Here is a 72,089-nt window from a genome sequence, read left to right on the forward strand (position 1 = left end):
AGGATCTGCCCTTGGTGGGGGATATTGTGACGCTCCATCACTATGATCACATGTGGGCGGGCGCACGTAGACAGACATTGATGTGGGCGGGGCCTGAGGAGCCTGGGCGAGCTACCAGTGATTGGCAGGCTACTATACTGGCAGGCTACTATGCACATAGTGAAGGCAGAACTTTGTCCCACATCGTTTGCATCTTTCGATGTTTTGGTGGCTATAAGTTGGATTCTTTCCTTAACTATCGTGACGCGTTTTAAATCAGTGAGCTTATCTTGATATTTAGACTAAATCCGCCATCTTTTTGTGAACCCTCATCATTCGTATGCATGTTGTGATGGATGATTGATTAAAGTAGATGTCATTGAGCTAAGATGATTATGGGACTCCTTGTGAGATGGAGTTATCCCCACATGATCGCGCGATAGGCGTAGGTTTGATGTATGACCTAGATGAGGTTGATGATATTCATGGCTCTTCAGAATTTACATATTGCATTTGTATCATCGACATCTGATATTTAGTTCTCTATGATTCTGCATTTGTATAGCCGATCCGCATTTCATATTCTGATATTATATGACTCATGGACTTACCAGTATATTTCCGCTTACTCTGATTATTATGATATTGCATACTTGGCACTTACCTTGTGCACACAGTTCACCCTTTAAGCTTTCTATAAGCCTATGCATGATATATACGTGCAGGTGATGTTAGGTTGCAGCAACGTGGAGCTTGGAGCATGTAGCTGACTTCTGGGGCTTTGATTTTGACATATGTATTTCCCTTTCAGCATTGTACTCAAATGATTATATTAGTGGATATGTGATGATGATGTTGCCTTTATGTTTTGGGTATACTTGTGGTTATGCTTCTTATGAGACAAATGTACGTTGGAAAATCCTCCTTGTAGAATCCCAGGATCGGAACCTGGCATATAGACGCTGGGAGCCGAGAATGGGGTACTACGGAGGCTGTCAGCACCGGGTTCGGCGATCGGGATTCCTGTGAATCCGATTTTCGGGTTTGGGGCGTGACAACTTGGCCCATCATCAAAACATGAAATCTAAGCCTATAAAATACCCACCTTTGATCATGGACTTCTCCTTCCACCGATGCGTTCTAGAGCTCTAAGGGATGCATTTCAACGGTTGAGATGATCTTTGGAGGGTGGGATTGGATTGTAGGAAGGTGGGCCACACTAGCTCTCTCCCCATGGAACTTGGACGTTGGGTTGCTTGGGAGAATGACAGAGAGAGAGAGGTTGTAAGAGAGAGAGAGAGAGATGGGTGAGTGATGGGTGTACTTGATAGGTAAGGGTTGTAAGAGAGAGAGTTAACTTTGAGGATGGTGTTGTACTTGACATTTGATGCGTGATGTATACTTGATTGATGAGATATATTCTCTTGGGATTTGCAACGCGCGGCACTTTCCTTAAACTGAATGCAGGCTCACATCTCCTGGCCTGGGTATCGCCTCAGTGCCCGAGACGCGGCGGTGGAACTGTGGCGATGGCGTGGTCGCAAGGGTATAAGTCATGGATCGAGTAGACTCTAGAATACGGGATATGACTCAGGGTTATGCGCAACTGCTATCTACGCATCACGGGTAGCCAAAATTCGACCAGCAGGACCGCGGAAGCCTACGGAATGGTACAGTCTTGGATACAAGCCTGACAAAAGGTATCCATGCCTATTCTGATTAAATCAGAAGTTCACTCCAATCCTAGCCTGAATCATAACCTAAAAATGATCTTAACCATATTAATCCAGATAAAACAATGGCCTAACTAGATGAATCGTATTAATTATGTTAAGGAGGAGCGTGACGACACAAATCTAGCAATGTTAGGGTGAGATCGAGATTAAAAGATGAGGGATTCCTTTAAGCTTACACTAATTTGGGTTGATTTACATATGATTTGTTTTATTTTTGCATACTTTCATATTACTGTGATTTCCATGCAAGTGATTGATGGACCGTTATGAACTAATTTGGGTTGATTTACATATGATTTGTCTTATTTTTGCATACTTTCATATTACTAAGATTTTCATGCAATTGATTGACAGACTGTTATGAATTAATTATCTTTGTGAGAATTATGGTTAAGATATGATTTTATCATACTTGATTTTTATAAATTCATGTGAAGTGATGAATACAATCCTTGTCTGTCGCTGATTTTAAAAGCGACGCATGTTTCCACTCTTTATTCACTTGGCTTTTGCTCCTCTCCCTTGATTTTATTGAGTTAGCTTATTTGCTACTCTTCTTTTTTTATTGAATTAGTTTATTGCTATTTCTCTCCTTTATTAAGTTAGCCTCGTTCTACCTCCCTTTATGACTTTGGCATATATCTTGAAATTTCAAATTTCTCATAGTTCGATTTATTTCTCTATTGATGCAAGTGATGTGTTAAAGGTCCCGCATTTAGTAATTCATATATTACTGTGGACGTAATGCGCCCTGGGTAGTGACCCTCTTGGTTGACGTAATTCCATAGATTTTGGATAATGGTATACAAATCTAGGTAAGTAATCCGCAATGCATGTTACATCACTTCTGGGATTGAATGTAGTAAATAGTCACTCCATGAATATATCGTGTCACATTATTCATCTGATTCATGAGTTGTGTCGTCTTAAGGTGTTCATGTAAATACAAGTTAGTGTTGGACATGCCGACGAATCTCCGTATTATGGGATGTGGAGCGAGCCGGGTTTTCTATGAAAATTTCACATTATGATAATAACTGCGTATAATAGAACACACTCACTTTGCTAGGTATGCATTAATGTAAAATGTTTGCGCATACCGATACCACTCGTAGTAGTGGAGTATGAGATGTATTGGAATCTTTACATTATTCTTATGTATCTCTTCAATTATTGTTAATCTTAAAGGATAATCATCACTATGAGTAGGGTATTGACCCTCTCCAACTGTATAGACGTTGGAGGTGAAGCATAGACTAAGGATGTGGGTGATGATCACTCTATGAAAGATTATTCTGAGTACATGAGAAGGATAACATTTCATTTAAATTTATTTCCCACTGCAAACTTTGATATTGTAATAAGCTCCCATTTGAGAGGGCATTAGACAATTAGCTAAATTTTATGCCTTGATGCAATAAAAAGTACAGTTGATTTTATTCTTATAAATGAGTACCTTGGTGAATGTAACTGGATGTAAAAAAAAGAGTGCAATTTTGAAGCATCTAATTATTACTTTATTAACACTAGGAATTCTCTAGCATGAGTATGTATTTGGACCGCAAAAATTCAGGGCGTTACAGTGGCTTAGGGATCTGTTATTAGAAATTCCTTTTTGTATGAAAGCCTATACTGACTGTGTCACTACATTGTGATAGTGAAGCTACATTGGCTAAAGTCTACATTGACACTTATAATGGAAAGTCTAGACTTATAAGTTTATGACATGATTAAGTGAGATAATTGATTCAAGATAGAATCATTACAATTTCCTATGTGAAATTTAGTAATAACTTGGCTAATCCTTTTACTAAATCTCTAACAAGAGAGGTAATAAAGACAACATCTAGAAGGATAGGGTTGAAACTCTTATACCAAAGTTCCACCAGTGATGAAAACCCAATCTAAAATTAGAAAATCTCTAAGTCTGGGTTCAATGGGTAAAAATAAGTTATTAAAATGTAGAAAGTTTCATAATTAAAGTTATATAAAACCTCATACATAATAAATAGTGTTATGCGTTATAGATAGAGGGTTAAGTCTTAAAACTCTGAATGAAATTTAATCTAAAAGAAACAAGTGTTTTAATAATAACAAAAATACTAGAATGATTTCACTTATATGAACGTAGAGATGATGCCGTATGTCATGGGAGTTGGAGTTTCTCTCAAGATTGTTCATGAAATGGGATAAGCATATGACTATTAATTATGCCGAGCAAGATTTGTGAGAACTTTAATAACAAAAAGTGAATATGTGTGTGGTTTCTCTAGCTCTGTTATCTAAGAATAATTGGTTCAAATTTCTGGCTACCAGGAATTTTGATAAAGCTTTGTGATACTAACACTAAGGAGAAATTTAAATAGAAAGATATCTTTCTTATACATATAAGCTATTTATAGTTTGATAGATGTTTTTCTTTGAAAGTAATTTTTCAATCAAGTGGGGGATTGTTATGAAAATATTTGATTAAAAACATATTATATATATATATATATATAAGTGTTTGTTAAAACTTTTTTCTTTGGTATTTTGGGAATAGTCCCATATCGGAAAGAAGAGAATAAAATCTTGTGTTTGTATATAGGGTGTGGAGTACCTTATTATTTGCTTGATGGATCCATGGAGTACCAAGACCTGCGTGTTCTAGTGCCATGTTGCGCGCACACATGCACATGCACGGGCTCGAACTCGAGCACGGGCACGGGTACAGTCACGATCAGGATCACGGTCACGGTTTAGGGCTTGGGCTCGGGCTCGATGCAAGGTGTAGGCATGTGAGGTAGTGTGGCTGCAGATGTGTTAGTAGCACACTTTGCACTTCGCACGTGCGCATCGTGTCATAGATGAGTCGCACTCTTGTGACTTTACGCAAACTGGTGTAAAGTAAGTGCGAGTCACGGTGCGACAGACACTATGAGTCAGGTTGCTGGAGTATTGTGGGTAAGAGGTCTGAAAGAGACCAGTTTGTCTTTTATAGAGGTTAGAACTAGCCGTTTAAGAGTGGTGTAACTACTCATGCAATATTATATCAGACCATGCAGAAACTACTGATGTGGCTAGTCCAACAGTCATAAAATGACTAGCCAATGTGTTTAAATGGCTAGCATGTTGTTAGTTGTCCTACGTGCATAATAGTCAGCTACATCTTTTCTACCCTTCTCTCTAATATATGATTTTCTTTTAGTTTTATCTACAAAAAATTGTATATACAGAGTTCATTAGTGGTTTTTCGTGCTTGTTGGACACACAACCACATATAAACTCGTCGTATCCCAAAAGTTATTTGCCTACAGCCCATCAACCGTCTCAATTACTTTGACAATGGGCAAATAATGCTTTAAGGATAGCATGATCACACTTGCTTCAGCTTGTATTTAATATTTTTGATTTATTTTATTATTTTACAGAAATTATAAAATTATAATTTACAATAACGTTTGAATTTGCCAGATTTTTATTATCCAGCTTACTGCGGTCTTTTAAAATAGATGGACCGATTGGATTTATGAACCCCACAAAGCCCCGGGAACAGTTCCATGCGGTTCCCAATCAATATCATACGCAACGACGGCCTTTCGTTGGGTTTACTAAGAAGAAAAATGTTGAGAGAGTTCATTTATCGGTACACAGTCACGTAGAACTGTACAAGTGGAATCCATGTGCTCGACCCAACCTGTTGAAATACTGACTCTCGGGCCATAACCGAAGCTCGTATTGAATCAATACCAATTGACGAATGGGTTATTAAAATTGTAAATTGCAAAGATAATATTTCAACAAAAAATTCTCATATTTTTTAGCCCATAAAAAGAAAGAAATTTTAAAGATATTCTATCTAAAGTAATTAAAACAATTTATATGGTTTGGATTGTTGTACATGTATTTCATGTGTACAGAATAGGTGTGCATTGGTATGAGTGGTCCTATTGTGGTATCTTATCAAATGACTGTCCGAAAATAGCGAACACCTTTTCACGCGATAGTGGATTCGGTGAGGCCGGGAAACACCAACTTTGTGAGGCCGTGACCAGGGGCCCGCTTTGCTGTATGTGTTGTATATTCACCGTCTATTTTTCCATCTCCTTTTAGGGTATGAATCCAAAAATGAAAGAGATCCAAATCTAAGGTGAACATTAATTGAACACTTATCGTTGAAAACTTTCTAGTGCCAACCGTCCAACCTTTTGATAAGGTAACATAGGCCTAGATTAGGGGAAAACACAAAAATTAAGGTGAGCATTGTTAACCATGGTGTGGTATCTTTTTTCTTTTCTGTCTAATGCTCTAAAATCAGATGTAAAAACGAATGGACAGTGTGGATATATAACACATACATCAAGGTGAGCCTATTGTTACGGCCTCACCGAAGTGGGTGTTCCTCCGGCGTCACCGAGTCCGCTCTTGTTGCACGCCATACGCTCCCTCGCCCGTTAATTTCCCCCTCTTGGGAAAGGCTTACGTACTCCAGCAGACCGTGCGCTAGTTAGTACACACGCGCAAAGTAATTGTACACGTTGATAGCTGCATTCAAACCGTACAAACTGTGGGGTCCAATTTAGATAAAACAGAAACCGAACTTTTTACTGTTTTGATGTTTTAACTGAACGCTTGGTGGCCGTTCAATGGACGCGTGTAGTGAAAATTATAAACGGTCTACACTCGTCAAAGAAATGGGCGTTAATCAGAGTTTAAGTTGGCATAATTCATTTGATCTTAAAGGATATGAGCTATGTCCAATGGCTTTCATAGTTTTGAGGGTTTAACTTGAGAGAATATACCTTGAAGATAGAATTTGGGTGTACCTGCATATCAACTAAGGTACTCTGCCGGAGCAAGAAATAACTTCCCTTTCCTCTTTTCCTTCCATCACTGAGATCTATCTCGATTCACTTTTCTCGTTCAAAGCCTTTGGGCTACTCTAATAAGGAAGCAAATCATCCCTCATTTCTCGTGTATTTACAATCATTGGAATCATCTTCTCTCTCTCTCTCTCTCTCTCTCTCTCTCTTCATATTTCTCGTTTTATTAAAAAAGATAAAAAAGACAGAAAAGAAAAAGGGCGGAGAGAGATGACAGATGAAACCGTCGCTTTTTCACGCTTTATCAGAAGTCGAGAGAAGAAAGAATCTGATGATTCTTGTGCCTGCGCTGTTGACCGCCGTTCTCGTTGAAGGCCGTGACCAAAAGAGAGAAAGATAGAGGATTTTGGATTCAGATCCTTTTGAGAGAGAGAGAGAGAGAGAGAGAGAGAGAGAGAGAGAGAGAGAGAGAGAGAGAGAGAGAGAGAGAGAGAGAGATGACGTTGATTGGTGGGGGTGGTGAGGAGATGGAGAAGGATTTCGATTCCAAGCTGCAGTTGCAAGAGAGCGAGAACAACAGCAGCATCCAACGGTCGAAGAGCATCAACTTCAGAGCTCCTCAGGAGCAATTCTCCATCCAAGACTTTGATTTGGGGAAGATCTACGGTGTCGGATCCTATTCCAAGGTCAGCCTCCTCTTCCCTTTAGGCTCCTTCCTTTCATAAAGAGAAATGATTAGGCATTCATGGTATGTATGCTGGTGTGGACGTGCATCAGATCTGGGCCTATCATTAGGTGGGGGCTACGTCATTGCCTTGCCATGGCCCAGAATTCAGGCTCATCCGCTCATCTGGTGGGCCACAGGTAATGCCCTGGCTCAAAAATTCTCATACCTTTTGTGGCTCACCTGATGAGTCGGTTAAATCCTGGTTTTTGGGCCAGATGTGTTCATGTCAGCCCCACCTAGTGAATGGCCTGATGTGTGTGGGTGCGCGCGCGTGTGGGTGGGTGTGGGGGGTGGTGTGTTTGCGAATGTCCCCAGCTTCATGGGGATGTTAGTAATGTCCCCAAAGCTTTTAAATGACACACGGGTTGGCTTATTGTTGACATGCACCGTTCATTCATTCATACTAGGAGCAAGCCATAGTGCAAAATCACTCCGATGGGATGATCCTAAACGTTCTATCAATAGCATGGAAAATGGACAGTCAATATTGAGCAGAGAAAACTAGGTCCAATCCTCATCTTGAAACATCTATTTGATAGACCCCACTTTGTATTGCTTATTATTCCAAAGTAGCATTTTGATTTGATGATTCTAACTATATGATCTATGGCTCGTAAACAATGGATGGTTACAACAAATTGACTACCATTCAAAGGGATAGGATCATCCAATTGGCATGATTCTTGCACCATGGCTTGCTCCCGGTGGAACTATTGAATGCACCGTCATGATTGGGGATTGGGCATCCCACATGTCATTCAAAAGGTTTGGGGACGTTGCTAACATCCCCATAAAGGTGGGGATGTTAGCAAAACCCATTTATATAACACCCCTGTGCACACACAAAGAGGATCACCAACCATCAATCTAGATTGACCATCCATTTGTATAGAGCTATACATGAGCAGAGTAAGCTCGGTTACTCGCTCGACTCGGTATGAGTTTGAGCCGAGCACGAGCATGAGTTTGATACTCGTTTTGATTACGAGTAGAGTACGAGCTGGGCAATACTCGACTCGGTACTCGACTCGATACTCGACTCGTGTGCTCGACTTGTACTCGACTCGGTACTCGACTCGTACTCGTACTTGACTCTATATGTTTATGTTAATATAGCTAATATATGTTAATATAGAAATTTTAATATGTTAATATAAAAAATGTTAATATAGAAATTGTTAATATGTTAATATAACTAATATATGTTAATATAGCAATACTCGGACTTGAACTCGACTCGAAAACTCGGGCTCGACTCGGCTTGATATCTGCTTGTACTCGGCTTGTACTCGGACAAGTAGAGCACGAGCAGGGCATCCATGCTCGATGCCCGAGTAGAGCCTAGTACGAGTTGGACTCGGGCAGTGCGAGCCGAGCACGAGCTGGGCAATACTCGGCTTGGCTCGACTCGTGTACAGCTCTACATTCGTACCACTAGGAGATAGTCATGGTGCTAAAATTACGTTGATTGGATGATCCTTACCCTTTGAATGTGGGAATTTTGTTACAACCATCCATTTTTTATGACATAGATCAGATGGTTAGCATCATCAATCTAAGTCCTTGGAAATTGTAAGTAGCGTATGGTTCGACCTATTAAATATATGTTTCAAGATGATGATTGGGCATGGTTTGTTTCTATGCTCAATCATGAATGTTCATTTTTCATGTTATTATTTAGATGCTTTGGATAATTCATCATGATTTTTGCACCATGGCTTGCCCTCATTGGTATGTTGATCAATGATTGGACGTGCCATGTGTCACTTAAAAGCTTTGAGCATGTTGCTAACATCCCCACAAAGGCAAGTAGTGTCTAGATACACATACACATACATGCATACGTGTGCGCATTATGTATATGTGCGCATACATGTGTTTACACACCCACACACCCACACACCCACATGCCCACACACCCGCATATACATACATTCCACTTTGTTAGGGACCATGTCCTCAGTTAAACCATTGGTCTTCAATTTTTTTCTTACTACCTCCAACCACGTTATTCATGCTTTCCCTTGTCCTTTTGGAGCCTTCAACTTGAACCAATTCATCCATAACGGCAACAGTGGCCATAACAGCTACCGCCGTTACTGTATACGATATGGGTTGTAATGGCTGTTATGCTTTTTTTTTTTTTTTTTGAAAAAAAAACTATTTCGAGACCGCTACATGTTTTTTTTTTTTTTTTTTAACGGCAGTGATGACCATTTTGGCTCTGTAACGTGTAAAATTACCACTACTTCCATCATTACGTCTGTTATGTAACTGTTTTGACATGCCGTGCTAATAGGTGTGGTTCTTGGTTTTCGTTGAACATGACTAAACCATCCGACTCTACTTTCCCTCATCTCATTACCCATTGGTGTTATTCATAAGTTCCCTCAAATGAATTCGTTTCTAACTATATTCTTCATCGTCTTGCTATTTGTTCATATCAATGTCCTCATTTCAGCTACACTTATCTTATGAACATGTTGTTCCTTGACTGCCCAACATTCTATCCTACAAAGCATGGCTGGTCTTATAGCCACCCTATAAAATCTCCCTGTTAATCAATGTTGTCAAATCGCATAAGCCTTCAGCTCGGGTTGATCGCTTATGCCATCACATGATTGCATAAGCGATTGCTCAGGAGGATGGCTTTTTTTTTTTTTTTGAAAATTAAAAAATTTATAAAAAATGGTAAAAAAATAGATTTTTTAAAATATTATTATTAAAAACTATGTATAATTACTACAAGTGATTGGATTGGGATTTTTTACCTATTTCATTCTAGTTTGACTATTAGGCCATCTATATGTTGAATTATATTATATTATATATAACAAAACAAATTTAAATAATTAACAAGTGACACTAAGAACGAATTAATTATTGAAAACCACAAATATAATAATTGTATTAATAACTTGAATCTTGATGAGTTAATGCCATACAATACAACTTACAACTTACAACTTATTACAATCTACAAGAAATTTTACTGTTGACCATTATCCCATGACATGCTAAAGTATGCCATGGATTATGTGATTATGCCATGATTATGCGATTAAGCCATCGCATAGTCATGGCATACTTCTTGCATGGCATATGCGATCATGGCATAAGCGATCTAAGCCATGGTATGAGATTGTGCGATTGCACATGACAACACTACTGTCGATTTGATTGGTATGCGGGACCAGCAACGCATCTTCATTTCATCCACCCAGCTGTAATTATATGAGTAACATCCTTCTCAATCTCTTTGCTCTTGCGAATTGTCAATCCAAAATATCAAGTGTTCATTTCAAAGTACTTTTTGGTGAACAATCTTAATTAATTCCTCGTTTTCGCTACTATTATTTTTAAAATTGCATTCCATATCAAGATGTACTGTAACGGCCGTTACGTAATGGTGATGGTGGCAACCGTGTCGTAACGGCTATTACAGGAAGAAAGATCCGTAATGGCCCCATAATGGTCTGTTAGCCAATACAATTTTTGTTTCTTCAAAAAGAAAAAGTGCGGTAATGGCTGTTACAACCACCGTTACTGTTATGGAATACCTTGTTCATATATTTTGTTTTAGTCCATTTGATTTAAAACCTTTAGATTTGAAAGCTTACTTCCATAGTTCTAGCCATGCATTTACCTCCCTCATCTCATTAATCAAAGTTGTGTAATCTGCAAACAACATGCACCATATGGAGGGCTGGACTCTCTTTTGCTGATGTTTGCTGGTCCTACACACACCTCAAAGGCATGGTCCATGCCAGTTTAACTTATGATTGGGATAGCTAAATGGTGCATGAGGTGGGCCTCAACATCCAGATGACCTGGCCCAACAATCAGGTTGCTATACTCATTGGGCAGGTCACATATATGTTTTTTTTTTTTTTGACAACACAGGGTGTCCCCACCCCTTTTTGAGGCGAGACCACTCCCTGCGGATGCGTGCAATCACCCGCAACCACGTGCATCGGGTAATACCGGGGAGGGGAGTTGAACCCACGCCTGTAGGTCACATGTATGTTGATGTGGACTATTGGAAAGTTTTTATTTATTTATTTATTTGTCCCTAGTCTTCATACAACCGTGGCTTGTCTGAAACTAACGTAATTTTAAACTAACGTGAGGGGATATGGAATTTGTGTAATTATTTCTAAACTAACGTGATTTTAAGCCTGAAATCTCGCACATCATATTTGAATTTCATGTCTTGTATCAAGCTTCTAATCCAATCTTCTTGTGCATTGACTTGTTATGAGTTTTGCTGGAAGTCTCTATTCTGACAAGTACTTGTGACAAAATCACCATCTTTGAAATCTTTTCCCGGTGGTGCTCATTAGTGACTTCTTCGCATCTTGCATGACTTTCTTAGATATTCTTCTTAAGCTTTGTTGGCAAATCTCTTATACGCTTGGAGAAGGAATCATCATTTCTCCAACCTCGTATTGGCATCAACACCAAGTCAAGTACATCGTTCAGTAGTCAGGAACCTATTTGTTATCCTAACCAGCGACTTCCCATTGAACTATTCACCGAATTTGTGTTAGCAAACTAATCTTGGTGAAAAAATATACAATCTCCTAATTCTAAGAAGATTTCACCACCTCAGTGTATTCGTCTGTTTGTGCACGGTAAGCGCTAGAAATTGGAGCAAAGTTCCCGAGTGCTTGCATAGGGCGTATTATAAATAGAATAGCTCCTTCTTCTTCTTCTTTTTTTTTTTTTTTTTTTTTTTTTTTTTTTTTTAAGAATAAGACAAGGGATGTGATTCAGAGTGGATTAATAAGATTTTCAAGGATCTCACCTGCATTTTGTGGATGACACATTGATCATGTGTGATGTGGTTAGATAGCAGGTGGCAAATATAATGTGCATTCTGATGGTGTTTGATCAGCGACAATTGCTGATGGTGGACTCGTATGTAAAACAAGAGACCGTTGAGACAATTTCTGTTGGTGTTCAATCAGAGAGTTGCTTAAGTATTAGAATGTAATTGCTCTAGTGTGTGGATCTTGTTGTGTAGTCTGGCCTAGGATTTGCTCCAGATTGGGCCAGCTTTCTGTTGTACCTTTAGTTTTTTTTCCTTTAATAAAGCAATATTATCCTTCAAAAAAAAGAAAAAGAAAAATCTAAAGTGCATTCTGAGATGCTACGAAGCAATCCTAGTTCTGAAAATTAATCCCTCAAAAAGTGAGCCTTTTGGGCATTAAGATGGGCGATGGAGATTTGTCTGATTTGGAAGATATTTCGGATGTAAGGCCAGTTCTCTCCCTTCTTCTTATCTTGGGTTGCTCCTATGTATTGGGAAGCCAAATAACAGTCTGTGGGAACTGGTAGTTGAAAGAGTTCAGCAAATCAGCCTGTGATATATATATATATATATATATGGGTGGTGGGCCCCATGTTAAATATGCTTTGTATGCCATGCCCATGCCTATTCACTACATCTTGTTATTCCAATGCCCTGGGAGTGTTGTTCATAAGTTAGAGATATTCGAGAAGGATTTCCTATGCCATGGAGTGGATAAGTGTGGTAAATATCACTTGCTGGATTTGCATGAAATATGCACTCCTACAGATTGAAGGGGAGTGGGAATCAAATTACCTAAGCCGATGAACCGAGATTTATTAGGGAAGCATGTGGCAGTTCAAGGGACGAAGAGGATCCTTTATGGAAAATGGGGGTTTTGCTCAAATATGTTAAGATCGCACTTGTGATGATGGGTGGAGTACTGTTGCATCCTTGATATATAGATTTTCAAGGTTCAGAGAGCTATTTTAAATATAGAAATTTCATCTGGTAGGGTATATGATTTGATCTAGGGGATGGGAGCAACATCAGATTTTGGCAGGATGAGTAACAGATTTGGCTCTCTTTACAACTTTGCTAACCTCAGGGAGTTCAAGGTCAATGAAGCCTGTGAAAGGACTGCTGAGCAAATGTTATGGTTGCTCTGTCCAAAATGTAAGTTTTATGAGAGGGGTGGAGCAAGAGCTTATTGGGCTTCTTGCTATTCTCAAAGAGGTGAGGTTTAATGATGGTAGCGGTAGGAGGGTCTACAGATGGGCAACGAATGGAAGATATCTGTCGAATCTTTCTACATGGTGAGTGAAGGGACTCCTAGTAACGTATTCAATAACAGTCACGGTGGCCATAATGGCCAGCCTTATGGTCGTATGGATGGTCGTTATGGTACCGCCGTTGCGACCCCGTTAACAGTCATTACGGCCCAATAACAGTTAATTTTTTAAAGGAAGAAATGTATCGTCCTGTGTTGGCTTGTTACGGGCCATTGTTTTCCACAATGGGCGTTACAGCCACGTATCGTGTAACAAGTCCCACCATTATCATTATGTAAGAGTTTTTGAATACCACGCCTCCTAGAGTTATCATTATCGAGTGGCTTGTGGGCAAAAACAGAATTTTAACAATCGGCAATTTTCATAGGATAAAGAAAATTGTCTTTAACTATTGTTGCACATTTGCATTCCCGCTATTTGGGATTTTTTTTTTTTCCAAATGCTTGGAATATCATGGGCAATGCTTGTATCGATGGTAAGAGGTTTGGAAAGGTAGCATGGTCTGGGGGAAGGGTAGAAAGTTATGGTGTCTCAGCTTTTTGTGATATTATGGCCAATACGGATGGAGAGGAATGATGGAACTTTTAATAGCTGTGAGTCGATTGCCTTGGTGAATGATGATCTCAAGTGTTGCTCTGGGCTAGTTCCTTAAAAGAGTTTCTCAATTGCAGCCCCAATTATATAGTTTGTGGTAGGAATGGTTTCATTGCGAAGTGTATCATCTTTAACAATTGTTCCAGCACTATAAATAAGGAATCTATTCTCCTTCGAGCCATGGTAATCCTAAATTCCTAATACGAAATATGTAGAAGTATCTAAGCATGGTGCATTTGGATCAGTAGTGTGTGGTGGCCTGTATCTTGAATATGCTCCTTGGCCTTAGAACTCAGTGGGTATAATCTTCCTACAAATTATGAAACATAAAATTGGCCATGGAACTCTGGAATCTCACCTTAATGTTGAAAGATGCTCTTGTTCAATTCTTTGGGAATCAGGGCCCCTTGTTGAACTGGAATGTTGCAGAGATGACTTCTATCACCAATGTTCCCTTTTCTGACTTGTCTTTGGTTTCCTTCCACTCTGGATTTCTCTGACTTATTATGAGATTTCACCCACTGTATGCGTGAGTCCGTATGCTCATTAGAGCCAAATATCATTTCACCTCAAAATATGACTGGGTGGGAATTCCTTGGTCTTCTCCCTTCTGCAAAACAGGGCCCTTCAGTTTCTTAGTTTGAACAATTTCTTGAATTAAATCCGAAATGGAGGAGTCCTAATACTATCCGAACTTTGCAGGCATGTTTTCAAAAATGATCTGCTGGGCCCCATTGCTGTTGCCAGCATGTTGGCATGCTGATCTCATCAGCGCCACTCACAAAGCCTGCTTTTTCTAGAGTTCTCTTCCCATTTTTGTGGCACACTGCCACTTTTGGGCCTTTTTTTTATTATTATCAGCTGTTGCCTATCGCACAAGGTTTTCCTCTACCTGTTTCTAATACTGAATTGAAGAGCTTACTTTTGATGACTTTCTCATATTGAGCTCTCGATCTTTCCCTTTTTAGGCATTCCATGTAAAAAGCTGCCTCTTTTTCCAAAAATGGCCTGATTGTAACTGACCAGTAGATTTAAGATGTAAATGTTAAAATCATCTTATAATGCTTTCTAGTTAAAATTTAAGTTAATTTAGGAGCTTGCATTTGGCTCATGGCTATAGGATATTATGTGCATTGTACATCCTTTGAGAGAATAACATCATCATTCTTGTTGAAGCTTTACTAGAGTAGGTCTATCGGATTAGACTTCTCCTTTCCGTTATTAAGTAACAGACCATATTATTAATCACAAGAAAAGTTTCATCAATGGTGTGTGTGTGCGCGTGTGCGCGTGTGCATGCATGCATGTGAAGATGGTATTAATGTTGAGGGTGAGCTTCAACAAATTGCCTTTGTTATTGGTGGTGGGCTATATAACTTGTACACTAGTACAAGTTTTGCTCTGGATGATGGATATGGTTGTTGAACATGATGTATTTAGAAGCCCAATGCATTGACTCATCTGTACATTAAGAGGAATAATACCATACTTGGGCAAGAACACTGTGGATGAACACTGTGGATCTAACGCATGCACTTAAATTCTGGTTTTGCAGTGCACACTATATCAATATAGATTATCTAAATTGTGGGATGACAGGTGCCATTTTGGGAACGAAGCTGGTAGACGTGGTTCATACATGTGTCAGTGTCAACACGCTAAAAGCTAAACAAAATGGTGTATCCTTGTTCCATTGATTGTGGGCAAAGTTTTCTGTTATCATTGGCTCACGATTCTCAAACATTTTAAGTTGCACTAGAGAATTTGAAGGTTGTTGTTTGTCTCCTTTAGATTTGATCAGTCTGATAAAGTCCCCACCGACAAACTTTACAATTTACTATATGCCTATGTGGATTAGCTGTAAGCTAGTCTCTGGTAACTTCAATGGCGCTTATATTCATAGTTTGTTACAGGCATACGTTTACAACTCCAATTCCTTTTTTATTATCAGTTAAGAAATCTTATGATTAACAAGCTAATTTCTTAGTCAACTTGGTTATCTGAGATTGGTTGCATGTGAGAACTCATTGTGGGGCTGGCTGATTATATTTTATGCTATTGAGTTTCAAGTCATCTCAGAAGTCCAAGATTGGAGAGTTATTAGTCTGTTATGAGCTAGGAGGCCTAGGATAGTATGGGATCAACATGAGCAATGTGGATGCATGAATTTAAAGTGAGCAGTGTGGATGCATGAATTTGAAGTACTAGATTCTTGATCAACTTATATACCAAAAATTGAAGAACGGAAGACCTTGTCATCTTTCTTGTACATGTTATCATTGATTTCCTCATACAGGTTAAAATATTTCTCCACAGGTTGTGAGGGCAAAGAAGAAAGACACAGGAAATGTATATGCTTTGAAGATCATGGATAAAAAGTTCATCACCAAAGAAAATAAAATATCGTATGTGAAGCTGGAACGTATTGTACTTGATCAGCTGGATCATCCTGGCATTATCAGGCTATTTTTCACATTTCAAGACACCTATTCTCTCTGTAGGTATTTCTGGTTTTGGCATACCATTAAAATTTCCATGTATCCATGCTTGTATATTTCATGGTTTTGCTTCCAGATCTGTTTCATAGTCTGTGATATAAATTTAGCAAGTTTGTTTTGTTTTAGCTGCCTATTGCCCAACTGGAATGATTGTCTGACATGGTTTTGTTGATTATGCATGAAGACATGGCCCTTGAGTCTTGTGAAGGTGGAGAACTCTTTGACCAAATAACCAGGGTAAATTTTGAATACCCGGATCGGGTAGTTTTCCAATAATGCAGTACTAATCAATTACAAATCAATTACAAATCTGCGTGGATGCAGAAAGGTCGTCTATCAGAGGCTGAGGCTCGTTTCTATGCCGCAGAAGTTGTCGATGCACTGGAATACATTCACGGAGTTGGATTAATTCATCGGGACATTAAGGTACTTGAGACATGTGCATCTTGTTTCATCATCATGACATATGCTAACAATTTTGCTAATTCCAGCCAGAGAACTTGCTACTTACTGCAGAAGGTCATATTAAAATTGCTGATTTTGGTAGTGTAAAACCAATGAAGGATAGCCAAATTACCATCCTTCCAACTGCCACAAGTAAGGTTATAATTTTATTCTAAGCGAAACCTTTTCCTGAAATGATCGGGTGATAGGTTACATTGTTCTTTTCTATGTACTTAACCAGATGAGAAGGCTTGCACATTTGTGGGAACTGCCGCATACGTCCCTCCAGAAGTCCTTAATTCTTCTCCTGCAACTTTCGGGTAAGGGAAGAGATGCCTTGATATATATATATATATATATATATATATTTTTTGAAAGATAATAAATTTATTCACGAAAGGCCAAAGCCAAAAATATGAAAACGAAAACATGAAAAAAGAAAATTACAACTCAAACCAACTGATCGGAAATTGGGAAATAACTTTTGATGAAATCGGCCAATCCATTACATTTGATTTTGCCCTTAAAAAGATCTCCAAAACCTTCCCTTGTCGATTTCTAAAACCGAGATCATTCCTTTCAAGCATATGAACCATAAACCCGCGACTAGACACAAATGCCACACTTTTTGCCCAATTTCCCCTTTACCTCCACCATGCCATGCTAGCATAAATTGATCAATTGAACTTGGCGACACACATGCGACTTCGAACAAGGAAAAGAAGCAATCCCAAAGTTTTCTTGCAAACAAGCAATGAATGAAAAGATGATCCACTGACTACTCATCTTGATAACGCATTAGGCAAACATTTGGAATGATCATTGATCTTTTGCACAGGTTGTCCACTGTTAGCACCTTCTTACTACCTACTAGCCAAGGCACCGCTACCTTTGGAGGATCTCCATAATGGCAAACAAAATATGTCGGGCTGAACTCTTCACTAGTATTGGCCCCACTAATTAGCCTGTAAAAAGATTTGACAGAGAATTTGCCCAACTTATACTAGAGCCATAACATAGAATCCACTTCCTTGGGCGTTGGAGATACCTTAGACAACAAATCCAATAATTAAATGAACTTTTCTATCTCCACTTCATTCAAATTCCTACGACATGACGGAACCCAAGTAATCGTATCTCCTTGAATTGAAAAACATCTATCCACCCTCAAGTGTGACTCTAAAGCAATCCCTGCCAAATGGGGAAACAATTCACACAACTTTTGCTCCCGCATCCAAATGTCCTCCCAAAACCAAATAGTTTTCCCATCCCTCAAATGCAAATATACCCTTGCCCATGCCCTGCTTTCTACCGACGCCACCACTTTCCATAAGTAAGAATCCCTGTATAAAGATGATGCCCTAATCCATCTCTACCCTTATCCTCTAGCATGTATTTCCTTGCTATCACCTCTCTCCATATGGAACCTTCCTCCACTCCAAACCTCCGAACCCATTTGCCTAACAATGCTAAATTCATAAACTCTATGTTTCGTAATCCGCCCCCCCTTGATTTGAAGGTTTGCACACTTCCTTTCATTTCATGAGATGAAAATTTTTCTTGTTTCTGCTCCATTCCATAAAAAATCTCTCCTTATTTTCTCCAATCTAAGCACCACCTATTTAGGGCATCAAAATAAGGACAGTAAAATGGAAGCACTGTTCGAGTTGTCGGTATCGCTACAAGTTTCGCTTGCCAGAGATAAGATACAATATTGTTATCGCCGATAACTAGAAATGCGGGGAAAGAGAGGGAAACATGGGGAAAACGATGGAATTTTTCAATGAAACTTTAAGACATGCCTAAATACACATATTTACATATTTAAGAATAAAAAATTGCGAAAAGAATACATTACATAATAAGTTTTCATTTAATGGGACCCAAAAAGCATGCAATGCCATAAAAAATCACTTTAATAGCAACCAAAATGAGTTTATATATTACAAATGCAGCTGGCATATAGTAATTAAGACATGTAAAAGTAAATAAACTCAAAGATGCCAAATCAAGGATGGATTGGATTATCCAATCAGTGTGGTTTTTGCATGATAGAGATGTACGTCACAAATCCACTCCCATCTGTTTTGAAAGGCCACAATAGGACAATGTTCTAAAAGTCAGGCAGATCCAAAACTCTGGTGGTGGGCCATACCAACAAAATAGTGGGAACAACAACGCATTGAAATCTTCCTGTAGGCCGTAGCTAACTATATGATGTTTATATGCCATCCAAACCGTTAGTACAATTATTATCGGTCACACAAATTGTAGGAACAAATACCATCTTGATACAAAACTTTTGTCACTGCCAGATGTTCAATCCCCATGTTCGTGTGGTATGGCCCCCCCGGGGCTTTGGATCTGCTTAATTTTTAGAATTTTGTCTTAATCTGATCTTTCAAAACAGATGGACGAAGTGGATTTGTGACGTATATCTCTATGGCCCCACATAGGGGTCACATGCAATCCGCACCCAGTTTCTAAACCGTGTTTTCGCTTCATCAAGATCTGTGCGACCTAATCAAGTGGTTGGATGGCCAAAAAAAAAAAAAAAAACCCATTACAATGGCCCTATGAAGTTTTTAATGGTGGGCATTTAATCACCACTGTTTCCATTAGCGTGGTCCACCTGAGATGCAGATCTGTCTCATTTTGGACTCATGCCTTAAAATTATTTATCAAAATAAATGGACGACATTGATAAAATATTTATCATTATGATGGCCCCACAGAACATCGACCCATCAATCCACGGATACAAACAAGTGACACGTGCACCCCGTATAAATCAGTACACTTATCATACTAAGTCAACTGTGTGGGGCCCATTGTGATTTATGTATTTTATCCACCCCATCCATCCATTTTACAAGATAATTTTAAGGCTTGATCCTAAAGATGAAGCATATCCAATGCTCAAATGGACCACACAACAGGAAACAATTTGAATTGAACATGCCTACCATTGAAAAATCATTAGGGGCCACAAAAGTTTTGGATCCATGTCATTTTTGTATTTTACCTTCATCCATCTCCGTGTGATCTTATGAACAACTTGGATGACAAATAAACACCACTGTGGGCCATAGCGCCTAGGAAGGTTTCAATGGTAGGAATCATTGTCCCCACTGCCTTGGCAGTGTGGTCCACCTGAGCTTTGCATCTGCCTCATTTTGGGTTCACGACCTAAAATGATCTCGCTAATTGGATGGACCATGTGGATATAACACACACATCATGGTGGGGTCCACAGACTTGGTGACGTCCACACACCACTGACGTTCGCATCCGTACACCACACAAATTTACACCCGTAAAAACCCATCGAGAGGCCATTTTCGAAATGGAAGAGTTTCGGAAGGGAACCCTCAAAACCCTAAATTCTCGAAAGAAAATCTCTCCAAATCCCTATTCTTCAGCAAATTGTTCTCTGAAATCGTCTTTAGGTTTGAAATTTTTGACGTATTCGAAGAAAAAAAAGTAGAAAGTAGAGATTGGATGACACTTATGGCACATCGATCAATCGATTGGCCCACCGCAATTTCCGTTCACCGATTCTCTTCTACGATTGGCCCTCCTCTTCTATAGGTACGGAAATCCGCAAGTTTCCCTATTTTTTCCCTTTTTTGGGGATATTTTGCGTATTTACGCAATGCCCCGATGTTATTGGTCCTTTTATCGTTGAAAATGGGTTGTTTGCTACAGTTATCTCGTGACAGGGTAAGTAGATACAACGATTTCTCGCTGACAACTGGACTTTTTGCAAAAAATCGATAAAATCGCCGAAAAATCGGCGATATTAGGAAGAGAAACAAAAAAAGGGAATTTTGGTGTCGCAACTCCAACGATAACGAAATTATCAGCGATAATTTGATAATATTGCCGATAATTTAAACACTAATTGGAAGATTTGACATTGACGCCTTTATCAATGTCAGCCCTTAAGATAAGGAAATAACCTCTCCCATGACTGCTTGGAATCTTGAAGCTAGTATTTTTGCCAAAATCTTGTACGAACTTTCCAATAAGCTGATTGGTCTGAAATCTCTTGGGCTCTCGGCCCCCGCTTTATTCAGAATCAGGGCTATAAACATGGCTCCTAATTCTGAAGCTACATGATTTGATTAATAAAATTCGTTTATAAAAGCAACCGCATCATGCTTAACTACCCAAAACTTTTGGCAAAATGCTATCGGAAAACCATCGGGCCTTAACACTGTCTCATCCCAATTCTGATACCGCTTTCTCTCTCTCTTCCTCTAAAAATGTTTTTTCTAGGGATTCCACTGCATGTGAAGATATGGAGTACAAAAAGAGATTATCAAGAGAAGGCCGAATCCAATCATCTTTTGACAAAAGATCTCTATAGAAATTAACTATAGAATCACACGTCCTTGCTTTTCCTTCTACTCTGAACCCTTCCAACATTAAAGATTTGATTTTATTAACTCTTTCTTGAGCACTTTCCATTGCATGAAAATACTTCGTACTTTGATCTCCTTGTTTTAACCATAGGGCCCTTGAACGCTGTCTTCATTTAATTTTATCTTCTCGCAATCTAGCATCGTACTTTGCTTTGTAAACTTCCCTCCAAGCTCTTTCATCTTCTGACAAGTCTTCAGCCTCTTCTTTGATATCCAACAATTGAATATCTTGTAATAATCTCATCGACTCCTCTTCTCTCCTCCCCAAAGTCTTCTTTTCCAACGATTTATTTTCCCTTAAAACAATTTTAATTTCTGAAATAAAACAAAACCTGCCCTCCCTTGTACTGAGAAAAAAGCCAGCCCATGGGCCACCTTCTCTGCAAAACCTTCTATTTCTAGCTAAGCGAGTTCGAACCTGAATGGACGTGGACCCCAATTTTCCTCTTCAACCTCTAGCATGATTGGACAATGATTGGATATTGATTTTGGCAAACCTCGTTGGTGTACCAACGAAAAATTTTTCTTCCCATTCTGGTGATAAAAGAAAATGATCTAGTTTTGATTTAATCACCTCTGCTTGCCTGTTGGACCATGTGTATTTAACTTCTCCCTTTGGCAAATCAACCATGTAATGTTTGATTATCCATTCAGAGAAATTTCTCATACTACGAGAAATCTTACCTCTGCTCGATTTTTCATAAGTCTGATTACATTAAAGTCTCCTCCCACACACCATGGCAATTGCCATTGGCTCGGACATGAATCAAGCTTATATCAAAATTCTTGACATAAACTTGGCGACTGGTCCGCACAATTACATAAAGAAGGCCCATCGAAAGCCCAATGAAATTTCTTTAGAAAGTATAGACAAAATATTTTCCTTTCCAGCAAACCTCCTTACACCATACAGCTGAGTTCCATATGACCAGAATGCCTCCTGCAGCCCCATTCGCATCTTTCGCTTCCCATTCCTTTGACTGACCCCAACATACCGAATTCACCAAGTTCTGATCTATGCTTTTCAATTTGGTTTCCTGAAATGCTGCCAATTGGACCTTGTTCCTCTTGCACATGTCCTTAATTTGTGTTCTTTTTTGCGGACTCCCTAATCCCCTCACATTCCAACTGATTATCTTCATTGGGAACCGGCTGATCCCTCATCCACCCTGTTGAAGTTGTCCACAGCCTCCCCTGCTGCTTGTGCGTTTTCATACCCAATCTGCAGCATTTCTCTGTCGTTGCCGGAATTCTGTTCAAAGATGCCTTGATTTTCAAAAGGAGTTGGTCGCACAGATATTTGACACTTATGCTTGGCAAGCAGGATAGAAATCATCTAGGAAATGTTTCTAATTAAAATGACTTATGCTGGATCAGCATATTCCAATAACTTTATAGTACTGTGTCTCTGTTAAATTTACATACTTTTATTTGTTGTTGTTTATTCAAGCTCTTTAAGTGTCTCATTCCACTCATGTGGTTATTGCAACAGAAATGACCTTTGGGCAGTTGGCTGCACCTTATATCAGATGCTTTCAGGAACTTCTCCCTTCAAAGATGCAAGTGAATGGCTCATTTTCCAACGAATTATAGCCAGGGACCTTAGATTTCCAGATTACTTCTCAGATGAAGCAAGAGACCTTATTGATAAGTTATTGGTAAGCAATGGGGGTACTTGGAGGTCATCTGTACCTCTTTCTTGCAGTATTTTTATTTTTATTTATTTTTGTTTATTATTATTATTATTATTTTTTGTGATGTTCATATGGAGATTTTCTCAGCAACACTTACTCTTGATTATATGGAAGCCCTAATCTATCTATATCAGCTATAAATACTATCAACTCCTCTAGCTTTTAATACTTTAAAGATCACCACCGGCTTTTAATCCTATTCCTAACCACTATTTTTTGCAAAAATACCCAAAATACCCCTGAAAACCTATATGGGTGACTATCTTCAATAATTTTGAGGCTTCAAACAGTACAATCTCAAAAAACACAGACTGCCATCATGGATATCAAGAGATCATTGAAAACAAGATACAAGATAACCTAACCGGATGTCTGAGCAGAAATTGCCCCTTGGAGTTGATTGATTTGCGCCCCCCCACCCCCACTTTCCGCGCGCGGGCATGTGCGCACACAAAATCACAAAACAAGAGAGACCTCTACCATTAAGGGAATACTAACACTCAAAAGTAATATGCACCTTATTGTATGTAAGGCCAATGGCCTGATTTTACAGAGAATATACATATTCAGTGCCCATATTTGATTCAATTTCTCGTAGCATATGACTTTCTAATTTAAACATGTGTGTGACTAGATGGGATCCAATTTGGGCCTGTTCTTGTACACGTGTGGATGGGGCGTGATTGCATCAGGACCTCTTTTCTCCAGTGTCAAAATCATTGCAGATACAGTTGGCTCTTTAGCTTTTACCTCTTGGTTATCCAATTTCCAACGGAAATCCATGTATTCTTGATTTGAAAGACCTATCACATAAGGTTGTAGTTTCCCCTGGTTGGCGAACTGACAAGTTTGAATTATGGTGCCTTTGGAAAATATTTTTATTCAGTAATTGAGGGTGCTCTATAACAACATGTCAAGATTCACTCATCTCAGGCCTCTGAGGTCCTTCTAAAAGGATCCACATATACTACTTTGTCAGGCACAACGATTAGAAATCAGTTTCAGTCTTTCAAAAATAAAATAAATAAATAAAAATAAAAATAAAAATCAGTTTCAGTGTACCGTATAGGTCACCACCGAAACCAATATGTGTATCTGCCGATAAGCCCCCCTTTAAGTTAAAAAAATTTGAAGAAGTGCTGAAAAAATCCCAAATGTTTAAAATCCCTTAAAGCATAAGCTGCATTCAAATTAAATTAAGATTTGATCCTATATTGCATTAATCATCAACATGTGGTGTTGACAAGTGATGAAATTAATATTAATTACACTCTAGATGAAATGAATAATATGTACAGTACACACCACTATCAAGTATCAACTACCATGCACGCACCAAGGATGAGTATCAACTGTCAAGTATGCAGTCGACTATTGATGAGAATGAGTATCAACTATCAAGTATACAACGGGATCAAGTACATACCTAGACGATATGAGTCAACTAAAATCAAAACCACATGGAGTTACATGCTGGCTCAATGTGATATTTTCCATTGTGATTATCATGTCTATAATGTACCCCAGGTCCATATGCTCCAGCTGGGTATGGTCCAGAGAATCCAGAAGAAAAAAAGATGCCATAAATCCTAGAATCTCCCCCCTTTGCTGCGGGATGGGCATCATATGATTGAGATAAAGATGCCCAAGATAAGAAGTCTGCTGATCTATCCTTTGTAATTGCAAGGGTTGTAATCATAATCCCAACTGATCACCCAGTGGAATAGCTTGAGAGGGCTTGACACCTCTTGTATCTCCAGATTCTCCACCCGAGTCATCAGTTACTCTCCTAAAAAATATGAAACCTTCGTAGCATTGGTAGCGTAAACATGAATACGTGGTCCTCTGCGTTTGTCATTTATTGATCTCTCATCCTCATCCGCCCTATAATGGTGTAAACACACGAATTTGGAGAATGTTTTTCTATCTTTCTTCAACCCAAAGGTGGGTTTAAATAACTACATTACAAGGCTATACAAGGAAGGTTATTTAAGAGCTTCTCTATACATGGTATTTTACACCTAACAACCCATATATACAATATTCTATTCACATCTGCCCTCAAATTGATGTGGGATAATGAACCAACATCAGTTTGCCACGAAGAAACGTATGACGAGATGATGTCATAGTTTTGGTAAAAATATCAGCAAGTTGCAGCTCTGATGTCACATGAGGAAGAGAAATGATTCCAGCTGTGTATTTTTCTCTCACAAAGTGGCAGTCAACTTCAATGTGTCTAACGCGCTCGTGAAATATCGGATTCGAAGCCAACTGAATCACACTAAGATTGTCAGCATATAATGGAGTCTGTCAACAATCCCCGGAACCAAGTAATTTCACTACATGCATCTGCCATTGCACGGTATTCTGCTTCTGTGCTGGATCTAGATACCGTGGTTTGCTTTTTACACTTCCAGCTAATCAATGATTGTCCTAAGAAAACACAATAACCCGTGGTGGACCGTTGTGAAATGGGACATCCTGCCCAATCTGCATCAGAGTAAGCAGATAATTGTAGATCAGGCGATGATGGAAAGAGAAGCGCTTGGTTGAGGGTACCTCTAAGGTAATGAATAGTGCGATGAACTGCTGTCATATGCAATGTGCAAGGAGCCTCAACAAACTGGCTAACAACATGAACTGCAAATGAGATATCGGGACGAGACATAGTGAGATAGACTAGTCTTCCCACCAGCTGCCTATAGGATGTAACATCAGAGAGAAGGTTGCCATCATCTTTCCCATACTTGACATTCAATTCCAGAGGAGTCTCATGGGTTTTGTTATCTGTAAGGTTTGCAAGCTTGATCAAATCACAGGTATACTTACGTTGACTCAAGAGATAACCTTGAGTATTACGAGAAATTTCAAGACCCAAAAAATATGTTAACTGCCCCATATCCTTCATATGAAATGAGGAGTGAAGTAATAATTTGAGATCAGCAATTCCTTGAGCATCACTTCTTGTGATGAGAATATCATCAACATAAACCAATAAAGCAACTAGACCTGAATCAGTCTTGAGAATAAACAATGAAGAATCATATTGGCTTTGAGAAAAGCCCGCCGTGGTTAACACCCCATGGAATTTTTGAAACCATGCTCTTGGTGCTTGTTTGAGTCCATATCAAGCTTTAGAGAACTTGCAAACTAAGCGTGGATCCTTGGATTTGTAACTGGGAGGTTGCTTCAAGTAAACGTCTTCTTTGAGATGTCCATGGAGGAAAGCATTCTTAACATCGAGTTGACTGAGTTGCCAACCTTTAGAAGCACTTACAGCAATTAAGGAACGGACCGTTTTATTTTTCCCACTGGAGCGAACGTCTCATCATAATCAACTCCATATTCTTGTTTATAGCCCTGGGCCATGAGCCGAGCTTTGTATTGATCTAAGCTCCCATCAGATTTTAATTTCACAGTATAGACCCATTTGCTTCATATCACTTGCTTCCCCTCAGGTAATGGAACCAGCGTCCAAGTAGCATTCTCCTTGAGTGCCTAAATCTCATCATCCATGGCCTTTACCTAACACGGTTGTGTAGATGCCTGAGAGAATAAGAAGCAGGGACAACCAAAAAATATAATCTAGAAAACAAGGCATGATGAGAGGCAAAAAGATTCAATCAACGGGGAGGAACAGACGGACGACTAGAACGTCGTAATTGAATCTCAATGGAAGATGGGATAGTTACCTGCGCAATAGGAGAAGAAGACAACTGATTGGAAGCAGGAGCAGCTGAGGGAGAGGACCCAAGAGAGATAGGCTTCACACGGCGTTGGTAGACCTGCAAAGGAGGAGTGGGAGAAGGAAGCGGAGAATGATTGTCTTTAAAAGAAGACATGAGAATTGGAATAACTGAAGGAGATGCATGGACAACTCTATAATAAAGTAAATTTTCAAAGAATGTGACATGTCAAGACACATGAACGCGATGAGAAGATGGATCATAACAACGATACCCTTTCTGATGCTCCCCATATCCAAGAAATACACATTTAGTTGCCCTGGGACTGAGTTTATCCCGTTCTCGCTCCGGAAGATGAACAAAAGCAATGCATTCAAACACTCGTAACCGACTATAATCGGGATCTTTATCATGAAGGAAGAACGTGGGAGTTTTCCGGTTGGCCAAAACACTGGAAGGTAATCGATTGATCAGATACACAACTGTTGATTTTGCTTCAGCCCAAAGAAATTTTGGAACATTGGCATACTCCATCATGGTGGTTGCTACCTTAGTAATGTGCCGATTCTTTCGTTCTGCTACTCCATTTTGCTCTGGTGTGTGAGGACACGTTCGCTGATGTATAATTCTATTTGAACTTAGAAAAGTCTCAAACTCGGAGGATATATTCTCCCCCAGAGTCAGACCGTAGAACTTTAATTTTCTTTGCAAATTGAGTCTCCACATATGATGAAGATTGTCTGTAACACGAAAATGCTTCAGACTTGTGCTTCATGAAATAAATCTAAGCGTGTCTTGAAAAGTCATCCACAAAGATGATGTAATACAACGAACCACCGGGAGCCATGATGGGAGATGGACTCCAAACATCAGTATGAACGAGATCAAACAGATTCTGAGTACGAGTGTTACTTAATGAAAAGGGCAATGCAGTAGATTTACACACTTTGCAACTAACACAGTTCATATCAATGGAAATGGGACTAATATTGATTTCTTTATTCAAAAGACCAAATCTAAATAAGAAAAGCATGTTTTTAGAATTTGGATGCCCTAAACGACTATGCCAAAGTTTCCAGCATTTATTAGCAATAGAAATATCATTAGAAGATGGAAGAAAAAAACAACGCGATGAGACAACTCCGGGATCGAATGCCAAAGTAAATAACCATCCTCTTTTATGGCCCTTCCCAATCAGCTTTCCTGTTTCCAGATCCTGTATGAAACAACCAGACCGAGAAAACAAAACCAAACAGTTATTCTCTACTAGTTGAGCAACCGAAATCAAGTTGGCAGATAATTTAGGAACATAAAACACTTTGCGAAAGAAGAAATTGCGAGGTGAGGAAGGTGAGACTTTCAAGGACCCGATATGAGAAATAAGTAAATGGTTCCCATCCGCAGTGTAGATGGGACCCACACCACTATACGGAACGCAATCAGTTAGACAAGAAAGATCCCCAGTCATATGATTAGATGCTCCTGAGTCAATATACCAAAGATTTCTAGGATCAATATTACCTATCGAACTTGAAGAACCCATCGCTTGAAGGATTTGCTGAATTTGTTCTGGGGAAAGGATATTAGGCTGCACCGATGGGGCCACAGAGGAATCTGAGTTAGGCTTCGCAGGAGAGGAAGTTAGAAATGCACGTCCACGTCGCTGGTAGTGAGGAAGTAGAGGAGGGCGAGTCGGGCAATTGGCTATCTCATGTCCTTCTTGTTTGCAATACTGACAAAACAGAGTACTTAGTCCAGTCCAGAGGAATTCATATTTGCTTTCTTGTTGAGACAACAAGCAGCCACATGACCAAAATCATTACACTCAGTACATTAAACTTTCGACATGTCTCGAGACTTTAATGAAGGTAGCATCAGGAACAACCTCTCTCATGGAAGCAAGGGGTTTTAAACGTGTTTCTTCTGCAATCAAATCAGATAGAGCTGCTTCAAGAGAGGAAGTTGAGGCCGGTTCATTAGAGCGGCTTGGGTTGGTTCAAACTCCGGACGGAGTTTATACATAAATTGCATCAATTTACCTGTGTCACGAAGTATCTTTACTGTCTCGACCGCCGTAGCGGGAATAACTGGATCCATAAGTTGAATCTCATGCCAAAGGGAGGTAAGTTTAGAATAGAAATCTTATATACTCAGAGCTCCTTGTTCTAATTTTGACAGCTCATACTCTACTTGATAGCGACGGGCATGATTCGATTGTTGATAATACATTTTTAAGTAAGCCCATATTTCATATGCAGTCTCGAATGACGCGAGGTTAATTGCAATGTTGCTCTCAACACTATTAAGGATCCATGTGACCACCTTCGAATTATTAGTGGTCCAAGATAGGAGTTCTCTTTCCTCCTTTGGTTTGCCTATCGAACCATCCACATAGCCATAGAGGCTCTTTCTTGCAAAAAAATGTTTGAATTGAAACTGTCACAGGGAAAATTTTTTCCCATCCAAATTAACAAGGATAGTTTTGGTCTTATCAAAGGGATTCATGGATGCCATAAGGAAGAAAAACCATGAAAAAGAAATGTACCACAAATTTCTGGGTGAGCAGGACCGGATTTGATGAGCAGGACCATCTGATGAGTGGGACCAAATCTGATGAGCAGGACGAAATCGTTGATGAAGAGCAGGACTAAATCTGATGCGGATCTAGAGCTTTTTGTGGTCGTGCAGCAGGTATGGGCCGTCGGATCTGGAGATGGTAGAGACTGGCTGCAACTACAGCGGGATCTAGAGATGGTTTTTGACAGCGAGCACGTTGATGGAGCACGATGGAAATGATGGTAGGTTGCAGAGAAGATGACAGAGCCATCGGAATCAATGGAGGAGGCTGCCGTAATCGTGGACCGCCGGAAATCGATGAGGGACCACCGGAATCAAAGGAGGAGCACCGGTTTAGAAACCTAGCTTTGATACCATGTAAACAAACAAATTTGGAGAATGTTTTTCTATCTTTCTTCAACTCAAAGGTGGGTTTAAATAACCACATTACAAGGCTATACAAGGAAGGTTATTTAAGAGCTTCTCTATACATGGTATTTTACACGTAACAACCCATATATACAATATTCTATTCACAAATGGTACCACTGTATCATCACCGCCAGGTTCTCCACCGTCACTAGACTCAAATTGTGTCAAAGTCCTCTCACCACTCCCAAATGAGGGCGAATCAGCTGCCTCATGTGCCTACGCCCGTGAAGACGATTGTGTGGTACGGCTTGACACTACTACATCTTCACCTGTACTTTTTCTCAACTACTATTCATGTAATATTTCCTTGACACTACTACATCTTCACCTGTAGTTTTTCTCAACTACTATTCATCTAAAATTTGCCTGAAGTTATTGTCATCATTTAATATTGGGTGGTTGAATTTTACTAACCATTAGCTCAATGGGTTGTCCTCATCAAAGATGAGATCCAAATTAATTGAATCATATTCTGGTTGTCCTTGCTCTTGATTTCTCAAGCTCAACCATAGATTATAGTGTATATAAACTTCTCTGAGGCCAGCCTATTCCTTTCTTTCGTTTGAAAAATGGTGCATGTACTAAAGGAAGAAAGAAAGGGGAAATATAAACATAAAGGGAGGGAGGGAGAATAATGTGGCTACTGAAAGGTGGGAAGCAAGAAAGGGGAAAGAGAGAGAGGGGATGGGGGAATAATGTGGCTACTTAAAAGGTGGGAAGGAAGAAAAGGGGAAACAAGCCTAGAAGTAGGGTGGTTGCTGAAGAGGGGAAGAAAGGATGGGGAAAACTAAACCTAAAGAAGCTTTTATATTGAAAATGCAAAACCCTGCTGGAAACACTAGGGCTGGCGATGGGCTGGGCTAGGCTGTCGAGCTCTTGGGCCTGGCTGCTTCAGACTAGGCTTGGGCTGGAATACTAGACCCGAGGGTTGGGCCCTGGCTTAAAATTTAAGCCCATTTAGTAATCGGGCTAGTCTTTGGCTTCGTTTAAGAGCCCATCAACCTGGTGTTTTGGATTTCAAGGGATTTTTCGTCATATATCATGCATGATGGGGCACTCTTATTGAACAGCCCAAATCTTGCACAAAAGTTGGTAGCCAAGGTCGGGCCATGCATAATCATCATGGGACGAGATTGGGCCTCTTTGTTTTGGCCCATCACAATTCTGGGCCAGGTTTGGGCCTAGGTTCTACTTTATGGGCTGGCTTTGGACAAACCTTAGCCTAGACCGTTGACAACCTTAAGAAAGACTTGATCGAGTTTCCAACTTGATTGAGTCGGTGAATAAATTGAGTCTCGAGAGCCAACCTTTCAATTAGTCGAGTAGAGTTGGCCTAGATAAGTTTATTTTATTTATTATTATTATTTTAAATTAGGGCTCTAGTACCATTTTGATGCAATCAAGAACCATGGCAACCCAAAATAAGAATGTGCATTGACAAGACAAGGTTTAGACTTATCCAAAAATGCAATTTGCATATTTTAGCAATGGCTATAATACCACTTTGAGGCAATCAAGAACCATAGGCAACACAAAATAATAAAGGAAAAGCACACCAACAAGACAAGGCTTTGAGTTCTCCATAAACCCAAATTGCGTAAAAGAAAAATAATTTCAATTTTCAAATGGCTCTTGTTCTTCGTATATGTACGTCTTCTTATACATATAAATAAAGTAATTCCTTACTAGTAAATTTTTTTTTTTCAAAGGCATCTATTAATACAGTTAACAAACTAGCTCTTAATCTTAATCACCAATTACAAAAAATATCCAAAATACCCATAAAACCTAGTTTGTAGCTATTTCATTATTGGTTTTGAGGCCTTAGACAGTGGAATCTAAAAAAGCATAAAAATGACCATTATAGATCTCGAAGGTTTGGAGGACTCGGCCAAGAAACCTATTGGAAAAGAGAATTACTTAGATCCAACCATAGTGAAATTAAAAAAAAAAAAATGCGACTAATTCGTCCAAGTTGACTCGACACGATTGGTTGGAGAGTCAACTCAGTGAATTAAGGAGTTAGTGAACTTGTCGAATCTAGTAAAAACTTGGTTGTGTCAATTTGACTTGGCTAAGCTCAACTTTCTTTCTTCCCTTCAGTCATTTCTTTGACCTTGAATGGTAGGTTTTCCATTCTCGCCACCCCTTCCCTCTCTTCTTAAAAGTTGCGGTCTCTATCTTGCCCTGTTAGACCAGCACAACTGCCCCTTCCCAAGACCTCTCTTGATTTTCTTTCTTTTGGATTGATGTTCATGCATCACATTCTATATTTGTTAAAGTGGGGCCCCTTGTTCGATGTTCCAAGCCATTGATATGATTGGCTCCACATTGATGGACCATATACCAAAATGCTCTATAATGGAAGCCATCAAATCTTTGGCCTCTCTTTGGTTGAATGAGGACCATCTACTTTTGGCCACTATTCGAAGGGTTAGGATGGCCCCCTTCCTATTAAATATTGATTCTTTTCTTTTAAACATTTTAAATGTATTTCATTTTTCTAGTCTTGAATTTCAAGATTAAGAGAACTCTGGTCAAGTTTTTAAATTATAGATACAGCCATAGCCTTAATCAATATATGTTCCTTTCCATAATGAAAGGAATCCCAAAGACGGTGTGTGGATTTAAAGGCAGTTTCATATCCTCATATTGAGGGCATGCTCGAACAAATTTTCTTGACTTCACCATCATTGCGTGTGAGGCAATGCATCTGATGGTAAGGGTTGCCACTCCTTTATTTTCCCTTGTTTTCCCCAAATTCCATTTCAAGGGTGCTAGCAAAATTTGTTTTAACCATTGTCCGGAGTATCCTTGATATTATCAAAATATCTCTGATATTATCCCCTATCTCTAGCTCGAAGATATCGATAATATTGGCAATGTATCGAAAAGTATCGCCAATATTTTTGACTGTGTAAATTCCAGGTGTCGCATGTATCGGCGATATTTCAATAATATCGCCAATGTATCGATATCACCAAAAATCTGTTTATTCAAAAAACTTTTCATTTCATTTTTTTTAATGGGTGAATGGTTGTATGTAGTGTTCAAATTGTCGATGATAATATCGATCATATAATGATTTATTGTTATTGCAATATGGGCGATATTGAGACCACTAGTTTCTTACGATGACACATGCTTTTAGGCCCCCATTAAATATAAACTTATTTTGTATGCATTCTTTTTTCAACTTTTTTTTCTTTTTATTCTTAAATATGCAAATATGTGCATTTTAGTATCTCCTGAAGTTTCACTGAAAAAAATCCATCGCTTTCCTCATGATTTTCCGCATTTTTGGTTATTGACGATATTATCAGCGATATCGACATTGTTTCTGTATCCTTGGCTAACAAAACTTGCAGCAATATCGATACTTCAAATACTAGTTTTAACTAGGGTAGATAAACTTATGAGGGATTTTCTCTGCCTTAAATTTGTTTTAACTAGGATAGATAAACTTAGGAGGGATTTTCTTTGGAATGGTAATTCCGATAGCCAGAAGTTCCATCTCCTAATTTGGTCACTGAAGGAGGAGCTGGAATGGGTTATATTGGATGTGAACTAGGCTCTCCTTTGGAAATGGCTATGGCGCTTTGACATCATGGCTGACAATTGGTGGATAAATTTTTACATGCAAATATGGAGTTCCATTCGGGGAGGGGGGGTGTTTACCAAACTCTCCTCCTTATATAGAGCTTCCTCAGTGTAGAAGGCCATTATTTCCACTAGCCTTGGAGGTGGTTCTAGGATTAGACTTTGGCCAGATTGTTGGATTTCCAACAGTTCCCTAGCTACTATTTTTCTTATCTTGGCAGAGTGGCTTCGAATAACTCCATTTTCGTGGCTAATTGCTTCTTCACTAATGGTTCAGGAGTTTGGTGCTCTCCTTGCAGGAGAGCTCTTACAGATAATGAAATAGAGGAATTGTTGGAGTTGTTGTTGCTTCTATAAGGAATCCAGGCAAATCCGGGGATGGAAGATTCTCTCCTGGTAGCTCACCTCTTCAGGCATGTTCTCTTCCAAATCCCCATCAACATCCAAACTTCTCTTCCTTTTTTGGTCTTACAAATCCTCCCCCCCCCCCCCCCTTCCCTAATATCTGCTTGCTCTGTAGTGGAGATGCAGAATCTTTCCCTCATCTCTTCTTGCATTGCCCATTCATGGTTCAAGTTTGGTCCGCTATCCTGATCAAATTTCACTCCCCCAGAGTGATGCCTGGTGAGATTTTGGATACGGTGTCCGCTTGGCATGGAGGTGGTTTTGGTAAAGACTTTAAAGCAGTCTGGCACCTTACGTTAATGGCCACCTTTGGAATATTTGGACAGGAAGGAATCTTCGCTGCTTCAGAAATGCCTTTTTGTCCTCTTCAAAGGTTTCAACTCAAATCTTCTAGGATGTGAAGGACTTTGGTCCTCAAACATCAATCTGATTGACAGATCCTTCATTGGCCCCCTTTGGTTTAGTGCAGGGATTTATTTGGGTTCCTCTATCTCTGTGTCGTGTTTGTTTGGCGCCTTTTTGCCTTCGAGTCCTTGTTTGTATAGGTGGTGGTGGTTTCTCTTTTTGGCCCGCCTTTCGGGCCCTTGAGTTGTATAGTGGTTTTTAGGTTTTGTTTCAGTTTGTGTTTGCCCTGCATCTTTGGGTTGCTTTGTCTCCCTTGATATATATATATATATATATATATATATATATTTGTTTGTTTGTTTGTTTTTTTTGTTGTTAGCTTGTTAGTACACACCAACTGTCAGTACATGCAATGTTAGCCACCCCCACTAGGGATCGATACCAAGACCTCAAGTGTTGAAACGAGGTATATCCACTCAGTCTACCAGTTGAGCTATGGATCAGGGTGTCTTTATATATATATATATATATATATATATATATTCATTCTTCGAAAAAAGGGGTGCTAACAAAATGGGTATCCCAATGTTGAGGGACCTTGAGGCTCTAGTAGCCGAGTATTCAAACTGGTTCCAAATGGCCCCACCGGGTTCTAAACATGTGATAAGATCCTTCTCCTCTCACCTAATGTAGAACATGAAATCTAACACCATCCTATTGTTTGTTCTCCACGGAAGGCTTGGCAAGGTTACCGATCCTTAATCTTCCTAGGACTTGTACAATGAAGCACTTCCAAATTTGAACACATTAAGCTATATCATCTATGAAGGCTTCTTGCACAACCATCTCTTCGAGCTAAACATGAAGAGGTCGCCGGAGATATCATTGGCTGGATATAAAACAGTAGAGCACCGGAGCTGGCAAAAGTCATTGGTAAAATTTTTCATCCATATTTACTGTTTGTCATCAGCCCTTGGGCTAAAGAGGGCCCAAACTTGGGGTAGCATTTTCCAATAAAAGCATATGATCAATTCATATGCTAGGATGTTATACAAATGTGGTATGTAGAGAAGAAAGAAGAGAGATTTTACGGAACCATTGAGTTAGAGAGAGTAATACTCTCTCTAGACTTATTTTATTACTCAAACCTAATGTAAAATAATATGGTGACCCGAGGGAGCACCAAAATATAAGACAAATGCATAATATATTCTAACACTCCCCCTTAAGTTGGAGCATAGATATAACACGCTTGCCCATGATATCACGAAGGTGAGAAGAATGAACGGCCATAGTGAGGATGTGATCTGTCTCGTACTTGGAATGAACATGAGGCATAGACATCAACTCGGATGAGATCCTTCTCACGGGTAAAGTGACTATTCACCTTGATGTTTTTTGTCCTTTCATGGAAGCCAGGATTTAAGTCTATATCAATCACAACTTGTCACAATATAGTGGAACGGGTGTAGGCACTTGAAGATCCTGAAGAAGAGATCGAAGCTAGATGACTTCACATGTAGCATGACCTATGGAGTGATATTTTGCTTAGGCTGATGAACGAGCTACAACTGTCTGTTTCTTGCTCTTCCATGAAACAAGATTATTTTCTTTAAGGTGCAAAACCGCATAGTGCATTGCCTATCATTATATTATCCGTCTGAATCAGCATCACAGTAGGCAGTAATGTGAAGATGACCATGATCAGAGTATAAAACCCTTTCCAAGTGCAGACTTCAAATAGTGGAGAATTCGATGGACTGCCTGCCTTAAGATGGTAAGCGCAAGGAACTTATGTGAACTAGCTCACAACACCAATGGCATACGCAATATCAGGTCAAGTTGTTGATAAATGAGTTTGCAAACCAAATGAAGACACATGCCTAGGTCTTGGAGATAGTTTGACTCTTTATAGTGTAGGTGGTAATTCACCTCTTGTGGTAGTATCAGCAGAACGAGAATCTAGCATGCTCGTTTCTTGAAGGAGGTCAAGAGCATATTTCTGCAGTGAGATAAATATGACTCTCTTGGATAGATTGACCTCAATGCTAGGAAATATTTCAATGAACCCAGATCTTTAATCTCAATGGTGCCCGCAAGAAAAACTTTATTAGCTACTATCTTATATTCACTATCACCAGGAACAAGAGTTGTCATTACAAGCGATGCAATGAACCCTAATTTGATAGACTACTAAATCCTTTGAACCATGCCCGAGGAGACTGTTTAAGCCTGTATAATTTTTTCTTCAACTTGCTTATGTTGCACTTGTACCCTTGTGGATGAAAACCAGGATAGAGCCATATACACTTCTTCTTTAAAATCACCATGAAGACGATGAGCCATTACAAAGATAGCTTGCACAAAGTTCAACTTGGCAATAGGAGCAAATGTCTCTTGATAATCTACTCCAAATTGTTGAGTGAATCCCTTAGGTACAAGATGAGCTTTGTGCTAAGCAATAGAACCACCAGGGTTATACTTAACGTGCATACCCATTTGCACCTAACAACATACCTTCCTTCTGGTAACTCAACCGAGTCCCAGGTCCCCTTTTTATCAAGAGATGTTATCTCTTTGATCGTTGCTGCTTTCAAACATGGATCTGCCTGAGCATCCATAACTCTAGAAGGAATAGATGCAGAAGAAATGGAGGAAAGAAGCACACTAAAAGAAGGAGAAATGTGCTCATAGGAAGTGAAATTACTAATTAGAGTTTTATAAGCTCAGATGGAGTTTTGGAAGGACCTAGTTTAGGAATAAAGGATGATGGCTGTTCGGCTTTGGCATTGAGTCAGTGGAGAGGTGGTGGTCGATCATCTCTGAAGGTTGGTCTCTGTGCTTTATGCAAGTATACACTTTTGGAGGTTTTTTTTATCAATTCAAGAGGGACTTGAACAGGTAAGGACTATCCTTTATGATGGGAAGGGAAAATGCATCGTTACATGGAGCAGTGTTAGTTGTCCTTTAAGCAGTAGGAGACATTCTTGAAAAACTTGACATCCTCTAAGACCTACCATTTCTTCGTCTCAAGGCTGTAAATACTTGTATCCCTTTTTGTTGGTGCATATCCTTAAAAAAAACACACACACATAATGGATTAGGGTCCTAACTTATCTAGGAAATTCCCCAACACATGAGTAAAACACATGCAAACACTTTAGGAGGGATGTTGAACAACAACAAATAAGGTTTTAGGAGGTGAAGAGGGTAAATGTTCTCAAGAAAGGGTGAGGGTATCCTGTTGATCATATGGGTAGCAATAAGGATTCCCTCATCCTAGAAGATGTTTGGAACTGTCATCCCATCCCCTTAACATGGATCTAGTTACCTTAAAGAAGAAGCCATTTTTTGCATTCAACAGGTCCATTCTGTTAATGTGTGTATGAGCAAAAGGTTTGGAATTCGATGCCATGGTCAGACATATAACTCTGCTGATCATGACATGTGTATTCCTTTGCATTGTCAGACCTTATGACCTTACTTTTAGTCTCAAAATGAGTATGGACCATTTTTTCAAGTGTTTTCACAATTGATGACACTGTATTTCTATTTTCCATGAGATATATCCAGGTGAAACGAGAATAATCATCAATAAACGAAGTAAAAATACATGCATACACAAAAAAGAAGTAATTGGACCAGGTTCACCCATCAGGATGAATAAAATAAAAAGGGGCAACTCATTTATTCTCACTAATAGGATAGGCAGTTCAACAAAGCTTGGGCAGATGACAAGTTTCACATTGAAAACAAACGTGCTCAGAAAATTTATTTGGAAAGAAACCTCTTAAGGGACCCAATAAACATGTGACCCACGCGTGTATGCTAGAGTTGTACATGCTCATTATTACTCAAAATAGACTCTGAGACCCAAGCACTAAGGGTATCACCAGCATTAAGTAGATATCCCCTCGAGCTTCACATCCACCACCAATCCTTCTCCTAGTTCCAAGATTTTAAACAACACAATAAGAAGGAAAAAAAAAGTAACATAACAGTTCAATTGTTTTACAAGGGTACTCACAAGAAGCTAATTGTTAGGAAATGATGGAATATGAAGGAAGGACTGAAGGTAACTATAGGTAGGGGTGTACATCGAGTCGAACCGAGTCGAGCTGGCCTCAGCTCGACTCGGCTCGGCCACTGGCTGACCTCAGCTCGAACTCGGCTCGGCTTGGTCCTCAAGCTTGACTGGCTAGCTCGGGCCGAGTTCGAGCCAAGATCGAGCTGAGTTTGCCATTGAGGCATTTCCACAAACACTTGGACTGCACCTTCAAAATCCCTCTGTATGTGAAACAGAAGCAATGGTTTTACAGGTATTTTATCAAACACCTTCTAAGCAACATAAAAGCCAAGAAAACCAAGAAAAAAAAGGGTATTTGTTTCATGTACGTACCGTCCTTGCCACTAGCTACACTTCGTTTAGTCATTTTATCAAACACTTGGTGAGCAACATCAATGGAAAAGTAACTAAGTCACCGAACTGGTTCGATCCGAGTTCGATTTGAGCTGGATTTGATCTGGATTCGATTTGAGTCGAGTTGAGCTAGGGCCTGCTTGAAGTCAGCTCGAACTCATTTTCGAGCTAAAAAAATCAGCTCGACTCAGCTCAAACTCAGCTTCGAACCGAGTTGAATCGAGCTTTTTCGAGTCAAGTCGAGCGAGCTAACCGAGCTAGCTTGGTTCGTGTACACCCCTAACTATAGGTAAGAGTTGAGCTAATAAGATCCCTTTCCAAAAAATCTATAGCAGGATCTATTAGGTTTGATATGATTTGTAAAAAGCAATGTTTTAAATATCAATGATATCGGCCGATATATCCCACGATATATCTTCTATCCCACCGGTGTGATATGAAACACACAGGTAGTGCCGATATTTCCCACTTGTTTGATCCGGTGAGCATTTTCAATTTCTGATCTTTTTTTTTTGTTGAAATTATGTTAAATTAGTGTCAAATGGTTACAAATCCATTGGTTCTTCATGTTTTGAATGGAAAAAGAATCATAGAATTGGAACTTTGATTTTGATATCCATTGCCTCTTCTTGTTCTCCATTTTTATTTTTTTTTTTCAAAATTTTCCTTCAACCAGCTGTCAATTGAGACTAATTTTGAAATTTGAGTGTAGGTGGTCCGATTTGGGAAAAATTCGAAAATTTCCCAATTTCTCCCAAATTGCTTGCAATGTTGCACTCCAAACATGAAATCAAGCATGTATGAGGGCTGATCTACTGATTTGTTAGGTCCTTGTTAATTTTCAGAAAATCAAAATTATTTTTTAAATTAAAAATTAATAAAAAGTTCTCAAAATATTATTATTTTTTCGAAATTCCCTTCAACTAGTTGTATTGAGATAAATTTCGAAGTATTTAGGAGTGTTTGATGAAATGATCATCACATATACTGATATTTCGAACACTGGTAAAAAGGACTGAATGAAAGTTATCTTCCTGACCAATCACGTCATCAATGGCACCAAAATCAAATGTCCAAGATGCAGGAGGACTGGATATGGACCTAGACGTGTGATTTGCAGATATAGTTGGTTGATTAGTTGATGTACCAGTGCGGAAAGAGAAAATCGAAGACTAGCTAAGTCTCGACGAAGCTCGCTGATGGTACTCAACTTTGGGTCAGAAGAAGCTGTCTCCCTCAACCGAAGCACTATTAGCTTCACACTCAGGGGAAATTGGGGGTCAAGATCATATAAAATACTCTTCAGTTTGTTAGCCCGAACTATAATCCACAAGACTTGTTCTTGCCGCTGTTATGAGAAGTTGTACGTGGCTGCCTTTAGTGGATTTCCTCAAGCTGATTCGAGAAAGGCAGATCTCTCAGTAACTGGTGCTTTCATCACCCTTCATGATGCCTGACGACGTTCTTCGCTCCTGACATAATTGTAAACTGCTTCAAAGGAAGGTAGAGACTCCTTTCAACACCTGGTTGAGGGTTTGAGTACCCATAGGTGGTGAAATCCCACCATGGCATGCGTGTGTGGTGGTGCGTGTGAAAAAAAAAAAAAGAAGAAAAAAAGAAAAGAAAAGAAAAAGAGGTAGAGACTCCTTTCCAAGTACTTGCACACACTGAGGCTCAAAATCTCGATGAAATGTGGCTAGAAATACAAAAAACTCTCCTCTGCTCTAGACGTTTACGTAGTTGTTTTGGAATAGTGACAGCCTGTGTATACATTGATCCAATTCTTTCCATCTCTGGTTGAGAGTTGCATTGTATTCTTCAGCAGATGATTCACCCTACTGCATATTGGTGATTTCTCAACGCAACTGATGCGGGCGTAATCATTACGTAGAGAATACTTACTAACAACAATATCCCAGATTTCTTTGGCAATCTTATAATTCATCGATCCCCACTAATTCTTGGCTCCATAGAATGAAGCAGCCGCAGCATTATGGTCAGATGTTACTTTCACAATCCTTATGGGATGGGATCATTTGCCTTTGGCTCCTCCTTGTTGTCGTTTATACAACATCACACCCCACCCCCCCCCCCCCCCGGCCTTTTCTCAAATGCCAAGAAACATCCTGGCCAACTGCAACCTTGCCAAATAGTTATTCCTATCTAGCATCACAATTTTAATCATTAAGCATGGCTTTTGATCTTGATGTCCAGACCTCCTGATCATGTTAAGACCCCCCCTATCATGTTAACTTTCTGATCCCCCTACCCAAGCTATCTCCCACATACACAACCAATGGAAACGCAATGTATAGGAATGGAATAACAAATGATCAGCAGAACAAAAATAAACACATACTAGAGTCCAAAGCCGTGATTTGCTATATCACATACTTCAACAAAGCGGGGTTTCAACGGGTTTTGTTTTGCATTAGCAAATGAAAGAGGGGGACAATAGGAGCCTCCTGACGAATCCAGCTACACCAGCTGGACCCACTGGAGGCTGGCCAAGACAGGAGGGCCCGCCAGGAAGTGCAGCTATGCTGGCCGGCTGTCTCGAGCTAAGCAGTTGCACCGGTCAGTGCAGCTGCTGTGTGCACAGACACCAGCACTACACCAGCAGGTGCTGGTGCTGCGCTGGTGGCTAAAGGAAAAAAAATGTAGAAGAAAGGGAAGGAGGTGAAGAGGGAGGTAGAACTAGGGTTGGTGAAATCTTGGCTCTGATACCCAAGTAGAGAAAGAAAAAGAGAGATTTTGGGAATTTTGAGTTAGGGAGAGTAATGCTCTCTCTAATCTTATTTTATTAAGCTACCCTAAAATAAAATGATCTAGTGTCTTGAGGGAGCACCAAAATATGAAGTGTCTTGAGGGAGCACCAAAATATGAAATTAATATAGTGCATAATAAATAAATTGTGTTTGGGTAACAAAAAAAGGACCCCACAAAGGCTTTGAAATACAATCTCAAAGCTTCTTTTGTCACCCTCAAATCTACATAATTTGAGTCACCAACCCGACAGGACCCGAGAAAGAAGGCTACGATGAACCTCACTCATCTCTAATTATTCCCCCTACTCTTGAAGCAAGCAGCATTTATTTGTATATCTTTTTCGAACGTTTGATCATCATGGCTTCAGTTGGCTATTCATTCTTTACCTCTAGGGTATCCAATGCATCAACTCCAAACCTTGCATTTTTTATTTGATTGACCTATTCAAACATCCTTAATATTAAAGGAGATGGGTAAAGGGTCTCTACTCATGGCTCAGTGGTCGACACCGTGTGTTTCAACTTTGAGGTCATGGGTTTGGGAACCCATGTGGTGTGTGTGTGTGTGTGTGTGTGTGTGTGTGTGTGTGTGTGTATTTGACCATTCCAAAAAATGAAAAGAAAAAGGAGATGGGTAAACTTCAGAAAGTGTTGTTCAATGTGGCTTCCTGAAAGATGTTTTGTCACTCTTGGGTTTATAGCTGCGTATGCTTGGGCTCAAGGCCCTGTGTTTCTTTTTGATGGGGGTCTTGGAATGTTGAATAACTTGAAAATTAAAACGATTTCCAAAGAATTCTTGTTTTCCCCCATTTGAGAAAGTAACAGCGTGGAATTCGTTTTCCTTTTCCAACGTTTTCCAAAAAAGAAGTATCGGATGTTGGTATCACCCTAAAAAAGGTGTTAAATCAATCTTCGAGGCAACATAAGGAAGCGTCAGCCTTCTCCTTTTCCAAGGTTTTCCATGAAGAATCACACACCAAAACAAACAGAGGAATTACTATTGAAGTTGGCAGTGTTCCATTTCCATAGGGTTTCTTGATCTTTGCCCCTCATTTCTTTTCATAACATCTTTAGTGGAAAATACATATACCAACTTATTCTTTAAAAATAATAAATGAATAAATGAAGTATGCTAACTTGTTAACCCAAGAGCCTGCTGTTGGTCCAGGGGCACTTCAAGTGGGAGCACTAGTAGGATTGATATTTGAGTGTCATCATCTTTTTATTTTTTTATTTTGTTCTTTCTTTCCTCAGCTTCTTCTTCTTCTTCTTTTTGTTTTTTCTTTTTTCCTTTCTTTTCATGATAATTTGATCTTATAAATAAAATAACACTATCAATGATAAAACATACTTTTAGTTCATTGTGTTTGTCTTCAAGATGAGTAAATAATGCTAACATCAGTGCTAGGATGGAGTTAATAACAGTGTCATACAAAAGATTAGGTGAAATACTGATATTGTGGTTTGCTAAGGTTTCTTTTGATGCACTAGGTGGCTTCTGTTGGTGAATTTCAACAGTCCCTTAGATCTCTGTTTTGATTACATGCCTTGCTCTTTTCCCCGTGAGGATAGTTAACATTGATGCGAGTTTTTCTCATTCTTGTTCTAGCATTGCCCAATCCTTTGATTATGTTTTAGCATACTACACTGAGAGTTTAAATTACCTTCGGTATAGAAACACTTTATGAAGCTTGTGATGGCATTTTGAGCATTGCACATAAATTAATTCTTTGATGGCATTTTAAGCATTGCACAGATGGGAAATTAACTTTGTATTGAACATAAATTACTCTATTTATTTTGAGTTTAGGATACAGATCCCAACAAAAGACCAGGTGCTGGACCTGATGGTTATGCTGTCATCAAGATGCATCCCTTCTTTAAGGGAGTTGACTGGAAAAATTTAAGGGCGTCACCAGCACCGGCACCGAGTCTTGCGGTTGAGTCAAATGTCAGCCCTGTTCCTTGTGTTTTGTTTCACTATTCAATAATTAACTCTGTTTTCTGTTGTTTGTCTCACTAAGAATAGCTATTATTTTCTACCAGATGACATACTGACATCTCCACTACCCACATCTTGTCTTTTGTTTCAGGCAGCAGAGGATGATGTTCAGGATTCCGAGTGGAACCTCTCGCATGTTGGTGATGGTTCTACCCAACAAAATGATGGATGCAGTGGCGCCACATCATCTTCTGAATCATCTTCTCATATGAGTAGGCTTGCTTCAATTGATTCCTTTGATTCTAGATGGTAATTCTGAAACAATTATATATATTTTACATTTGCCATTAATTCTAATAGGGCAGTGTTGATGGTTGGTTTTCAATTATATGTGAATGACTGTTTCATAATAAGCTCTGGAACAATTTGCATGGGTACCTTCAAAAAAAGAAAAAAAGAAAAAAAGAAAAAAAAAGCATAAGAAGAGACTGAAGAGGTCTACACACGTGTGCGAGAGCTAGACTGTTCATGATTCATCAGCTGGGAACACCTTGAACATGACCTGACCCAAAACTCAGGTAGTCAAGATGGCATGCTTTTTTGTTTTTTTTTTTGAAAAAGGATGGTTTGAATGGGATGATGAAACTGACTTGTGGCGAATAGACCTCAATTTTGGCCAGGCCATGTTTACAGTGGCCACCAATTCATGAGTGGCCTGGATCCTGCCCACATGTGACACTTACGCAGCGAATCACCTCTCCAATCTCTATTCTGAATTGCCCTAGGTTCAAAATATTGGAATCTATATCCTATCATATTGGGGATGTATCGTGATATATTTTTCTAGGAATACAGTTCTATATTGCGATACAGACAGTGTCGAGATATATTGACTTGAATTGCTGAGAGATTCTAATACACACACATTGTATCAGAATATAACAATTAATCAAACCCCTCTGCCAAAAGGTCAATAACATTGAATTATATGGTACGTGTTACGATTAATTCATACGCAATTCAAAATTTTGAACTCTGAAATTGCTGGAGCAATTCTCTTATTTTGTAGCACTGTCGGCAACGTCCCATGAGCTTCTCCGTCTTTTTGAATGTTTGTTTTGTTAACAACAGGCAGCAGTTTCTGGACCCTGGGGAGTCTGTTGTGATGATCTCAATGGTAAAGAAAATACAGAAGCTAGCTAACAAGAAAGTGCAGCTCATCCTCACAGACAAGCCCAAGTTGATATATGTTGATCCTTCCAAGCTGATGGCCAAGGGAAACATAATCTGGTCCAATGATCCCAACGAGCTCAGCATCCAAGTCGCTAATTCTTCACATTTCAAGATTTGCACCGTGCGTTTTACCCCCATTGACTCATACTCTTGTCCATATTCATATGCAATTCCTTCATCACAAGTTAAAACCTTTTTTCTTTCTTTCGTTCTTTTTTTTTTCCCCCCTTTAATTCTTCTTCAGCCAAAGAAGGTGATGGCATTTGAAGATGCAAAACAGCGTGCATGGCAATGGAAGAAGGTGATCGAGGGCCTTCAGAACCGGTGAACTCAGCTCAGGGTTTTTTTTTTTAATTTAAAAAAACCTGAGTCATATTTCATCTCGTGAGTTGTGGAGGGTACTTGATGATCCTAAAGGATCAGATGTTCCAATGGAAGCAATATCCAGTGGGAAGAGAGTAAGGCTGCTGTTGTGGCATGTTCAGGGTTGCACTCGGTGCACGTCAGACCACCTTGGCAATGCTTTGAAATGGAGAGTGAGCGATAAAGAGGTGCTTTGTTCTATCTTCATGAGCTGTTTGAAAAACCACCAAGGTGTAGCTGTGAAAATTTTCTCATTATTGATTAGCTTATCGTTGTAATGCAGAAATCATGCGATTCACCCTGGGATGGTCATGAGATAGATAAAGCACTAGGTTTTCGTCTGCTGTCTTGAATGACTAGGATGAAAAAAGAGCATTGCCATGTTGTTTGCTATACGTAAGCAATAGTGATGGGTCATTCCTCTTGTGGAACTGAATAGCAGTTAATCTCGGTTGTTTAACCGGTGGTTTCTGTCTGATTGTTGGATGACTCTGAGAGGAAAAAAAATGCAGCACTTCAAAAACTCTATTTACTGGATGGTTAGGATCATCTGAACATAACCACGGTCCCCTTCCCCCACATTTCCAGTCACCACCCATCTAATGCATGCTACTGTACAATAGCATATATGCTGCACTGGACCATTCCTTTCATACATTGAGGTTTAATCCTTGTATCTATTAGACAAGTTTCCCTACGCTAATTCAAACAATCCTTGAATTCTAGTCAGAATTGAGTTCCAGATACCGATAGACAGGTTACTTGGTAAACTGAATTCCATTTGGATTTCTAGATTGTTGAGCTTATAGTTAGACATTGAGTTGCAGACTGGTTACTTTGCTCATTTAAAATAATCACAATTGGGATTATTCCAGACCTATGATTATAAAAGAGCTCAGACAATTAAATGCTGAACATCCATCATGTGAGCCCATGTTGTAGACATATCCCTATTGTCAGATTGATAATTTGGCCTAATGCCTCCAGTTTTTTTTTTTTTTGGTCATTTGCTATTTGCTATTTTGCTCATTGAGCATCACACTAACCCACCACAAACCTACATCCCTACTTGGTAAAAGATGTAGAACGATTTTAGGTTGCAGATCTTCTCTTCCAATTTAGCTGTCAGGAGAGGAATGAAGAGCATCCGTGAATTTGTCATCCAGTGGAGGAATCTCAACCTTGAGTGCAAATCAACCATTAAAAACGGTTGCAGTGTTGTCATCGGTCTTGTAAGTATATCACCATGGGCTAATTTTCCTATTTCAGCACAAAAGCATGGATCAGTAAGAGTTTAGGATTGTTCAACCAGGTATGGGGACTGTAATTCTTATTTGAGTTATTACTATGCCAGACGTGTATTAAGTGTCACGCTCTGCTAGAGAGTGTTTGGACTAATAGTATCATTGCATTGAATACTAGGATACGGAAATTGTGTCAGTATCACCACTAGCACAAAAAAAAAAAAAAAAAAAAAAAAAGTAAATAAAAATCGCTGCCTAAGGGAAACGTCTGGGAAAGAGGTGAAATTTATCAGTCAAGCTTTAGGAGATATTAAAATATATCAGTCTAAGTTTCCTTTCTATGCGGTTCTAAATATGTGTCATCTGTCTGATGCAAGTATATCTAAAATGAGTTTATATAATTCATAAATGATAAAATACAAGTACAAAAATATAAGAGAAAATGGATTTTTGTGGGGCATTTTACAATTCTTTTTTCTAAATTTCTTCTAGTAGAATGTATTGCTATGTATCACCTATGCATATCATCGCCATGTATCACATGTAATACGGGAAAAATTTATGAAGGGTTTCAGACAAAAGATCACAATACATCCACGATACATTGCAATATTTTGTGTGAAATGGGGAGATTTAATGACTCATGTATATTGTATCAGTCACATGTTATCTCCATGGTATCAGGTGTTTAAATCGTTATATGAACTCACGTTACAAGGGCAACTTGCTTAGAAGCGTCCTACCATGGCCCAACATGGATGAGTTAGGGATGATTCGGCTGATTCACCCTTGTTTTTGGGTATAAGTGGGTTGTATTGGATTGGTCAAGGCCAAAACTAGTATGTATTAAAAAAAAAAAGAGAAGTATTAATTTGAACAAAAGCTTTAAACCTCTGTGCAAACAACTTAAGACTTGTGGATAACTAGTGAAGCTATGACAACATTATCGTTGTACTATTCCAATTGTGAGGATCTCATACACTGAATCATAAAGAAAGAAAGAAAGAAAGTGTTGAATATGGGATTCTGGGGTCCACTCATGGGCAACCATTTGTAACCGAGTCCCACACGGTTTTTCCCTTGGATTTTTCAGTTGGGTATCTGCTTTATTTAGAAATTTAAATTAAAGTTCAAATTGAAAGGAAACAGATATAACCTTGAATGCAACAGGGATAGGCTTTATCCCTATCGGAATCAACTCCGAATACCCGTTTGTCGGTAATAACTCCTATTATTCGATCTAAACCATTGTTTATATCTGATGGACATTACCACCGTAAGATTAGAGGGGTGATTAGCTCCTTTTTACTCCATAGTAGTTAAGCAGATCGCTGAATGGGCATCGTCCATCTACGACTTTGTAAAGATCTCTAAAATTGTGTAAATATGACAGTCCATGGTCATCTGCAGAGCATGTGCAGGTTCTACATCTATGCATAAAATTGATGGCCTTGCTTTTAGGCCCATCGTCATTCTCTAGTCAAGTGAATCTTATTGGGACCTTTGTCACTTGTGGGTTGATTACAACTTGAGAAGTAACTAGGTAGTTCAATAAGATATTTCCAATGGCATGGTCCGCTTTAGTGATTAATGGTATGGATTTCTTATATTGGTAATGATCAATGTATGTATGAAGTAAAAAGAGCATTAAATGATAAATTTCATATTCTTTGTTTGTGCTTATGGATTTTGATATGTGATCATATTCTATTACTATTAGTGGGCCTCACATATTGCCTTATGCCCAAAATATATGACCCATAATGATCTAATGCTTCACTGTTGTGATTGCACGTGTGTGCATCTTTTTGTATGACCCCTTGATCACATTGATCATGGATTTGGGTATGGTCAAATCCCTTAACAACGTTAACGATCAACGATGATGATGATTGGATCTATGATTAATGTTGATGCTCGAAAGCTAAACAAATTTTCTAGGTTTTTAACCTAGCAGAAATTAGAATTAAAGCGCGTTTAAACAATAACTGGATTCCAATATGTTCTAATAAAAAAATAATGCAGTAAACTCAGCAATAAACATTCAACAATATGAAAATTGAAATAGGTTGATGTCTCATGAAGATCTAAGTAATCAATCGCAGGGAATCAAAAACATCTACTGTACCTGAAGTTAACAATAGATCAATCAATTTTATAGACTGATTCCTTTCCCAATCTAATAATTCAATCACATACAATCACAATTTAACATGTAAAACCAATAACATTAAAAAAAAAAGAATTAAATATCAAATATCTATCAAAAGGTTCATCCCTTAGCCTTAGTTCAAAGATATTCATGCATGGGTAACATCTTAAACGAAAAGAAAAGTGAAAAACTATAAGGCCCGTATCCTAATTCCATACCATTCCGTCAACTTCTGCGATTCTCCCCGTCAAATTCCGGCAACTCGCGACTTGTATACAGTGATTGCACACGATCCTAAGTTGTATCCCGAAGATTTAAGTCCACTCGACTTGAAACTTATACCTTAGTGACCGCGCCGTCACCAGGGTTCCAACACCATGTCTTACGCACCAATGAGATACCCAGGCCAAGAGTTGTGGGCCTGCATATATCTTGATGAAACGCCGCACGTTGTAAATTTTAAGAGATCTCGAGAGAATCTCTACTCAATCTATCACATCAATTAATCAAGTACAAGTCAAGTACAACCCATACCTAGCCTATCCCTCTCTTACCAATAATGTAAGGCAACCCATATCCCATGCTATCTCATGTCTACAAAAGTCAACACAACCCATGCCTCTCATGTCACTCCTCTTACACTACCCATCCCTCTCATCTCATCCTTCTTACACAATACCATCCCTCTCTTCCATCCTTCACTCCATCCCATCTCATTTCTCTACCCAAATCCTAAGCAATCAAGAGAAAAAATTTTAAGGAGAGAAAGAACCCAAGATCAAGGCCCACTTTCCTACCCCCAAATCTCACCATCTAACTATCCAAACTTCATCATCCTTCATTAAAGAGAGAGCCTAGGATCTAATGAGTCCAAGGAGCTAAAGAAGAGGACCATAGGTGGGTGTTTTGTAGGATTAGATTGTAATTTTAGTGATGGGCCAAGTAGTGCCTATCGATTGATGGTGTGGATCCTATTTTGGACCCAAGGTGTGGCCAATGGCCCACCATGATTCATATGTTTAATCCATGATGGGTCCATTCTCCATGGACCCCACCATGATGTTTAATTGATGATAAACATGTAGAGGTCATTTCGACCCTTGATTTTATAGTGGGGATGGTATCCCCACCTTGATTTTTGATTTTGAGGGTCCACATGTTTTTGCGACCCATCTTGATGAATGTAATATAACTCAAGGGAGCTCATAGTGGCGGAGCTCCCTCCACTACACGTTTCTCTCTCTATCTCTCTATTTCCCTGATGACCTACCTTAATGATGTACATATTTTATCCATACCGTCCATTTACTGGACCACACCTTGATGTATGTGTAGAATCCACGCCGTCTGTCCAGCGGCCTAGACTGACCGTCTAGCGGTTTGGATGAAGGGAAAAATAAATATCAGCTTAGTCTGAACGGGTGGGCCACACCCACGTGGGACCCACCAAATGTATATGTTGTATCCTCCACACTGTCCAGATGGGATGGTGGGGCCCTGCTGCACATGTGATGTCCACACCGTCCAGTGTTTCTGGACAGTGGGACCCACCGTGATATATGTGTTATATCCTCACCGTTCATTTGGACGGTGGGATCCACCATGATGTACGTGTTTTATCCATGTCGTCCAGTGTTTCTGGACGGTGGGACCCACCCTACACATGTTGCACGTGTGGTGGGACCCACTATAATGTGTTTCATCTAAGCCGTCCATTTGTTGGATGCCCATCTGGGCCAGGGCATTTGTGGGATGGCCGCCCACCAGCTGGCCCACCCGATGTATGTATTACAACTCCACTGTCCATCTGGTGGGGTCCATCTTGTAGGCCCACTGTGAGGCCCACTTGCCGATGTATAGGCCCACTTGCTGTAAGCGGGGCCCACTTGCTGTATGTGCAGGGCCCACTTGATGTACGAGAGGCCCATTGTGGCCATGTATGAGGCCTATGTGTGAGGCCCAATATATATATGAGGCCCATTACGATTGTATGAGGCCCATTGTGATGTATATGAGGCCCATGAGACGAGGTCCATTGTGATGTATGAGGCCCTTTTGTGAGGCCCATTATATGTGTGAGGCCTAATTGTGAATGTGTAAGGCCCATGAGACGAGGCCCATTATGAGGGATGAGGTCCACCACGATGTATGTGTTATATACACGCTGCCTATCCATTTTTTGGGCCATGGGCCCCGCCACCTTATGCAGGCCCACCATGTATGAGTGATGGGCTCACGCTGTCCATCCATTTCTTAGATATTTGGAGGACAGAGGGCCCCATTATGATTCCGATTCCAAATGGACCGCACCTTAGCACAATAGGTGGTTAAATGTTCACTGTTGTATGCTACCCTAGGGCCCATTGCTAAGCCCACTTCCACCCTTACCTTAGTGGGCTAACCTAAACCGTTAGGCCCTCGCTTGTGTTAGTGATACCCATTGGGCTAACTCAAACCATTGGGCCCCATTGATGTTACTACTACCCGTTTTTCTTATTGGGCTAACCCAAATCATTGGGCCCCCATTGATGTAGAGGTAACCACCTTCTCTTATTAGGCTAACCAAAACCATTGGGCCCCCATTGATGCTAGTGCCTTCCACCACACCTTGTAGGGAAATCCAAACCTTTGGAGCCCACCTTATGTACCTATCGGGCCTCCATAGGGAAGCCCAATTTATTGTATAATAGAGAGGGTGAGGAAGCCCACTAGTTATACATAGTTTCACCTCTTACCTCACCTTGTTGTATACCCATTCAACGCACCCCATGAGGCTCACTCTTGATGTAAGTACGTCATCTAGGTCATCCGTGGTTTGTATGAGAGTACATCATCACCCCGTACCATAGATGGAAGAATATGTGGTATCAGATTTGATATATCCACTGTTGAACCTTACATTGATATATGGACTAGATCCGCCGTCCTTCTGTGGACCCTACCAGGCGTTCAAGCCGATTATTGCCTCCTATGTTTGATAACATGTTAGCGTACTTAGTCTAGTAGAATACACTGAGAACATGCTTAATATTACATTATGATACATACACATACGCATCATTTGTATGCCTGTTTTGATGAATGATTGATCATAGCATATGCCATTGGGCTGAGATGTTTATGGGACTCCTTGTGAGACGGAGTTGCCCCACATGATTGTACGGTACGCGCAGGTTTAATGCATGATTGGATGATATGACTCATGCATATCGCATTTTGGGTGACATGATCATTGTATACCCTAGCGACATCAGGGCTGTGGCCTCCACTGGCATATTGTGGATGGTCAAATTGGATATCGAAAATATTGGTTCCAGCACTGTGGGCACACAGGATGTCCCTGAGTGAGAGTCGCAGAACCTTTTTGGTACCAGGAGATGCTCCAACGTCTAGACCAAGTGGATACATGAGCGCACGAGTACCGAATACCAGTAAGCCGTGTCTCCCACTGTGTCATGGTCGGTTAGAAGGGGTATGACCTTATCTGCACAAGTGAGGGAGTTGTAAGGTAGGCTGAGTTTGACCAGCTCACAAATGGGTCCGCTATCGATGAGCCGGGTAGGTATTGGTAGACTACTGGTCAACCAGGTAGTGTGGTCTCTTTCACTCGCTGGGCTGTGCAGCTAGGGAGGTGGCAGTTATTGTGGAGTGTACTAAACCCTGGTGATATCCTTGAAGGGAACTATACACTTGATATAAGGACCGGCATGCTTGCGATGCATCTTGTATATGACATTTGGAAATGTCGGCCTTGCATAGCATAGCCTTGGTTTGGCTGATAGCATTCATGGACTTACCAGTATTTCTGCTTACTCTAATATTGTATGCTTGGTACATGCATTGTGCACACACGCACACACCCTCAAAGCTTTTTAGAAGCTTATGCACGACCGTTGCGTGCAGGTGACGTTGGATCACAGCAGCGCTGAGGTAGGAGCACGTGGTAGATCATCTCGGAGCTTTTGACTATCTTCGTATTTCCCTTTCTGCATTGTACTCAATATTTTATTATGGTGGATATGTGGTGATGTTGTTTTGTGACTTGGTTATACTCCTTTACAAAAAAAAAATTCAGGCTGAAAATCTTCCTTGTAGGATCCCAGGATTGGAACCTGGCATATGGGTACCGAGAGCCGACAATGGGGTACTACGGAGGTTGTCGGCGATCGGGAATTCTGTGAGCCCGGTTTTTGAGTTTGGGGCATGACAGAAGTTGGTATCAGAGTATAACTTGGGAATACCTGAGGATGACATCACATATCTGCTATGAACTTAGAATGAATAGGTCACGAGTCTGAATAACTTAGCAATTTTCTGATATAGACCCTTAACGTGTGGGCCTTGAGAGTTCTCAAGGCTGATAGGCCCCTTGTTCCTTCCTATTGGACATGCCGCCTAAGAGAGCGACCTGAGCGACTCCTACTCCCCCGTTTGAGTTTATCGTAGCCCCGACAGTGTTCGTGAGTGCAGATCAGCTTTAGCCGATGATGTAGGCTATGACCACTATCCTTCAAGGGCAGGACAGGTGGCCCGCTGTTAGCCAGCCCAGACAGAGCAGGAGCGCACAAGCGCCCTTCTTCGAGACTTCCAACAGCTCGATCCCCCGCCCTTCCAAGGTGTGCCAGACCCGACTGCAACAGAGAGATGATGCTTTGAGGTGGAGAAGATATTCGACATTATGAGATGTACGACCTAGCAGCGGGTTCTATTGGCTGTCTTTTTACTTCAGGACGAGGCCGAGCATTAGTGGCATCGGTCGCCCAAGCGAAAGGAGCAGATTTTGTATGGACTTGGGAGGATTTTGTAGACCGATTCGACCGGAAGTTCTTTCTCGAGCATGTTCGTTAGTAGTGCGCATTAGAGTTTGAGACTCTGGTGCAGGGAGACATGACCGTGTCTCAGTATGAGGCTCGTTTCGTCGTGCTATCGAGATTCGTGACATATCTTGTTGATGATGAGGGGCGGAAGATCCCCTGTTTTGAGAATGGCTTGCGCTCTAGTTTCAGGAGCAGTGTTGTCGGACACATGCTTTCGACGTTTGAGCAGGTAGTGCAGAGGGCCCAGGTTTACAAGGAAGATTGGGCCAATTTGCAGAGGGTCCGTGACCACAGAAGACCGGAAGAGGAAGGCCCCCTCTGATAGCTCCCATAGCAGCCGCATCGACCCTAGTAGAGGCGCACGGGCCGCCTAGCATTTCGAGCACCAGTAGCACCTCTAGCACCACCTCTGGGACCATTCCCCGTGCTTGCTTTGGATGTGGTAGGACATGACATTGTAGGCACGAGTGTTCCCATCCGCAGCAGCAGCAACCGAGGGCAACCGCAACAGCCTCCACATCAGCAGTAGCAACCGCAACACCAACCTTCGAGACCTCCCCCGCAGCAACAGAGACAACAGTTCAGGCCACTACAGTGGCAGCAATAGCAGTAGAGATCTCAGAGGGGACACACACCTCCCCAACAGGCCCAGGGTAGATTCTACGCCGCTCAGTAGGACCCTCAGTCATCCAGAGGGGTCGTCGAGGATACACTCATTATTTCTGCATACATAACACGTGTTCTGTTTGACTCTGGTGCATCGCATTCCTTCGTGGCCGAGGATTTCTGCCAATCGACCGGTTTGTCGTTAGAGTTTACTCGTGAGGGTTTGTCAGTATCGACGCCCTTGGGGAAGACCGCAGTGCTAGGCCAGTTTTGCTCGTCTTGCCCCGTTCTGGTAGGGGAGACCCTTTTGCCTGCTGATCTGTTTGCTTTGCTAATGTCTGAGTTTGATGTCATCCTGGGTATGGATTGACTCGCCGAGTATCACACCATATTAGACTGCTCCACGAGGATAGTCACGTTTTGTATACCCGGTGTACCGCAGTTCCAGTTTGTAGCTAAGCTCAGAGGAGAGTAGCTTTCTTACCTGATGTCATGTGTCGTTGAGGAGACAACCCCTTTGAGTATCGACCAGCTGCCGGTCGTTTGTAGTTTTTCTGATGTATTTAAGGAGATTCTGGGGTTACCACCTCGTTAGCATATAGAGTTTCAGATTGGCCTCGTAATCGGTACCTCGCCTATCTCAAAGGCCCTGTATTGTATGGCACCGTTGGAGTTGAGGGAACTGTAGAAGCAGTTGGATGAGTTGTATCTGTTAGGCTTCATCCGTTTGAGTAGTTCCCCGCGGGGAGCGCCGATACTCTTTTGTAGAAGAAGGATAACTCGTTAAGGCTTTGCATGGATTATCGCGAACTCAACAAAGTCACGATTAAGAACAAGTACCCGCTCCTAAAGATTGATGATTTGTTTGATCAGTTGCAGGAGACGCAATTCTTTTCAAAGATAGACCTGCGGTCCGGTTATCATCAGGTTCGGGTCCGAGAGGAGGATATCCCGAAGACAACATTCAGGACGTGTTATGGTCATTTTGAGTTCCAGGTCAAGTTCTTCGGACTGACCAATGTGCTTGCCGTATTCATATGTTGATGAACGATGTCTTCCGTCCATATCTCGATTAGTTTGTTGTGGTATTCATTGACGACATTCTGATATATTCGAGGACCCGTGAGGAGCATGAGCAGCATCTGGAGATTACCTTGCAGACCCTCCGTGCACATCAGTTCTATGCGAAATTGGAGAAGTGCGAGTTCCGGCAGGAGGAGGTGAAGTTCCTTGGTCACATGGTTACGAGGGAGGATGTCACAGTGAACCCCTCGAAGATTGATGCTGTACACCAGTGGATCCAGCCCACGAATGTGTCCGAGATCTGCAGTTTCCTTAGTTTGGTAGGCTACTTCAGGCGTTTCATTGAGGGATTTCCCGTATTGCAGCCCCGTTGACCAGGTTGACCCGGAAGGACGTTTAGTTCATTTGGAACGACAGATGTGAGCAGGCATTCGCAGAGCTGAAGGATCGTATGACGTCCTCACCTGTCCTCACTCTTTCCTCTGAGAGTGATGGATTCGTAGTTTTTATCGATGCTTCGCATATTGGTTTAGGTGTTGTCCTGATGCAGCACGGGAAACTAGTGGCCTTCGCGTCTCGCCAACTTAAGGTCCATGAGTAGAACTACCACGCGCATGATTTAGAGTTGGCTGCAGTTATCTTCGCACTAAAGGTGTGGAGGTACTATCTTTATGTGGTTAGGTTCGTGCTCTTCTCTAATCACAAGATGTGAGACTTGTATCCTAGACCGTACCGTTCCATAGGCTTTCGCGGTCCTCCCGGTCAAATTCTAGCAACTCTCAACCTGTATTCGACGTTTATGAGCGATCCTAAGCCGAGTCCTGCATACCGATGTCAGCTTGACCAGAAACTTGTACCTTAACGACCGCGCCATCGCAGCGGTTCTAATGCCGTGACTCGCGCACCGATTCGATACCTGAGGCAGGGGATATGGATCCGCGTTCATTCTGAAGAAACACCGCGCGTTGCGAATTCCGAGAGAATCTCTATGACCCGTCACATCAAATCAAGTCAAGTACACCACCATACCTCAATGCCATCTCACCCTACAATAAGTACAATGCCCATTCCCTCTTTTCCACAAGTCAACTCTCTCTCTCCCTACCCATCCCTCTTTTACATAATTTTCAACTAAACCCATACCTGCCCATCCCCATTCCTTACAACACCCATCCCACCATTCCTTATTAATCCATCAACTCCCTCTCTCTCTCATTCTCTAAGCATTTCTCCAAACACCCAAGAGCAAATTCCAATGTCCAAGCATTTCTAAGAGCAACACGTGTGGCCCACTTTCCTACTCACTCATCTCCCATCTCAACCGTTCATCCTCCATCAACCTCCATTAAAAGGCAAGCCAAGGAGCATAGGAGTTCAATGAGCTAAGAAGGAAGTCGATAGGTGGGTGATCCACCGTTGATTTTTGATTTAATGGCCCACTCGTGATGGGACCCACTTTGATGTATGTATTATAATCTAGAGGGGCCCATAGTGGTGGGGACCCTCCATCTCGTTTCTCTCTCCCTCTCTTCTGCATTTTTGTGGTGATGATGAAATCATGTGACTCATTCGAATGGACCCCACCATGAAGTGTGTATTTTGTCCATGCAGTCCGCCGAATGGCCCACATGAACTGGCCCTAAATGAAGGAAAACACAAATATCAGCTTGGTCCTAGAGTGTGGCCCACCTAACGTGGGGCCACCGTGATGCGTGGGGCCATGCGTGGGGCCACCCATATCATCCATTCATGTGGGGCCTACAATATTAGGTGGGCCCCTTTCATCTAGGCACGGCCTCACACACCCACACATTCATACATATACATATATTGTATATTATATATATAATATTATATATTGTAATATATTATATTAATAAATATTGTAGTGGGCCACTTCTACGTGTGGACCCACCATGACCTCGTGTGCTAGATCAGCACCATCCAGAGCATCCAAGGGTCTCTAGATGGTGGTTTTCTTTATATGGTATATTATCTTATAATGTAATATATATTATATTAATATTTAATTGATGTATATATAATATATACATATATAACGTTGAGGTGGGCCACACGTGTGGACCCCACATGACCTCGTGTGCTAGCTCAGCACTGTCCAGAGCATCCAAGGGTCTCTGGAGGGTGGTTTTTCTTTACATGGCATGTTATATTATAATATAATATATTATATGATATTATATTATATATATATACCTTATTATATATGGTGGTGGGCCCTACGTGGGACCCACCTGTACACAATTGTCAGCAGCAGCTAACGCTGCATCTCACGTAACTATATGCTGCTGTATTAGCGCCAATTGTAGTGGGGCCCATCTGCTGAGGGACCCACCATGATGTATGCATATATCACGTCGTCCATCCATCTGGCGTTCCAATGGCCTCCATGCTGATGGGTGTGTTCCCATCCAAACTGCCCATCTAATTATGTGGGGCCACTGTGATGTATGGGCTTTGCCACACCGTCCAGTACGTTGGACGGGTGGGACCCACCGCTGATACATGTGATACATACATCTAAGCCGTCCATCCATTTGGCTAGCTTGCATTAAGGCTTGGGAAGAAAAATAAGACAGATCCAGATATCAGGTGGACCACACTACTGAAAATAGTGGAGTTGATAGTCTATCATTGAAATCCCCTTTTTGGGATTACAGAAGCCTTGAACCAATATGATATTTGTTTTCTTCTAAATCCAGGTCTTTGTGACCTTATGAACAGACTGGATGAAAATAAACTTATGACTGGCCCATTGAAATTTTAATAGTGGGAATTATTATCACCACTGTTAGGTGTGGTATGGTCCAGATGATCCTTTGGATATGATTCAATTTTTTGAGATAATGCTCTAAAATGATCTCTAACAATGGATGAATGGTGTAGTTGGTTTGGGCCCATTTGATATGGCCCATTCAACCTGGCCCATTTGATTCAGCCCATTTAACTCAGCCCATTTGATTTGGCTCATTGATTTGGCCCATTTGACTCGGCCCATTTGATTCGACTCATTCAACCTGGCTCATTAATTTGACTTATTTGATTCGGCCCATTCGATTCACCCCATTTGATTCGGCCCATCTAACTCGGCCCATTGATTTGGCCCTTTTGATTTGGCCCATTCAACTCGGCCCATTTGATTCGGCACATTCGACTCGGTCCATTCGATTTGGCCCATTTGACTTGGCGCATTTGATTCAGCCCATTTGATACGAGCCGTGTGAGCAGCCGTGATGTGTATTAGGCCCTTGAGTGAGGCCCATGGTGTTGTATATTAGATCATTATGTGAGGCCATGGGCCTACTATACGTTTGGCTCTATGTGGGCCACCCATTGGCAGTGATGTTGGTTAAATAGCCACATTGATGGGCAATGATGGTTTAATGTCCACAGTGTAACCTTCCTTAGGCCTTGTTTGGCTGATTGTCGAGGCCGATTTCGATTGTTTAGACCGATTCTGATTATCGAGGTTGATTATCGATCGATTTCAATTATCGTGGCCGATTGCCGATTAGCGATCGAGGCCGATTATCATGTCCGATAGCCGATTTCAATTGACGTGATCGATTTGCCAATCTGATTATCGAGGCCGATTATCGATCGATTTCGATTATCGTGGCCGATTGTCGATTAGTGATCGAGGACGATTATCATGACCGATTGTCGATTCCGATTAACGATCGAGGCCGATTATCATGACCGATTTGCCGATTATGATTATCGAGGCCAATTATCGATCGATTTCGATGGTCGTGGCCAATTCGCGATTAGCGATCGAGGCCGATTATCATGATCGATTGTGGATTTCGATTAATGATTAAGGCCGATTATCATGACCGATTTGTCAATTTTGATTACCGAGGCCGGTTATCGATCGATTTTGATTGTCGTGGCCAATTGTCGATTAGTGATCGAGGCCAATTATCATGATTGATTGCAGATTCTGATTATCGAGGCCAATTATCGATCGATTTCGATTGTCGTGGTCGATTGCCGACTAGTGATTAAGGCCGATTATCGTGACAGATTTTCAATTCCAATTGACGTGACTGATTTGCCAATTCCAATTGTCGATACCGTTCTGATTATCGAGGCCGATTATCGATCGATTTCGATTATCGTGGCCAATTGTCGAGGCCCATTGTGATGTATATGTGGCCCGTATTTGAGGCCCATTCTGATGAACATTCGTCCTCGGCTTGATGCAATTGAGGCCTATCTAATGTATGTGAGGCCTATGTGATGAGGCCCATTGTGGTGCATTTGAGGGCCAGGCGATGGAGCCCGTTGTGTTGTATATTAGGCTCATGTGAGACACCCATCGTGATGTATATTAAACTTTTGAGTGAGGCCCATGGTGTTGTATATTAGGCCCTTATATGAGGTCATGGGTCCACTATATGTTAGGCTCTATGCAGGCCATTCCTTAGAGGCAAAGTTGGTTAAATGTCCACATTGTCGAGGCCGATTGTCGATGCCGGATATTGATACTGATTATGAGTATGTGACAGCATAACATCATGATACATACCCATACACATCATCTGCATGTTTGTTATGAGATGTGGTTGACCATTGCATATGTCATTAGGCAGGTTGTTATGAGACTCCCTGGTAGGCAAAGATTGTCTCACATGAGCACATGATATGCGTAGGATTGATGTATGACTGGATTGTATGACTCATGCATCTGGCATTGTGTGTTGTGATTACTGTACGCATTAGCGACATCAGGGCCATAGCCTCCACAGGCATATCGTGGATGGCTAGATGGGACACCGGAATATGTTATTAGCATCGGGCTGCCATAGATGGCCCTAGGTGAAAATTTCTAAACCCTCTTGGTACCGGAGGACGCTCCAACATCGAGACCCAGTGGATACATGAGCGCCCGAGTGTCGAATACCAGGAGGCCGCGTCTCCCACTGTGTAGTGGTCAGTTGGGAGGGGGTGTGGCCTTACCCGCCTGAGGGAGTAGGCATAGCTAGGCTGAGTCTGACCAGCTCCTAAATGGGTCCGTTATCGACGAGCCGGGTAGGCTTTGGTATACTGCTGGCAGGCGGGTAGTGAGGTCTTTTCCACTCATTGGGCTACGCGGCCTGCAGGGGCAGTAGATAGTTTGGAGTGTAGTAGACCCAGTGATGATCCCAGAGATATGCAATACTGATTGAGCAGAAGTTGCATACTCATTCATTCATTCATTCACTATCCACTCAGGCTGGTGGTTCACAACTATTTGTTACATGTGCCTTCACAATAGCTAGGATTTCGGTTGGGGCCCGTGACTAACCTGAGATCAGGAGTTTACCACATTGAGTCTGACTATCCAAATTTAGGTATGAGACTGGTTTGGATAGAAGTCCCTTGTGATGGACCCCATAGCCTGCGATACTATGTACTATCATCCCGACTTCACACTCTATCATGGTCATTTCATTCGCACTGCATATCGCATTACATCCGTTGCATATGGTATTTTGGGTTACTATGTTTCTACATTTATATGGCCAAGATACGACTGACGGTATTCGTGGACTCATCAGGATTTGCATATTGCATTGCATCATCAGCATCTGATGTTTAGCTTAATGTCTCTGTATTGCATAGCTGATCTACATTGCTTCATTAGTATATGATATTGTTTTTACTATATTTCTGCATCGCATAGCCTGGATAAGGGTGATGGTATTTATGGGCCTATCAATATGTTTTCGCATTACTCTGATATTATATGAATTATGAGCTTATTAGTATTTCCGCTCACTCTGTTATCGTATACTTCATGATCTTGCCAATATTTCTGACATTGTATGATTATGGCATTGCATTGAATATTTGACACTTATCTTATGCACACACTTACACCACCCTCTAAGCTTTCTATAAGCTTATGCACGATAGATGCATGCAGGTGTCGATAGGACGCAGTTGAACTGGGCAAGAGCGTGTGGCAGAGCTTCTGGAGATTTTATTATATGCATGTATTTCCTTTTCAGTATTGTACTCAAATGATTAAATTAGTGGATATGTGGTGATGATGTTGTTCTTAGGATTTGGGTATACTTGTGGTTATGCTTCTTATGATTCACGTTGAAAATCCTCCTTGTAGGATCCCAGGATCGAATTCTGGCGCATGAGCACTGGAAGTCGAGAATGAGGTACTATGGAGGCTGTCGGCGCCGGATTCTGTGATCAGAAATTTTGTGAGACCGGTTTCCGAATTTGGGGCGTGACACAAGAGCTTTAAGTATCTCTTCTCGTAGTCCGAGTTGAAAATGAGGCAAAAATGCTAGATGAAGCTCCTGAAGGACTACGATTTTATTCTTCAGTACTACCTTGGCAAGGTGAACGTGGTGGCAGATGCTCTTAACTGTCAGCCACGGGGCCTGGTGGCACATATGATAGTCCAAGAGTAGAGGATGCTCAATGATATAACAGAGTATGACTTCGAGTTTGGTCTGTAGTATACTATCGTACAACTATTAAGCCTTTGGATTCAACCCTCTCTTGTCGCAAGGGTGATCGAGGCTCAGTAGACAGATGAGTCGTTACAGGATTACTGAGCAGAGGATGCATCCGATGAGTAGTTGGATTGGCAGATTGGTTCTGATGGTGGACTTCGTTTCCAATGCCGATTGTGTGTTTCAGACGTTCCAGAGTTGTGCAAAGATCTGATGACCGAGGCACACCGATTGAGATTTACTATCCACCTGGGCTCCACAAAGATATATTAAGATATGAGGAGGCAGTATTTTTAGGCGGGGATGAAGCGCCAGATTGCCAATTTTGTGGCCGAGTGTGATACATGCCAGCGTGTCAAGGTTGATCATCAGAGGTCCCTAGGTCCATTTTAGCCATTGAGCGTCTCGTTGTGAAAATGGGAGCACGTATACACAGATTTTATCATGGGCTTGTCAAGGACTAGCGCAGTCATAACGTCATCTGGGTTGTTGTTGATCGACTGACGAAGTCGGCACATTTTCTTGCGATTCGTGCAACCTGGACTTTGGAACGGCTTGCCAGGTTATTCATCAAGGAGATTGCGTCCGCTGTTATAAGTTTTTATTTGGCATTGTCCTATTCACCCCCTCTAGGACATATAGCTTGGCCTTTTCAAGTGGTATCGAGCCTAATAGCTCGTTTTTTTGGATTTAATTCTGAGCTAACGATTTAAGCTATTTAAGATGTCAAATTTTGATAGCCTTTCGTCACTAGGCCTCCACCCTTTGATGGCTCCAACTATGCTTATTGGAAAGCCGAATGAGGATCTTCCTCAAATCAATGGATGAAAATGTGTGGCAAGCCACGGTGAACCGAATGGAATCCTCCTATCATGGAAGTTACGGGGTTGATGGTTCAAAATCTATGAAAACCACACCATATTAACAATGGACCACCCTTGAAAAGTGAGAGTAGTGCAAATGCTAAAGCACTAAATGCAATTACTTGCGAACTACAGGATGAGTTCAAAAGAATCATTTCTTGTGATCGCAAAGCAAGCTTGGGATGTATTAGAAATGACACACGAGGGTACTACAATTGTTAAAAAATCTAAAGTCCAACTCCTCATAACCAGATTTGAAGAAATTTATATGGAGGAAAATGAAATGTTTATGGACTTCTACACTAGATTGAATGACATTGTAAACTCAATGTGGGGTCTTGGCGATAAAATCCCAGAAAGTAAAGTGTGTGCAAAAATACTACGCTCACTTCCTGAATGGTTCAATTCTAAAGTAACCGCAATCCAGGAACTTCGTGATACGGATAATATGAGGGTTGAAGAACTAGTTGGTTCTCTACAAACCTACGAGTTAAACTTTAAAGCTCCTAAAGGTATATCTATCGCTCTAAAATCATCTAAATGTAATTCAGAAGAAAATTCTGATTCAGAAGATGATATGGCTCTTTTAGCTAAAAAATTTTACAAAATTTTCAAAAGCAAGAAAAGAGTTGATTTTCAAAAATCAAATGACAAAAAGAAGTTTAGACCCAAATCTCGAAAATCTTTGAAAGATAGTCAATGTTACAACTGTCTAGAATATGGGCACTTAGCAAATAGATGTCCTAAAAGGGACAAACCCAAGAAGAAGGGTATGTTGGCTACATGGGATGAATCATCTGATTCTGAAGGTACTTCTGAGTCAGAAGATTCTGAAACTGAGTCGGGCAATGAGGTCAAAGCTCTTATGACTCTAGCCAAATTCACATTTTCAGATAATGACTCTACAAGTGAAGAAAATCTGAATAGTGAATGTGAAAATGAAGATGATCTTCAAGACGCTTACAATGCCCTATATAAGGAAAGTTGTAAAATTGCTGTCAAACTTAAACTTCAAAAAGAAAAGTTTTCTAAACTTAAAAATTGTTTTGATTCACTTGTTTTAGAAAAATCACAAATTTCAAATTGTTTTGAAAAATTGAAATGCGATTTGGAATTCAAAAACTCCCTAATTGTTGATTTAAAATCTGAAATTGAGAAACTTAAAACTGAAGTATCTTCTCTTCTGAGTTTAAAGGACACATGGAAATATGCCCAAGGTGATCCAAAATTAGAAAAACTTTTATCCGGATCAAGAAAATGTGGCGATCGATCCGGGTTGGGCTATGATAAAAATCTACCTCCCAAACAAAAGTATACTCCTCCTATGTTTGTTAAAGGAGAGTCCTCAAACTCAAAAGGGAAAAGTACTTATCAAGATTTTTCTAAAAATTCAAAAACTTTTCAAAAACCTAAAAACAGCCATGTCAACTTTAATCAGAATCGAAATCCACTAGCTGAAAAGATAGTTGATTTACTCAAGGAGCTATTAAAATCTAACTCTATAGGTCATTCCTACAAGTATACACAAAAGAAGACCAACTATGTTCCTAAACCCAAAACAGTTATGAAATGGGTTCCTAAAGTCACCTGCTTGGTTGCTCACACTGCTTTCAAAGCAACAAGTCATTCAAAGTGGTACCTAGACAGTGGATGCTCCAGGCATATGACAGGTGACAAAGCCTTATTCACCGATCTGAAAGATATGACTGATGGTTCAGTCACATTTGGTGATGGTAGCAACCGCAAGATTATAGGCCAAGGTACGGTTTAACTTTTTAATCTTTCGGTGTTTAAAAATGTTTTATATGTTGAAGGCCTAAAGCACAACTTGGTTAGTATATCACAAATATGTGATAATAATCATAATGTTCGGTTTTCTAATCAAAGCTGTGAAATACTAAACAATAAGGGTTCTGTAATATTAACTGGACGTAGAACGTCTGAAAATTGCTATATTATTAGTGAATCCAGCTCATCTAATCAAACATGTTACATGGTCCATACAGAAGAGACCGACTTATGGCACAAACGTCTTGGACATGTACATTATCAAAATTTATATCGATTGAGCAAACGAGAACTTGTAAGAGGTTTACCCAAACTTCAGAAATTAGATAAAATATGTGGTGAGTGCCAGATAGGCAAACAAACAAAGAACTCACACAAAAAAGTGAATTCAAATACCACATCTAGACCACTCGAACTTCTCCACATGGACCTGATAGGACCTACCAGAACGGAAAGTCGTGGTGGTAAAAAGTACATCTTGGTAATAGTTGATGACTTTACCAGATTCACTTGGGTAGTCTTCTTAAGGGATAAATCTGAAACCCTTGAAGAAGTAAGAAAAGTTCTCAAAAGGATTCAAACTGAAAAATCTTCTTAAATCAGTAAAATTCGTAGTGATCATGGATCTAAATTTGAGAATAGCAATTTTGAGAAGTTCTGTACCGACCAAGGAATATTACATGAATTCTCTGCTCCCAAAACTCCACAACAAAATGGAGTTGTAGAAAGAAAGAATAGGGTGCTTCAAGAAATGGCTAATGTCATGTTGAATAGCATGAAGCTCTCTAAAAATCTTTGGGATGAAGCAACACAGCTTGCTATATTATTAACCGAGTCTACACTAGAAAAGATAATAATAAAACGGCTTACGAATTGTGGTTCAATAAAAAGCCTACTGTTAAATACTTTCGAGTTTTTGGCAGCAAGTGCTATATTTTACGTGATCGTGAAAATTTGGGAAAGTTCGATACGAAGAGTGATGAAGGTATTTTTCTAGGATACTCTTTAAACAGTCGAGCTTATAAAGTTCTGAACAAAAGGACTGGTGTGATTCAAGAATCCATTAATGTTGTCATTGATGATCACTTAAACACACCAATCTCTAATTTAGATAATGATGAAGTACTAATCATTGATAAACCCGATACTTCATCGAATCAGACTGATTCTGAGTTAAGGACTGTTAAAGATCATCCAACAACACAAATTCTTGAAAACCCTCTCACCGGTGTTCGCACCCATAGACAACTTGAGGATATAAGTAATTATGTATGTTTTACATCCCAAATTGAACCATCAAACGTAAAAGAAGCTCGTGCTGATGAGAACTGGATTGTTGCGATGCAAGATGAACTCAACCAATTCGTAAGAAATGATGTTTGGTATCTCGTACCAAGACCTAAAGATAAACACATCATTGGAACAAAATGGATTTTCAAAAATAAGTCTGATGAATGTGAAAATATAATTAGAAACAAGGCGAGACTGGTGGTACAAGGTTATACTCAAATTGAAGGGATTGATTTCGATGAAACCTTTGCACCAGTAGCACGTCTTGAATCTATCAGACTATTTATATCCATTGCATGTTTTAAAAAGATAAAGATCTATCAGATGGATGTGAAAAGTGCTTTTCTAAATGGCAATTTACATGAAGAAGTCTATGTTGAACAGCCAATGGGATTTGAAGATTCCAAAAATATTGATCATGTATATCGGCTTAAAAAGGTACTTTATGGATTAAAACAAGCACCTAGGGCATGGTATGAGAAACTAACGAAATTTCTTTTAAGTCATAATTTTCAAATGGGATCTGTTGATAAAACTCTGTTTGTTAAGAAACATAATGATCATATCTTAATGGTACAGATTTATGTTGATGATATCATTTATGGATCAACTTGTACTGACTTGACTACTGAGTTTGTAGATTTGATGAAATCACAGTTCGAAATGAGCATGGTTGGGGAATTAACTTATTTCCTTGGATTGCAAGTAAAGCAACAACCTGAAGGAATATTCATTTCTCAATCTAAGTATGCCTTAAACCTAATCAAGAGATTTGGATTTGAAAATGGTAAAAGTTTTGATACTCCTATGAGTACTACCCTGAAACTATCAAAAGACTCTAATGGTAAAAATGTTGACTCAAAACTTTATCGGAGTATGATTGGTAGTTTGTTATATTTAACTGCTAGTAGACCTGATATTTCTCTAAGTGTTGGTATTTGCGCAAGATATCAATCGATCCAAAAGAATCTCACTTGATTCTTTGTCAAGCGAATTATTAGATATGTCGCAAATATTGTAAATCTCGGTCTCTGGTATCCTCATGAAACCAATGTCCAATTAGTTGGGTACTCTGACTGGGTTGGCAATCTAGATGATAGAAAATCAACCGGTGGTGGTTGTTTTTTATTGGAAATTGTCTAGTTTCTGGTTTAGTAAGAAACAAAATTCTATATCACTTTCAACAACTGGAGTATTGCAGTTGGTAATGCATGTACACAGCTTGTTCGGATGCAACGAATGCTAAGTGATTATGGAATTAAACAGGATTCTATGTTATTACATTGTGATAATTCCAGTGCGATAAATATTTCAAAAAATCCTATTCAGCATTCTCGTACTAAGCACATTGACATTAGATTTCATTATATAAGGGAATTAGTAGAAGAAAATGTTATATCTCTAGAATATATTCCTACTGAAGATCAACGTGCTGATATTTTCACAAAACCTCTTGATAAAAGCAGGTTCAAAAAGATGAAATTTGATCTTGGCATGTGCATTTTAAATTGATAATTTATGCCTTCTTGTATAATATTGTATATATTTGCTAGATTGTATTTCAATTTTTATAAAAATTGCAAGAAAATTGAATTTTTGGGGTTTGTACGACCAGTCGTGAGTATACACGACCAGTCGTACTACGACCGGTCGTAGATACCCACGACCAGTCGTGGAGCACGGGTTTCACTTCAAATTGGGGATTTTTCTCTTTCTTCCTCATTTCTTCTTTCTTCTCCTTGGAGCCGAACTTCGACTCGTCGAACCCATCCTTCAAGTTCTTCAAGGTTAGTGTTTCAAATCCGTTTTTCTTGCATATTTGTGTCAAGATTGCTTCCTTTTCTCTCTTGAAGCTTTCTATCTTGAAAATCATTGAGATTTGGGGTTTGGGTTGTGAAAAATCTGTTTTGAGCAAACTCTCTTCTCAATCCTTTGCAACTTCTTTATTCCTTTAATTCCTTGTTGCAAATGGCTTCTAGAGGAAGGAAAACTACTTCACGTGGTCCTTCTTCTTCCTCCAGATCTACCCCTATATCTAAACGTCATCTTCTTGTTCCCAATGATGATCCATCATTTGTTAGGGACATTAGATCTCGTAAGGTTATCGTTGAACATCCTGTTGATGTCAATCACATTGCTCCATTTGACATCCTTCCTATGCTTGAAGTTGTAGGTTGGACTAACTTATTGCATTGGGGTGGGCCCGCATACCGGTCCATTGCCCAATCCATGTTTTCATGTATTAGTGCATTTTCACAGGATAATTTAACTTTCCAAATTTCTACTAGAGAAGGGCCATTTGACGTTGATCGTCATTTAATTTCAGCCCTTATGGAAATTCCTGTGAATGATGAGGGTATTCCAATTCATAACTTGACTGATAAACCCTCAATGGCTGAAAAACGTATGCTAACTAAAGACTTGTGCAATATGGATGTTCAATGGACTCAAAAGGGAATGCGCTCCCGCAAGGTATTTGTTACCCAAATACGAAATTCTACAGAATCTTTGTGTCTAATTTGTATCCTCGTTCGGGTAATAAATCGCCTGACTTCATTTATGATTCGTGTTATCCATGCTATCTCAAATGGTACTCGATTTGTTTGCCTTCCTTAATCTGTCATTTTATTCTTGATTTCGACTCCATCCTGGTCATAGTGACATTCCATTTGCATACTTTATGTCGTATTGGCTACTCATATGTTAGTCGATATGCTGTTGATGAAGCACCAATCCATCATCGATCTTCAACAATACAAATATTAATAAGATGAAGTTGGATCTGCTTCGAACTAGGTGGTGGTGGTGGTGGTGGTCTGAAGAAGCTGGTGTTGATATTAATATGGATGACATTTTTGAGGAACCGGATTCTGACTCAGCAAATGATCCGATTTTATACCATCTGATTTGATGCACGTCGAGTGCATTAGAAGGTAGAGTTGAGGATATAAATGTTAAGTTGGAAAACATGTCTGTTGCTCATGATTTGCAATTCAAGTATATGCGCAAATATCTTAGGCGCTTGAACAAAGGCATGCACCAACTTGATCCTTCTATTCTTGCTCCATCTTCAAGTTCTAATTCTGACTAGTTTCTATGAGACTTTGGGTTGTAATAACTTTATTTCTTTGCTCTTGTTTGATTGAGTTTGAGTTGGATTTTATGCTGGATATTTGTTCTTAATGTAATATTTATGCTGAATATATGTGATGCTATCTTGAGTATCTCTATAACTCTTTTGCTATACTCTATTTCCTCCTCATGTTTACTCTCATTCCTTTATTTAGTTCTCCTTTGTCATATTGTGACAAAAAGGGGGAGAATGGTTTGTTGTTAATGTGATTGTGAGAGGAGTAGCATTGGTTATGTTACTCAGGGGGAGTGGGGTGTCAAGGAGAATATATGTTTGAGCAGTGGGGTGTCAAGGAGAATATATGTTTGAGCTTATTATCTGTTTGCAGGTATTAACCAGTTGTTTTACTTTTGTTTATCATGGTTATGTGTTTTGTCACTAATTTGACAAAGGGGGAGATTGTAAGTGCTATAGTTTCTATCCCTGTTTGTTGTCAAATTTGTGGTGCCAAAATCACTATTATACTCTGTTATATATAACTTGCATAAGTGAAGCTCTCTCATAAACAACCTAAGCTCACAACAAGCAAAGCTCAAGATCTTGAATGAAAGAACTGCTCACAAGACTCAAGCTGAAAAGAAAAAAAAGTACAAGGCAAGACTCAAGCTGAACTCAAGACTCAAGTTGAAAGTCAAGCTGAACTCAAGACTCAAGTTGAAAGTCAAGCTGAACTCAAGACTCAAGCTGAAACTCAAGCCACTTTCAAGATTGAGCTACTTCAAGGTTTAGTCTACATCAAGACTTCAAGGCTCATTCTTCATGGTCTCTTGTTTCAATGTCCATACTTCATGATTGAGGTTTGTTTGACCATAGGATGACCTTAGAAGTAGGTCATTTCGGATACATAAGCCGAATGTTATTTTACATGTGATTGGTCTGTTCTTCGACTAGTCCTAGGGCTTCTTCGACTAGTCCTAGACTTGCTTCGACCAGTCTAAGAAAATCCTCGACCAGTCGTGAGTTTGTTACAAATTCCGGATAAAATCTGTTAGCCTTCGACTAGTCCTGGAATCTGTTCGACCAGTCCAGGAATCTGTTCGACCAGTCGTAGGAATAGTGTCGACTGCATATACGACCAGTCGAAAATCTTCGACTCGAATTCCAGCGAAGTTTTACAGGGCCTACGACCAGTCGTAGGAGGGCTACGACCAGTCGTAGAACGGTCTGAGCATATCCCGCCGGATTTTTCAAATATCTGTTGTTGCTTCGACTAGTCGAAGAGCACTTTAGACCAGTCGAAGACACGATCTTCTCACCTATAAATAGTGCACGAATCTCAGAAGAAATCATTGATTTAATTAAAGTATTCAAGCCAATCTTCGTCGAACTTCTAAGAGATAATTCTGTGCTCCATCTAAGCTAAGTGTGCTTATTTAATATTCTCTTTCCTTAGCTTTATTTTAATTGATTTTGTTTCTTATATTCCAATCTGATTTGATAAAGAGGAATTATTATTCCCTTTCTTTGGAATCAAAATCAATTAAGGCAAGCCCTATTTGGTTTAATTTAAAATTTATTAGAACTAGAACCATTGTAATCGAGTACTGGACATTGAACTTGGACATTCAATCATCTACTTTGATTTGGTTCTACCGGGCTGCTACAACGAAGGAGATTTTCAGGTATTTTACATATTGTAAATTCCTTTCTATTATTTTGGTTTCTTTCAAGATTTGCCAGAAAAATCTTGTTATTTTGGTTATCTGAGGAAAGCCAGGAAAACTCAGAAGTGGGGTTTTTTTAATTGTGTAAGCCCACATACAAAGACACAATTGTAAGGGTTTTGGGTGAACCTGGGAAAACCTATTTTTAGTGAACGCTAATATCCCCTGTGTGAGGATATTAGGAGTGGAGTAGCTTTTTGTGTGGCTGTTGTATAACAGCTGGTGAACACACAGGCGAACCACTATAAACCTTTGAGTTGTGGTTGATTGATTTATTCTTTTAATCTTTTAATTAATTTTTGTGGGATGTATGTATGGTGGTGAATGTTGTAATTATTTCAAGCTTTGTGAGAATGTTGTAATAGCTTAGAATTTACTTTCTGCTATTCCTTTATAAGCTTGTTTTTCAATTTCAATTGAAAGTTGTTCCAGCAAGGTTGCCTTGCCATTTTTATGGTGTATGGCTGTCCCTAGAACAATACATTTTTAATTACAAGTTATTTCATTTCAGTTTATATTTAATTCTGTATTCCTCTTCGATTTGAGACTTAATACAAAGACCTTTCTAGAAATAAGGTTGTCCTACCATAAACTCTGTTTTTGGTGTAAGGTTGTCCTTAGAATAACGTTTGTATCAACCTCTCAAGATCTGAATTTTGAGGTTGTTTTACTTTCCAGCATTGTTATTTAATTTGGCTATCATTGTCTTTATTATTCCGCTGTTATAAGTTTTTATTTGGCATTGTCCTATTCACCCCCCCTCTAGGACATATAGCTTGGCCTTTTCAAAGGTCTCACCCATGAAGGGTGTGGTTCATTTTGGAGTGAAGGGCAAGCTTACCCTAAGGTTCATTGAGCCTTTCGAGATCACTGGGCGCGTTGGCGTCATGGCCTATAGGCTTGCCTTACCACCTTAGTTGTATGGAGTCCACAACAATTTTCATATTTCTATGCAAGGCTCGTATCCTAGTACCATACCGTTCCACTGACTTTCACGATCCTCCCCGTCGAATTTCGGCAACCCGCGACTTGTAAATAGTGATTGTGCGCGATCCTAAGTCGCATCTCAAAGATCTGAGTTGACTCGATTCAAAACCACCCTAGCGACCGCATCGTCGCTGCGGTTCCAACACCACGTCTTGCACACTGATGCAATACCCAGGCCAGGAGTTGTGGGTCTGCATATATCTCGAGGAAACGCCACGCGCTGCAAATTCTGAGAGATCCTAAGAGAATCTCTACTCAATCTATCACATCAATCAATCAAGTACAAGTCAAATATAACCCATACCTAGCCCATCCCTATCTTACCAACAATGTAAGGCAACCCATACCCCATGTCACCTCATGCCCCCAAAAGTCAACACAACCTATGCCTCTCATGTCACTCCTCTTACACCACCCATCTCTCTCATCCCATCCTTCTTACACAACAGCATCCCTCTCTTCCATCCTTCACTCCATCCCATCTCATTTCTCTACCCAAATCCTAAGTAATCAAGAAAGAAAATTCTAAGGAGAGAAAGAACCCAAGATCAAGGCCCACTTTGCTACGCCCAAATCTCACCATCCAACCATCCAAACTTCATCATCCTCTATTAAAGAGAGAGCTTAGGAGCTAACGAGTTCAAGGAGCTAAAGAAGAGGACCATAGGTGGGTGTTTTGTAGGATTAGATTGTAATTTTAGTGATGGGCTAAGTTGGGCCTACCGATTAATGGTGTGGATCCTATTTTGGACCCAAGGTGTGGCTAATGGCCCACCATGATTCATATGTTTAATCCATGATGGGGCCATTCTCCATGGACCCCACCATGATGTTTAATTGATGATCAACATGTAAAGGTCATCTCGACCCTTGATTTTATGGTGGAGATGGTATCCCCACCTTGATTTGCTATTTTGAGGGCCCACATGTTTTTGGGACCCGTCTTGATGAATGTAATATAACTCAAGGGAGCTCATAATGGTGGAGCTCCCTCCACTATGCGCTTCTCTCTATTTCTCTCTCTATCTCTCTCTTTCCCTATTGATGGCCCACCTTAATGATGTACATATTTTATCCATGCTATTCATTTAGTGGACCACACTGAAAGTGCCCTGGTTTGTCAATTAGTGTGAGTGTTGATTTAACAAGACAAGTGTGCCTATAGGAAGAATGTTCAAGCATTTGCCTCAACCGGATGTGGCCTCAGATCTCTACAAAGGTAAACTTAGCCTCACATCCCATGTCCCAAAACACCAGGTATATAAAACCCTTAAAAATGGTTGGAACAACATAGGGTTTAAG

General features: G+C 40.2%; 1 protein-coding gene and 1 long non-coding RNA gene across 6 annotated transcripts; one reads left to right on the forward strand and one right to left on the reverse strand.

The window, feature by feature from the left end:
* Positions 1 to 6,584: 6,584 nt before the first annotated feature.
* Positions 6,585 to 45,209, forward strand: LOC131234355 (3-phosphoinositide-dependent protein kinase 2-like). Of its 5 annotated transcripts, XR_009165688.1 has the most exons (12): positions 6,596 to 7,203; positions 16,239 to 16,419; positions 16,605 to 16,657; positions 16,745 to 16,846; positions 16,912 to 17,017; positions 17,106 to 17,184; positions 22,784 to 22,949; positions 43,011 to 43,151; positions 43,294 to 43,451; positions 44,274 to 44,496; positions 44,620 to 44,926; positions 45,022 to 45,209. XR_009165688.1 is itself a non-coding variant. In XM_058231174.1 (11 exons), the coding sequence occupies exons 1-11, from the start codon at positions 7,015 to 7,017 to the stop codon at positions 44,701 to 44,703; spliced, it is 1,470 nt and encodes a 489-aa protein (XP_058087157.1). In that variant the 5' UTR covers positions 6,594 to 7,014; the 3' UTR covers positions 44,704 to 45,209. The 5 variants fall into 5 exon arrangements, 4 of the variants coding, with proteins under 4 accessions (XP_058087159.1, XP_058087158.1, XP_058087157.1 ...); XM_058231174.1 differs by having other exon boundaries at positions 6,594 to 7,203; positions 43,011 to 43,139; positions 44,620 to 45,209; XM_058231173.1 differs by having other exon boundaries at positions 44,620 to 45,209.
* Positions 26,268 to 27,336, reverse strand: LOC131234356 (uncharacterized). Its single transcript, XR_009165689.1, has 3 exons — positions 26,949 to 27,336; positions 26,681 to 26,773; positions 26,268 to 26,534 (listed from the first exon to the last, which is right to left on the reverse strand). It is a non-coding gene; the product is annotated as an uncharacterized LOC131234356 (long non-coding RNA).
* Positions 45,210 to 72,089: the final 26,880 nt, after the last annotated feature.

Source organism: Magnolia sinica, chromosome 19 (assembly GCF_029962835.1).
Source record: "Magnolia sinica isolate HGM2019 chromosome 19, MsV1, whole genome shotgun sequence".
Classification (NCBI taxonomy): Eukaryota; Viridiplantae; Streptophyta; class Magnoliopsida; order Magnoliales; family Magnoliaceae; genus Magnolia; species Magnolia sinica.

Excerpts from the sequence above, each read along its gene's own strand:
- LOC131234355 (XM_058231173.1), top strand. The coding sequence starts at position 7,015 with ATGACGTTGATTGGTGGGGGTGGTGAGGAGATGGAGAAGGATTTCGAT. Across the intron at positions 22,950-43,010 it reads ACCTTATTGATAAGTTATTG|GATACAGATCCCAACAAAAG; the intron begins GTAAGCAATGGG and ends TTTTGAGTTTAG. Across the intron at positions 43,152-43,293 it reads GTCTTGCGGTTGAGTCAAAT|GCAGCAGAGGATGATGTTCA; the intron begins GTCAGCCCTGTT and ends CTTTTGTTTCAG.